The sequence below is a fragment of the Dermacentor variabilis genome, chromosome 7 (genome assembly GCF_050947875.1).
Source record: "Dermacentor variabilis isolate Ectoservices chromosome 7, ASM5094787v1, whole genome shotgun sequence".
NCBI lineage: Eukaryota > Metazoa > Arthropoda > Arachnida > Ixodida > Ixodidae > Dermacentor > Dermacentor variabilis.
In genome coordinates, this window is record NC_134574.1 from 66,875,559 (window position 1) to 66,947,647 (window position 72,089).

Consider the following 72,089-nt stretch of genomic DNA (forward strand, 5'->3'; position numbering starts at 1 on the left):
GCTAACAACCAGCTCATCCAAGCAGGGGTGCAAGACAAAAAAAAATTCTTGAGACCGCAATCGTCACGGGGCCAACCAGATCGTGGGTCGACCCGGCATTTCACTTTCTTAGAGATCGGCCTCTTTGACGGGCACGGTCCTTCTGAAATAGAGTGATCCTTTAACTTCTTCTTAAATGCTATGTCCAAGAGCTTGTCTGCGGCACCCGGGTTCGTAGCAGGGCTTTGTTGAGCTGGGAGCAGTTGTCGACGCAAACGACGTCGAGCTTTGAGCGTTGTTCTCGCTGGAGGCTGCAAGGATGCCGGTCTTCGAGACTTTGTCTAGATAGCACACGGCGTTCTTCGCGTCCAGCATGTCGTTGCATGCGTAACTTCATCGTAAAAATCCAAACAGCGACTCAGTTGGATCACTTTACATCTTGCGCGTGAGTACGGACTTAAAATACTTCACGGTGAGCAGATGACGAATAGAGTCCACGTTTGACTTAGTTGCGAACACAAGGGTATCGTACGTCTGCTTGCCGAAAAGTTTTCCTGCCCAGCTTTCTTTCTTAAATTATTCGTTGTAACCAAGGAACACAATATATAGTTATTCATGCCTCGGATCTTCGACGTCTGTGAATGGACGAACGTCTCCATTATTGCATTGGCTGTGCTACTCAAAGTTAATGATGTCTATAAGCTTGAACCATTCTTTTCCATAATTTTCATGAATTTATTGGTAGGTCCAGCTGACGCGAAGTCCAAATCGCCGGTGTGTCCAGCCTGGGCTTTAAGGTCGTTAAAGGCTGCCGCCACTGGTGCCGAGAACAAGCGCAGCAGTCAGGCTGACGTTCACTTGCTCGATATTTGAATGGTACACATGCTTGCAGGTTAGACATCTTACCGGCCTCACCGTAGAATGCTCCTGCATTCTATACAAAGTTTTCATGTACTTGGATGATAACTGCTTGCTTCTGCCAAAGTCCTTTGTCAGGAAATTCAATCTGACATTTGTGATCACATGGCTCCGATCATAGGAGAAGTTAATATCTTTGGAAGAGCTTGCAGGATGTAGAGCTTGTATAGTTGCCTCTCCGTTGCACATGATGTCCACGGCAGCCACATTGATCTTGTGACTATTCGTCACCATCGTGGAAAGTTTTGCGCACATTGCACGAAGACAAGAAGAGGACACAAAGACTGCAATGTAGTCAAACCAACTAGCCCACCTTTCAGTGTTATTGTATTCGTCACAAGGCGGACAACGTCAAAGCCGACTTCTGTTCTCTTTTTTAGAACGTGGCTTATGGCCAGAGCAAGCAGCTCACCTGCGCAGCCCTTTGTAAAAAAAAAATAGCGGGCAAGTATTTTGAACTGAGCGTCGAGAGTGCACAGAATTTCCTCCTGTGCTGCCTCGACGCTGCCTATTTGCCAGATACTCGCATAGTGATTAGGTAGCAAATTTCTCTACCTCAAGACCCGTGTAAACGTCGCCAACAAAGGCGTCTCTTTGCTTGCGGTACAACAGTCTCTGCTGCATCCTCATCTCGTCTACAATCAAGCCGCAAAACTTAGACTGTGGCTTCTCCAACCAAAGTTTCCCGTACCGCTTCGAGGCGGTGGTGAACCAACTCGCTGAAACCCACTTCTCCAGAGATGGTGCCGATATATCTTTGCAGCGTACTGCGGCATGAAAACCTGAGTAATTTCTCAGATCTTATGTATTCACATGCTTTTTTAGATAAATGCCAAATAACAATGCAATGACTGATGTTTTTTTCAGACCACGTCGGTCTCCTCATAATTCTTCAACAGCAACGTTGCTTTTCTGCTTCCATGTCACATTCGTCACAACATCCAAAAATGATCTTACGGAGCACTTTTCATTTGGTTTCTCAAGCTCGCTTTTATATGCGTTCGCGGATCTTCTCAGACTTTCATTTTTAGCTTTCAGTGAGCGTTCGATTCCGCGCCATCGCTTGCGCTGAATGAAAAAAAAAAATGTCGCGCTCAAGATGCACTTGAGGCTGTCTTTTTGCAGCAGCGCATATACGGTCTGGTTGCCTTCTTCCTACCGCTACTGCTCTTGAAAACAGCGACAAGCTCAATTTTACAGCCTCGGTGTTTATTGTGGAATACGTTGCCATTGTGTCTTCAGACCCTGCTGTGAGAAATCTTTCGTGGTGACTGCAAATCAGTAAACATCTAGCCCATTCAGTAGATTTACTCGGTTTCGTGTTTTCGCTCGCTGACGGCTCCGTCGTTTGCCCTCCACCCCCCCCCCCCCCTCACTCACAAAATAGTTGATACGCCAATGAAAGCGAGGGCCTTCACCTAGCAATACCAGAGCAATACAGATGTAAGGAAGGTACATTCGTTCCTTCCCTTATGTGTGCTTTTAAAACAGCTGGATCGTCAAGAAAAAACATTTACCATATATACATAAAAAGAGAGAGGATTTGAGGCGTGTGCGGCTTGGAAAGTGATCTTTGGATTCAGTGACACCTAGGATCGCTGTGCCGCTTCTACTGTGTCGGCCCTGACGCCGCGTCAACAGCTGCGCAGTATACACTCTTAAACAAATGTACACCCTTGGGTCGTACCTTCCCACACAAGAATAATCGTCATCTGTGTTGCTTGCGTTTCCTTTCTTGAAAGCGCTGCGCTGACTTCTTTCCTGTCCAGAATGCTGCCATGCTACTAACGCGCATGCTGTTCTGGACTTGGCAGTAGCAGGCTCGCAGCATTAAAGAAAGGAAATGCGTACGAGACAGATGGCGATTATTTTTGTGTGGCAAGGTACGGCCGAAAGGGCGTGATTTTTAACGCGAAAGCTTTGCTGGCCGCGAACTTGCGATTTAGCCGTGGCGGTGCTCCGAGGAGGCACATGAAGTCACAACGCGCGCCTCGCCGCGGATATTTCTCTCTCTCTGTCGCTCCCTAGTGACTAGTGCGCATGCGCCAGTAGTAGCACCGAGCCACAGGTGCTCCGCCGCTGCGCAGCGCCGCGCTTTTCCGCCGCCGCCGCCGCCGCCGCCGCCGCCGCTTGGTATGACGTCACACTGCGTTCCTCGTCGTCGCGCTTGCCTCGCGCTTCGCCAGCTGCTTCTCATGCCTGATAACATGTCGGAGGATTGAAAAGGAGAGGTCGCATGCGCCGCAACCACAGTTGAGGCGGCAGTATTGACGGCGAGAATTCTGATAAGCAGGAGGAGGCCTGGAATCGACATCGGAACGAGATGAAGAGGAAACCAATCGCCCAGGAAACAGACGAACAGCGCGCCGAACGACTGGCTAAACGCCGCAACATAGCTAGACAACCAGACTAACCCAGACTTGCAATCAAGATTAACCAAGGCTAACCATGCTATGGCATAGCCGAGCTAAGCCACTGCCAATTTTTTTAAGAGTGTACATGACAACAATTTTTAAAGCGCAAACTAGATACACGGCGAAAGAGGCAGGTCATTCACAGGACAAGTGCTACTTTGAACTGTTTATTCCGCAACGTCGACATGAAATCTGTATGAGACAGACACATGCGCAGATGTGCTTATGGAAAAATGGAAGACATGACTATATGAACAAAAAATGCATAATTCATATGCGCGTCGAGGTATGCTAACTCTTTTGTGTGCAGACCTATCGAAGGCTCGCTGACGCAACCTTCGTCCTTCCTTTTTATGCGCTATGCTTCCAATATCAAGCGGACCTGCTCACTGCGGCTTTTACCTAGATCCTTCGCGTTACGAAATAATACCTCACGTCTTACGCAAGAGTTCACGTGATTCGCCAAATGGGTTATTTCCGTCTTTTTAATATTCAAGGCGTGATTTGTAAATATGTCATTCACACATCTTCCTGTTTGACCGATATAGCTCTTGACACAGGTGAAAGGAATGTCATAGGCAACTCTACTGGTGCAGTTTATATAGGGCCACCGGTGCTTCTTTCGGCAACCTCGCCTTGTCTTGCATAATCTCAAAAAGGTCTCGAACAGGCACGGCATTGGAGCGGTTTTCTCTGCCCCGACAAACTCGACCGTCTTTGCCTTCACATAGCTACAGCAGGTGAAACAAGGCGAGGTTGCCGAAAGAAGCACCGTTGGCCCTATCTAAACTGCACCAGTGCAGTTGCCTATAACATTCCTTTCACCTATGGCAAAACCTATATCGGCCGAACAGGAAGGGGTGTGATTGAGAGATTTAGAGAACACGCCTCAAATATTAAAAAGACGGAAAGAACGCATTTGGCTGATCTCGTGAAATTTTGCGCAGGACGTGAGGCATCATATCGTGACGTAAAGGTTCTAGGTAAAAACTACAGTGAACAGGCCCGCTTGATACCGGAAGCATATTACATGAAGAAAAGGGCCGAAGCTTGCATCAGTAAGCCTTTGTTAAGTCTCTATAGAAAAGAGTTTGCGTAGCTCGACGCGCATATGCATTAGGCATTTCTTTATCATATGTTCATAGCTTGCATTTTTTCCACAAACGCATCTGCACAGTGGCTGTTTCATATATATTTAATGTCGACGTTGTCCAATAAACAGTTGAAAGTAGCGCCTGTCCTATGAATGACCTTCGTTTTGTGCCGTGTTTCTAGTTTGCGCTTTAAAAATATTTGTGAATTACACTCTTAGTCATGTCCGGCATAACGTCCTGCGTATGAGTGCCATCACTACACACATTAACGAGCCCTCTCACTCACTTATGCGGATTTCACAAGAGTGGGAAGTCACTGAGTCAGTTTAAGCGAGTGTAAATGAACGCAAGTGCAGCTTAATGCAAGTAAGTATAAAGAAGACAAATGAGTACCCCTGAGTGCCAGCTTCCAATGTGAGCTAATTAGTTATCACCTGCAAGTGTAAAGAAATATGGGTGTGATATAAACCATAAGCCCAAGCACATTGAGTTGATGGTGAAGAGGACAAGTATATGTAAAATGTGTTTGTGAAAAATGTGGAGAACGCAATTGAGCGCATTTTGCTCACTTTAGTTGCTTGCTCAGAGCATTACGTGTGTTCGTCTATTGCCATAGCTTGAATATTTGGTTTACACTACGTATACACTACTCATATTCAGATTTACTAGGGAGGGACATTGGTGCTAATATTACCACTGAAATTTCAAATACAGAACTGTACCTCGAAAGGTCGGACACATTCGCATGTCATTCACAACGTCACTGAAAAGTCTGTGGATTTCAGTGCCTGCGTCATTTCGTAATGTTGTTAGAAAGCAGCGCTACATTGCTAAAAAACTATGAAGGAACAAAAAAAAACAAGAGAAGTATAACATTTCGTTAATGTCTAGTGATTGCTATGTAGTGCTTATTTACGGCTGTGAGGTATGTACCGGCCCCAAAATATGCCTTAGTAAGACCTTTCTTGGGAGTTTTTGTTTCTCAAATGATGAAATTTCTGCAAAGACATGACAAGAACTTTATTTGAGTCATGAGGGACTGAGATTCTGGGAAGCCAAAACCGAAGGCTCCCGAAGATCAAGTCGGTGGCTCCGTCCACGATGGGACCGGGAGATCAAGTTTCGCAGCAATGTCGTGGGCCCTCTGGGCAGCCTAGAGTTGAATGTGGAGATTGTTGCTCTTGAGAGATTCCTGCCATTTTTCTTTCGTGATGGCTGGAGAGGCGTTAAGGGCTGGGCACAGCCAGAGCATGTGGTCAAAAGAGCATGAGTCATGACCACATTTGGGGCACGACTGTGAGTGTTCAGGATCTATCTTGTTAAGGGATTGAGGAGTGGGATACGAACAGGTTTGCAGGAGTCTGAGTGTGGTAGCCTGAGGTGTGTTCAATTTTGGGTGAGGGGGTGCAAAATGTCCTCCTGCCTAGTCGATAATGGGAAACAATTTCGTGGAAAGTACATAATGGAACTTCGTGGATGTTGACCTCAATTCAAGCCTGGCTACCCGCGACAGCGCGGTGCGTGAAATCGCGCGCTCTCTGGTGGGCCTGCTAGTTAGGATTACATCCAAGCGGGTTTATTGAGCTACCTAGATGGGCTGGGAATCACGAGATTTGGTATCCTCCTTCACTGCTCTCCCTAGTCCTTTGAAGTGCTTTAATCACGATACTGTTCGCCTGTTCAGATATGATAGCGGACAAGAAGGATCTAACCGCCGTGCGCGAGTCCGAGAAGGCGATAGCGGGAACTTTTGAGCTGTGAAAAGCCAGAGCGATCGCCGCTTCCTCCGCAACATGGGCAAATTTCGTATAAACAGAGGCTGCATTGACCAGGTTGCCCCCGCGTCTACCACCGAGACAGCGAACTTATCCCCACTATCATATCTGGCAGCATCGACAAAGAGGGCATCTAGTTTCTGCTAATTGATCTTTTTAAGAATGGACTTGGCTCTCGCGAATCTTCTACCGTCGTTATGCACTGGGCGGATGTTTCGGGGGACGGGGCCAACCATAATGCGACTTCTGGTTTCCCGGGTCAAGTTAACTTTGGTCGCTGGTTCATGTCTGGGTTGGATTCCCGCTTCTTCTAAAATCCTATTCCCTGGCTTAGTGGATGAAAGTCTCATTATCTGAGCCGCTGTGTAAGCTTCTATTAGCTCATCGATGGTGTTATGGAGTCCTAGCTCCAGCAGCTTCTCAGTGCATGTGGACTGTGGAAGGCCGAGCACGCGCTTGAGGCCGGTTCTGATTAGGGTGTCGAGCTTGGCCTTTTCCGCTTTACCCCAATTAAGGTACGGCGCGATGTAGATGACATGACTCAGGAAGAATGCCTGATAAGCTCTGAGCAAATTGTCCTCTTTGAGACCGCCTCTTCGATTTGAGACGCGGGCTACAAGTCTTAGGACATTGCTAGCCTGTCAAGTGAGCCTGTTGAGGGCCGTCGAGTTACAGCTCTTGGCATCAATGAGGAGACCTAGAATTTAGACCGATTCCTTCCTCGGTATGGGATGCCCATTTTTAGCTACAATTTCTATCGGCAGAGTTTCCAGAGGCGCAAGATTTCTGACCCCATGTCTGGACTTGCGGTATAACAGTAGCTCTGATTTAGCGGGGGAGAGTTCAAGGCCGTGTTTGAAAGAAAATCTTCGGTAGCCTCCAACGCGCTTTGTAACGAGTGCTCGAGCACGGCTAGCGATCTGTCCGGCGCCCAGATCGTGATATCATCAGCATAAATGGCGTGATCCACGTTCGGTATTGCAGCGAGGCGAGTGGAGAGTTTGTGCATGGCTATATTAAATAAGAGTGGGGAGTGGACCGAGCCCTGCGGGGTGCCGCAGGTGCCTAGTTCGCAGAGTCCTCCAGTGACCATGCCTAGTCGGAGGTGTGCCTTGCGATCAGCGAGGAAAGATCTGGTGTAATCATGAAACCGTTGGCCCAGGTTGAGAGACAAAATCTCCGTCAGGATATGTTTATCCGCGACCCTGTCGAAGGCCTTGGAGAGGTCCAGTGCGAGGATCCCTCTCACGTCGCGAGTAGGGTTATCAAAGATTACTTTCTTAATTAAAAACATAGCGTCCTGTGTGGACAACGCAAGTCTGAAGCCGATTAAATTGTGTTTAAAGAGCTCCTTGTTTTCAATATGTTCAGTGATCCTGTTATATATCACGTGCTCCACAACCTTGGAGATGCGTGATGTAAGGAAAATAGGCCGCAGATTATTTATATGTGGGGGTTTTCCTGGTTTGGGATGAGTACCACTTTTGCGGTACGCCAGTCTATCGGGACCTGTGCACTTTTCCATACGTCATTTATTTTGGCTGTGACTATCTCGATTGCCCTATCGTCTAGGTTCCTGAGGAGTTTGTTCGTGATTCCATCAGGTCCCGGGGCTGATCTGCAAGTTCTTTTTATTCTCACATAACTGATGTTTTTTTTTCTATGCAGGATTAAGGCAGGAGATGTCGACAGTAATAACAATGCCACCAAAGAAAGAATACCCGGCTCTCCAGTGCAACTATAGAGTGGACCTTAGCGCCGGTAAGAAAGAATCAGGCCGAGAATGGCTGTTCATTGCAGTGCGCAAAGGTAATATGCTTATTATGAAGCACAGAAATGAAAACCTGATATTTCGCGTGCACAAAAGTGAGGTGGGATGCAGAAAAAGACAAGTGTTTGCAATATTTCTCTCATGTGGATGACGTTCAAGTACTTGCATGCGCTGTACTATCTTTACAGCTAGCCAAACATTCAAGAGCTCTCTCACACATTTCTGCTGACTTCACAAGACTGAGAATTCACTGAGTTCAGGCGAGTGTAAATGAGCGCAAGTGCGGCTGAATGTCAGTGAGTGTAAGGGGCATAGGGCCAATTTACGCTCAAGCCGCCCATCGCCGCAAGCCGCGCCGCACGCGTGCGGTCGCGCGAAAGATTGCACGTATCAAACACTTGTGCACACATTTCGGTTTACAATGTGTGAGGTATACACTGCGCACACAGTGTAAATGGTAATTTGTGCACAAGTGCTGAATATGTGCCCATCGCCGCAATCCGCACCACACGCTTGCGCGACCGCAAGCTTGCGGTGCGGATTGCGGCGATGGGCGGCTCGAGCGTAAATCGGTCCTTAAATGAGTGCTCCTCAGCGCCAGGTGACAATGTGGGCCAATTAGTTGCTACCTGCAAGTGGGAAGAAATAGGACTGTGAAATAAACCATAAGCCCAAGCACATTCAGTTGATTTCGACGACAACAAGTGTATGCAAAATATGTTTGTGCACAATGTGGAGAACGCAACTGAGCGCATGCTGCTCACTTTAGTTGCTTGCTCAGAGCGTTACGTGTGTTCGTCTATTGCCCTGGCTTGGATACTTTGTTTGCACTATGCATGCACTTAATGTGTTCAGACTAAGTAGGGATGGACTTTGGTGCTAATGTTACCACTGAAATTTCAAATACAGAGCTGTAACTCGAAATGTCGGACACATTCGCATGTTCAAAATATCTTATGAGTTATGGATATGTGAAGTGTGTGATACAGAATGTTCTGCTTTATATAGTAAACAAATCATCGCCACCTAGTTTTATAATGTTAAGGTGGAAAACTGGGCGTGTTCGTTAGGCATGATCTTGTGTGAAACGTGCAAAGATGACAAAGAAAAAGAAAGACAAGCATAACTGGGCGCCTTATTCCAACAATGTTCATTCAGGAAAAAAAGCCCCATTATAAACAAGTTTGACGTAACAGTTCCGCGGAAACCCGCAAGGGGGAGAATTATTTGGGGGAAAATCAGGCATCCACCCATTCGTAGTAATTGCTACAAAAGAAACCCACCTTGGCGGTTTCCGCAAAACTATTACCTCGAACTCTTGCCTTTGATTCGAGTTGTTTACAAATTCCACTTCGCCCTGCTATCTGGCAGCCACCTGGTTAGCTCAGATGGTAGAGCGGCTGCCTCGGAAAGGTGGTGGTCCCGGGTTCGAGTCCCAGACCAGGACGACGTTTTCTACAACTGCAAGGCTTTTCTTTCAAGGAACTCATATGGGGTTCCTTTGTAGCAATTGCTACAAATGGGTGGATGTCTGATTGTGCCTTAATTACGTATTTTATACATGGAGCATTGTCACAGTTCTCCTGTGCACATTTGCGTTCAGGTAAAGCAGTTTCTTTAATGATATGAAAGTAAAAAAGAATAGACGTAGTCACCTCGTTACGGTGATGGCTACTCTTTTCGCGTAGTAGAAACAACAAAACAGCAGTTCTCTTCTGCGATAATGTGACTGATGCAGCACTCATATCTATCACCGGCCTCAATGATCCTTTTGGCTTCACTTATTAATATAACCCATTTGTCATGGCTCCTGCCACGCGTGAAAATGTGGCTTGCATTTGAAATCTCTACAATGAATTGCTACCTGGCCATCTCTCCCATTTCTATTATTGATTTGATGTTGCTTCGGCCTATCAATCACGCAGAGCTCAGTTTTTCACACGTACTTTCTACGACACGACAAAGGAATTTCATAAACGACTCCTGCCCTGACATGTATGATATTATGTATTTATTTTTTGTGATTTGTGTCACAGGCCGATGCCTTGCGAAGAAAGGGTTGGTAATTCTGCAGATCCTTGAAAGCTTGCATGGGGCAGAAAACAGCATCTTTACATTAGCTCACTCGGCAATCTTCCTTAAATTATGCGACATGATGTGTTTGTAAGGTATGACGGGTACCTTTTCTTTTTTGCGAGGTTGCTCGTAGGTCAACTGGCGAGTTCAGAACTTCTTCAGTATTTGTTCTGCTACGCAAACTGGCACAAGTTATGGTTAAACTGCTTTCATTAGTCGTTCAATCTGCTTAAGAAAACTCTCCGCAGCTTGATGGGGGCCAGAATTGAAAACGTACAGCTGTCACATGTTAGCCACGTTACATTTTACTAGATTGATTAGACTGGCTTGGCTAGATTGTCCATCTTCGTATTCGTGCCTTTCGCATCAGATCTGTTTTATAATGCTGACACATGCTCTTGGAGGAAGGAAAAAGGAAGGTAGGCAGGTTAGGCAACGTAAATACAAGCGAACTACTCTGCGCTGAGGGTATAAAGGGAATGAAAGGAAACAGGACAGCCTAGATTTTAAAATCAAAGCTGAGATTGTGTGCACATCAATGTGATACAGCGCACTCTCGTAACAGCCTGCATGTCAAGTAGCAGTGCAACAAAATGATGTTGAGCACAGTCTCGATACTAGTTCTCTCCCTCAACAAGGTGCAAATAAGTGCAGTCGGGTTTGGCTTTCTAGCCACACCACAATGAGGGCAGTCGCATAAGAGATCTCGGATCGTTGTCTCCCAGCCTCAGAAATTTGCGGCTAACATGAAGACCTGTGTAGTACAAGATCACTACTGTATTGGCATTGTACAACTGTTGAACAAAATATAGCCCTAACAGGGCCAAGGTAAAACAATTTCTGGCATTGTTTAACATTGAGTGGAATTTCTTTTTCCTACCAGGTACAACGATCGACTAAAGGTCCACGAGTCATCAGGGCAAATAATTCTGAAGATATACGAAGGATATCTGACGTGTTTGTGATGACGAAGCAATTATGTCAACATGAAATACTTATTTGAAAAGTCTTCTTTTGTCTCTTATTGGCAATGCATATATAAAGAACCTTACTTGCATGTCCCTGCATTCACCCGAACACTGCGACATGTATTCGGAGACTGCCCTACAGGACAAAAAAAAAAAAAAAAGATGTTGCTTGGCTCCGACAAGAGTTCAGTTCAAATACGCACATTTTCTTGCAGCACTTTCATTACTTCTTTTATCATGCTAGTCATGGGTAGCTACATTTTTGCTAGCTGCGAGCACTTCGCTGTCTAAGTTCCTCATTGGATAACCTGTTTATCAAAAATGTGACATTACACTAAGTTTGGGATGTATGTTTGTGCTGTTCCTGATATTGTACTTGTCTGGTATTTTACATAATTTTGGTTCCAAACAAATATTAGTTTAAGGAATGAGAAAGCATCGAAATGAGAGGCCCAACATTTGTCGGTCACAACCGCATGAAGTTCACTCAAGTTCATGCATCAGGCTTGTTTCACATTTTAAAAGCTGTAGGCGCGAACACTGCCTATCAGCTTTTTTATTTCCTGTCGCAGTTTGTCTTTTACTTTTTACTGTCAGACTTTGGTATATAAGTCTTCATTCTGTGTTAAGAAGCTGCAGTGAAACTATGCTGTGCAGTTTTTTGTGTTGGAAAGAAATTATTCCTCTTTGAAAAATATGTTCTGTGTCAAATCCCGCATGAAGATGTCTGCATGAATGTACAGCATGCTTTCAGATTGGGTACACAGATGAAGTGGATATGCCGCTAAAGCATGCTTCAGGTGGTAAGAGAAAAACATGGTTTTAATAACTGTGTATATGGGTGCAGTTGACATAACAAATATAACGAAGGAAGAGGCACTCAACCATTGTACACGATACCTAAATCCTGATTCAATCGTTCCTTCAATATAATTGCATATGCAAGCGTGCAGTCCGTCTCGCCTGCTTGTAGGTGAGATGGACCTCAGACTGAAATTTAAGATTGAAAATTTCCTTTGAAATATGCGCTGAGAGCTGTATTTTCGTGTTGGTATCACCACATTTGTTCCCCCACCCTGAGTTACAACTGTGAAGGTTTAGGGAGCCGAAATCTATCAGGACAAGGCAATTCCACTTAAGCTACACGCCAGGCATCTCCAATCATTGAAAGCTTACGTGGCGCATTTTATTCTTCGGTGCCGACTTGCCGGAGTGTGTTTCTATCCCTGGATAGCTTTATTACGTTTCTTATTGTGCAAGATATTGTTGAACTTATGAAATAAGGCCAATTTGTAGGCATAAGCTTTAAAGACGCGAGATAAATTTCTTATCGCTATTCACGCTTGACAGATTACGAGAACGTATTTTTTTGTGTGTACACTAGACTTAATAGAGTCACGGGACCCCAAGCTCGCTAACTTCGGCGTTATACCACTAACCAGTAGCATTAATTCTGAATGCACACAGGACCTTTTGGGTCAGTACATAGGGTAGGCAGTCAAGGGAAGACAACAATCTGACGCTGTTTTTGATGTTTACGAAATTTTATCGGCAGCTTGACGCTTGGACAACGCAATTTCTTCTCTTGAACCAAACCATGTCCGTTAATAAAAGCCATGTCTGAGTTCGTACCTCTCCGCATTGTTGAGAACAAGTCTCTCCCACACCACCCCTTCCCGAGTTATTTTTCGCTGCTCAGCCACAGTGTTCGGCCGCCTTGCCGGAGACAGTTGTTACCTTTGTAACCTTCCGGGAGAATAACCTATCAAAGTTCATTGGCGTGAATTGCACTGCTAAATAAAACCAGCGTCATCCTGGGTATGCGTTCGTTTTTCACGTTGCGTTTCCCCTGTCGTAGTGTACCGGGCATAGGGAGCACGTGGTTATGACTTGCAGTGGAAAAGACGTGGAAACGAGTACTGAAACAACCGGGCAGAAAAGGATAATGTTTCATGTCCGGTTGTTTCCTTACGCGTTGTCGGCTCTATTCCAGCGCGAGAAGTACGAACCAACTAGCCCAGAAACAAGTAGCAATTTGCCAATAGGACTCAAATTTAGTACCACAAAATCATAGCCGACACTTGAAGGCGTTACAGAAGACGTCTGAAATAGGAACTGCACTGTTGCCAAGTCAGGCGGTCAACAGAGCGAACGTCAACCACAAAAGTGCTGCAGATAAGAAATGCCTTCATAATGCTGGGTTTGGCTTCCGAGGACAACGCTCATGGCGGACCTATATAGGTGAGCTGTTTCTGAGCAGAAAAATGCGCTTTCGTTCTTTGGTCATGAGGAGCTAAACCGTCGACAAAGACTTAGAAATGCGAGTTAGGTTTTGGAGAGATGACCTAAGTACCGCGAAAGTACGGAAGTCATCGGCATTGCATCCCGACTGAGCTAATTCGAAACTTGCGGACTATTTTACAATTGTGAAAAAGAGACTCGATGGTTTTACGATTTTCGAAAGTCAGCTCCCTTTTAAGGGAACAGGGTAGGCGAAATTTCCGAAGAAAATAAATTTTTCTTTTTCTGTAATTTAAATCTCTATTCTTTCGTTAACACGGCTCAGAGTTTCATCTGCACGCACGCGAAATATTCACCTCAAAATCAACATTTTTCGAAACCTAGGCAGCATCCAGCCACGGCCCCTTTGACACTTGCTCGGGACCTGTGCCTCTCCTAAACTGAAAAAAAATTTTTTTTTCAACCCCTATTTTTTGTCACGTTTAGCGGGATGGCTGTCACTCATCTGGCAACAGTGAAAACCTAGCTAGCATATTTCACTTAGCCAAACGAATCCTACGACGCAGCTGGATTACTCGCAAAGCGCGGCGTTTATCTCGTGCTCCGGCGTGTTTTCGCGGACAATCAAATTTGTTTATACTTTGGTGCTGGTTATTTAGCGGGAATGCAATGACGAAGCCAAAGAAGTGCTTTAAAAAACGTCTTTTCCACGGAAACCGGCACAAGTCGATCTCCAATGACGCCAATTCTCCGCAACACAATCCAGGAGTGGGCGCCGCGGCCACCACGTGCGCGTCTGCATCAAAGCTTTCGCGCTCGGCGGAACGCTTGAAGCGGAACGCCGGTGTTTCAGCAGCTCTCAAAGCCTGAGCTTCTCCAGAAATTTATCCATGGAAAAACTCAGAATGAGGAGTTCAACAACGTTGTATGGGAGCGTGCTCCGAAGAAGGTCTTTCTTGGCCTCAAGACGCTCAGAATAGCGACAATGGATGCTGTGCTAACTTTTAATGACCACAGCATTGCTCGAGCCGACATATTGAGGTCATTCGGAGTTTCTCCAGGACGGTTTACAGTCCAGTGGTTGCGCGAAGCTGACCGGCGGCGACTGTACTTTGCAGAGAGGGCTACACGACTGGTCACTAAGGAGGCCCGGAAAACAAGGCAGCTGGCACAGAAAAGGAGTGTTGACGAAGGAGGGGACTACCAGGCTGGTGGCTATTGAAGAAATGTGCCAGAATTCGTTTCTATAGTCCTATATTGGAATAAAGCTCTTTCTTCCACTTCAAAGCCAATTATCTCAAAACACCAAATTTTGCTACATTTGACCCCTTTTTTCAGAAACTACAAGTGCTAGGAAGATAATATTTTCAAGATATTGAGCAAACATTACAGACACTCACTGAACCAGGATTATAAGTATTATTGCCGGGGATTTTTATTTACAGGCTATTTACTGCAGATTCTGGCTCTAAAATTTGGTGGGTCCAGTAAAAAAAAGAAAGCAAGAAAAACTAATCTTTTAAAAAAGATAATCCTGGTTCAGTAACACTACCTAACATTGCTAATTACAATGCCACCAAGGTTAATGTTCTAACCCCAGCAGATCATGAGAAAAAGGGTCACGAACATAGCCTAAAATGCATGGCAAGGATAGGACCTACCCTGTCCCCTTAATAAAGGCGAGCGGAAGGTGCCGAGTCATTGCAAACCTTGCCTTGAAATGTAAGCGTAAGCAAGCTAAAAGCCAAGCGCTACCGGCGACTGCTGTTTATATCCGTGCTGATATTATATGTACGCATATGCATACGCTCGCGCAGTGGGAAGGAAGCGTTGTCCATTTCCCAGCTGCGAAGAACACGGAAAGTTCGCTTACAATCGCGACAACAATAGCAGGACATAAGTGCTCTGTAACTCGCTGTCGACATGTCTCCTATAGCACACACGTGCACGACGAGCTCTGGCATAGGCGTTTCGTTCCTTTTCTGCAGGCATTCTATGCATTAAATTCTCTTTGCTTCGGTGCGCTTGATGTTTTTAGAACCGAAGTGTGCGGTCGTCACATTTCTTTAACGGACACAAGACGCTGGCTATGTGACACCAGAAATAGGAAATATGCAACCTATATATTTTTAGTCATACCATTGTTTTAGCGCCTTATCTCTACCGTACAGAGGAGCCTTTCGGGTGAGTATGTATAACGTATTGCCATAATGAATTTAGAATCTCAACTTGTTTTGCCTTTGCTACAAAACACTTTTATGAGCTAGAGACGAATTTAGTTGTCCGTCTGTCTCATTTCGAAAAATTGAGGCATTGTTATGAAACAAAATAATTTGAGCACTGGTGCGGCCATTCAGGAAGTGCTCGTGCACATTTAAGCCTTGTGATCTAACCCTATGGTCCACGTCCAACCATTGCACTGCGGTCAAATGTTATGGGCAACAAATTGGGCTTACCAGGGTCCAGCGTAAACGGCTGAGAGCATTCCTTACACTCTGGCAAACTGACTAGTTTCGCACAGTGGTAGGAGCGCTGTTTGTCGTGGACTTCGAAGTGCTCGGTGTTGACACGGGTGAACCATTCCGAAGTTGATCATAGGCTCTGTTCTCGACAAACACTGCAGCTGCACGGCCGCCATTATTCGCCATGTCGGCTCTCTAATTGGTGGTCTAGAGGTCACGGGTTTTCATATTTGTGCGGCGAAGTGCAAGCTTAGCAAAGCTTAATTTTGCATTTCCATTAACATAGAGAAACGTGACGTGTAACTACAGACATTTACAATTAAACTGCTTTTCTAGACCTTCGCAGCTGTATTGAGATGTTAGCGCTTTAAAAATAAAGTGAACCGTAGCCTGCAGAAGCTCGTGTAGTGCATCTGCAATTTTGCGGATATGCGGTGGCGATCAAAGCAACCTGCCACGCGAGCTTGCTGATTGGTTGAAGGAATAACCCGTGAGGAACCTCAAAGGAGGGCCCGTTTGGTAAACATAAATTTAACGATTCGTAACGTTGCGCTGGGTCGCCACTACAGAGACTTTTGCCATAACTTTTCGTGCGACGAGCCACGCGAATTATCAATATTGAACTGCCATGTGAAATGGTGGCCGAGCGGCATGTGTTTTGCCGCATTTTAACCGTTGCTGGGGCGCACGGAATTATTTTATTCATAAGACAAGCCCATAGCATTTCTATCACTCGAGGGTGGTGTTGACATTTGTGTTTTGGGCCACCATCTCTTAAGACACGTTTATTTGAAAGAATATTGATTCAACATTACCAGCCATCTGGGAGATTCAGCACTTTTCATTGCTGCGTTCGTATTGTTAATAAAATTAAGGACTTCACATCACGAGAGGTTATGACAACGGCGTTTTTTAAATATATAAAAGGAAATGTACGCAAGGTGGTGCCTTGAAGTTTCTACACGCGGTGCGAGTAAGCAGCGAAGTGATGAAGACAGAGCAGCGATGGCGTTTGCAGCGTGCAACCTGTGGGGCACGCAACGCGAACGGTGATACACTGCCGATGCTCGGCCACGCCGAGTCGGGCTGAGTCGGTTGTCTTTGACGAGATGGCGATAAGGAGGCCTAGAACGTGCGCTCATCTCCACTGGTTGGTCACGTACGCTGATTGAAGGTACAAATAAGCGCGTTCATTCCGTTTCTCACAGACGCGCATTGTGGCTAATGAAGCTGACAACGTCTTTTATACAACAGAATACTGAAGCGAGAGATGCTTTCGATGGAAAAATCCAACACTTTCAGCTAACTGTTTACAAAAGCGAAGCTTTCTTGCAGAGTTGGTGCACTTTTTTGTGCTTATCTGGCCCTACAGCTGAGCTCGTTTAGCGATATCTAAAACTGGAGCACCGAAGAAGTAGTTTGCCCAGTTTGAAGCGGGGAGATTCATATAGTAATTACTAGAGGGAATTGTGGCACTAGTGTCTACAAGGAACGCAAGCAAGGTGATTCGACCAGCGTTGGAATGAAGGCCAGTACTCGGATTTGCATAGAATTCATCCTTTCGTCTTCAAACGGCTTTGTGACTTTGCGGCCTCCCATGTGCAGCGTTAGCAATAATAATACGAACACTCATAAAATTGTCCCACCACCGGACTCGAACGAATCGTCGTCGTTGTCGTCGTCGGTGGCGGCGGCAGCAGCAGTCGGAAGAGGAGGAGAAGGAGAAAGGCCCCTCCCTGCGATCTCCAATTACCGCTGTCCTGCGCCAACCTATTCCAAATAGCGCCCACGGATTTGCTAATTTCATCGCTCCACCTAGTCTTCTGTCGTCCTCGATTGCGTTTCCCTTCTTTTGGTACCCATTCTGTAACCCAAATGGTCCAACGGTTATCTAACCTGTGCATTACATGGCCTTCCCAGCTCCATTTTCTTATCTTCATGTTAATTAGAATATCGTCTATACCCATTTGCTCTCTAATCCAAACAGCTATCTTTCTATCCCTTAACGTTATGCCTAGCAATCTTCGTTCCATCGCTCTTTGCGCGGTCCTTAATTTGTTCTCAAGCTTCTTTTTCCGTCTCCGAGTCCCTGCCCCATATGTCAGCACTGGTAAAATGCACTGATTGTACACCTTCCTTTTCAGTGATAATGGTAGGCTTCCAGTCAGGAGCTGGCAATGTCTGCCGTATGCGATCCAATTCATTTTTATTCTTCTGTGAATTTCCTTCTTATGATCAGGGTGCCCTGTGAGTAATTGACCTAGGTAAACGTACTCCTTCACATACTCTAGAGGCTGAGTGGCGATCCTGCACTATTGTTCCTTTGCCTGGCTATTTATCAGTATTTTTGTCTTCTGCATATTAATCTTTCATACCTCTCTTACACGCTTTCTGTTAAGGTCCTAAATCATTTGTTGTAACTCATCTGCATTGTTGCTGAATAGAACAATGCCATTGGCAAACCGAAGCTTGCTGAGGTATTTGCCGTCCATCTTTTCTCCTAATCCTTCCCAGTTTAATAGCTTGAATAGTTCTTCCAAGCACGCAATGAATAGCATTGGAGAGATTGTGTCTCCCTGTTTGACCCTTTTCTTTATAAGTATCTTCCTTATTTTCTTGTGTAGAATTAAGGTAGCTGTAGAACCTCTGTAGATATTTTCCAAGGTATTTACGAAAGCGTTCTGGACTTCTTGATGACGTAATGCCGCTATGACTCTTTGTATCTCTACTGAATCAAATGCCTTCTCGCAATGTATAAAAGCCATAAAGGGAGGCTTATTATACTCTACGGATTTCTCGATAACCTGATTAATGACATGGATGTCTATGACATCCATGTCATTGTAGATCCATTTTCATTATGATCCGTTGTAGGGTATCCTTTTCTGAAGCCAGCCTGTTCCCTTGGTTGACTAAACTCCAGTGTTGCCCTTATTCTATTGGAGACTATCTGGGTAAATCTTTTATATGATACTAGGAGTAAGCTAATGGGCCTATAACTTTTCAATTCTTTAACGTCTCCGTTTTCGTGGATTAGTATAATGTCTGCGTTCTTCCAGTATTATGGGACCCTTGCAGTAGATAGACACTTCGTATAAAGAACCGCCAGTTTTCCAAGCATTATGTCTCGTCCATCTTTGATTAAATCGACTGTTATTCCATCTTCTGCTGCCGCTTTACCTCGTTTCATGTCTTGCAAAGCCCTTCTGACCTCATCGCTAGCTATAGGAGGACTTTCTGTATCCTGTTCATAACTGTTTCCAATTGAGGTATGCTGACTCCTCTGGGTACTGTACAGGTCAGCATAGAATTCTTCCGCTGCTTTTACTATATCTTCGAGATTGCTGATGATATTGCCCTGCTTATGTTTTAGTGCATACATCTTGGTTTGTCCTATGCCAAGTTTCCTCCTCACTGTTTTCAGGCTGCGTCCATTCCTTACAGCTTCCTCAGTCCTTCTCACGTTATAGTTTCTAATATCACTTATTTTCGCCTTGTTGATCACTTTTGACAGTTCGGCGAATTCTATCTTATCATTTGAGTTGAATAAAGGGAAAATCAGACATCCACCCGTTCGTAGCAATTGCTACAAAGGAAACCCATACGGGTTCCTCGAAAGAAAAAGCCTCATAGTTGAAGAAAAATTCGTCCTGGTCCGGGACTCGAACCCGGGACCACCGCCTTTCCGGGGCAGCCACTCTACCATCTGAGCTAACCAGGCGGCTAGCAGATGGCAGGGCGAAGTCGAATTTGTCGACAACACGAAGCAAAGACAAGTGTTTGACGTAGTAGTTCTGCGGAAACCCACAAGGTGGAGAGAAGTAATGAATAAAGGGAAAATCAGACATCCACCCTTTCGTAGCAATTGCTACAAAATTCGACAATTTCATTTTTGGCCGTTTCTTTATTAGGTCTTTTGGTACTTGGGAGAGCTTATCTCCTGGTTGCCTTGGGTGCCTTGCCTCCCACTTCAATTGCTGCCTCTGAAGCCAATCTAGTTACGGTTTCATTCATGAGCTCTATGTCATCATCATCTCTCTGCAGCTGGGCGCAGCTGCGTACCTTTGCAAGGCAGCGTAACAATCCGTAGTGGAGCTGTGAATGTACCACTAATAAAACAGTAATCGGCGCCGGTGTCAACAAGAGCAGTTACTTGATGGCCATCAAAAGAAACGGTAATGTCAGCGGAAACTTTCCGTCATTACCGTGAGCGGTAACGTCAGCGGAAACGTAGGGCATACTTGGCTTAAGAGCCGTAGTCTAGATGCCAAACAGGAAATCATGAGTTCAATTGATAGTCGCAAGAAGCTTTCCTTAAAACGAAGCCTACTATACCATGGTTTGCCCAGGGCCCGTCGGTGCTTTTCTGCTCAGGGGTATCTTAATGACAAATAAACCAACGTACAGCCTATGCGATGTCAACTTGCTTATAGAAAGGGCTATCGCTCTTAATACAGTTGTTGTCCTCTTGCAGTCGTAAAATAAAGTAGCATTGCACAGTGAAGGAGTTATAATGCACCGCATGGTTACCTAGCACATATTCATCGAGATAATGCGAAGCGCAAGCTATACTGCAATAATGAAATTTCTAAAGTTTTTGTGTTGCATTATGAGCAAGAATTTACGAAAATCAATAAAGCAGTCATTCAACTATTACACATGACAGCTCAGTGAGTAGCACAATTTCTATGTGCATGCGTAATGTTACATTATCGTAAGCACTAGCTGCAACCCAGCACTGCACTTCTCTTCAGAACTGATGTCTGCCGCTGGAGCTTGTTTCATTTTGTGCGTCCTGCGCCTTCTGCATGAGGCCGTCTACAGCGTTAACAATATTCAAGGGACGTCAGAAAGGCCGAGTGCGCTTCCTCCGAGGGCAGCGCCTGCTTCTGGAAAACAGTAAGCTTTCCTTTATTGATCTTCTTACCTGGAAATGATGGCCTTACAAGGCATCACAAACTTAGCAACACTGATTCCTAATACAGAGGGGCTCTATCAGGTGGTCGCGACTGAAGCCACCAGAACATAGCTTCCTTACCCCAGAAGTCGGTTTTTAGTCGCTTTACACCAGCAGTCGCTTGCCCGTGCCCTTAGCGTTCCTTCCGTTTTCCTAATATGAGAAACGCGCAATACACCTATTTCACATATATGCAACCAGGAGGGTTAAACAATGATGCAGATCCCACGCACTGTGAGAATTGATGTAAGCGAAGCTTTCCATGCTGCATGCTTTGATTAACGATAATTAGCGGGGATGTTGACTGCTAGAGCTTAATTTCTTCAACGTTTAGCCTAAGACGACAGTGGCGAGTTGATGTTACACGTTACCTTGCGTGCACTTTTGTTTTTCTGCGCGGTACCCAGAAAGCACAGGGAGAGGTGTTTGCTTCAGGCTTTGTTGTGTGCCATATTTAATAACCTCTGGGGGGTTGAACATTGTCCTTCCCTGACATGGGACATCGCACCATGGCAGAAGTATTAAACTTGAATCTGATTATGAGCTATATGTGCCAAAACCGCAATCGGATTATGAGGTACGCCGTAGTGCCAGATTTTGACACCGTGATATTCTTTAACCTGTCCCAAAATCTAAGTGCACGTTCGTTTTCTAATTTGCCCCGTTGAAATGCGGCTGCCGCGGTTGGGATCAAATCCTTGACCTCTACCAATGCCATAGCCGCAAAGCTACCGCGGTGGGCGCTGAAGTGTTGATTTTGTGGTCGACCGCTTCCGTCGTGTCGCCTGGACCCTGCGGTGCGCTTTCATCAACGCGGCTCTGCTTCTCCATGCCTTGTGTTGCTTGTCCGTTGATGTTTATCCAGTGTTTATCTTCCAGAAATAGCAGCAACATACTGTACTGTACCTTGAACTTAAGCTTATCCAGTTTCCTCGCAACCGCTGTCTTATAGTAGTAGGATTTCCTTGCCTTCTAGCGTCACCTCCCTTGTATGAGAACTGCCTCTTCTCCTCCCTGCTCTCTACAGTTCTATCTACGTGCGCTCTGGACTCGCACGTTAGTCGAAAGGGGAGAGCTGCGGTTTCTGCAATGTTTCTGAGGGGAGTGACGGATAATTACAGCTGTCAAGAGGCTAATATGGCGACGCCCAGGGAGCCCCAAAGGGCATTGCGCACATTCGACGTGGTAGGGTGAGAACGAGTTTCTCGCGTGGGCTTTCCTCTCTGACTCGCTGCTGCTGCTGCTGCTGCTGCTGCTGCTGCTGCTGCTGCTGCTGCTGCTGCTGCTGCTGCTGCTGCTGCTGCTGCTGCTGCTGCTGCTGCTGCTGCTGCTGCTGCTGCTGCTGCTGCTGCTGCTGCTGCTGCTGCTGCTGCTGCTGCTGCTGCTGCTGCTGCAGCAGCAGCAGCAGCAGCAGCAGCAGCAGCAGCAGCAGCAGCAGCAGCAGCAGCAGCAGCAGCAGCAGCAGCAGCAGCAGCAGCAGCAGCAGCAGCAGCAGCAGCAGCAGCAGCAGCAGCAGCAGCAGCAGCAGCAGCAGCAGCAGCAGCAGCAGCAGCAGCAGCAGCAGCAGCAGCAGCAGCAGCAGCAGCAGCAGCAGCAGCAGCAGCAGCAGCAGCAGCAGCAGCAGCAGCAGCAGCAGCAGCAGCAGCAGCAGCAGCAGCAGCAGCAGCAGCAGCAGCAGCAGCAGCAGCAGCAGCAGCAGCAGCAGCAGCAGCAGCAGCAGCAGCAGCAGCAGCAGCAGCAGCAGCAGCAGCAGCAGCAGCAGCAGCAGCAGCAGCAGCAGCAGCAGCAGCAGCAGCAGCAGCAGCAGCAGCAGCAGCAGCAGCAGCAGCAGCAGCAGCAGCAGCAGCAGCAGCAGCAGCAGCAGCAGCAGCAGCAGCAGCAGCAGCAGCAGCAGCAGCAGCAGCAGCAGCAGCAGCAGCAGCAGCAGCAGCAGCAGCAGCAGCAGCAGCAGCAGCAGCAGCAGCAGCAGCAGCAGCAGCAGCAGCAGCAGCAGCAGCAGCAGCAGCAGCAGCAGCAGCAGCAGCAGCAGCAGCAGCAGCAGCAGCAGCAGCAGCAGCAGCAGCAGCAGCAGCAGCAGCAGCAGCAGCAGCAGCAGCAGCAGCAGCAGCAGCAGCAGCAGCAGCAGCAGCAGCAGCAGCAGCAGCAGCAGCAGCAGCAGCAGCAGCAGCAGCAGCAGCAGCAGCAGCAGCAGCAGCAGCAGCAGCAGCAGCAGCAGCAGCAGCAGCAGCAGCAGCAGCAGCAGCAGCAGCAGCAGCAGCAGCAGCAGCAGCAGCAGCAGCAGCAGCAGCAGCAGCAGCAGCAGCAGCAGCAGCAGCAGCAGCAGCAGCAGCAGCAGCAGCAGCAGCAGCAGCAGCAGCAGCAGCAGCAGCAGCAGCAGCAGCAGCAGCAGCAGCAGCAGCAGCAGCAGCAGCAGCAGCAGCAGCAGCAGCAGCAGCAGCAGCAGCAGCAGCAGCAGCAGCAGCAGCAGCAGCAGCAGCAGCAGCAGCAGCAGCAGCAGCAGCAGCAGCAGCAGCAGCAGCAGCAGCAGCAGCAGCAGCAGCAGCAGCAGCAGCAGCAGCAGCAGCAGCAGCAGCAGCAGCAGCAGCAGCAGCAGCAGCAGCAGCAGCAGCAGCAGCAGCAGCAGCAGCAGCAGCAGCAGCAGCAGCAGCAGCAGCAGCAGCAGCAGCAGCAGCAGCAGCAGCAGCAGCAGCAGCAGCAGCAGCAGCAGCAGCAGCAGCAGCAGCAGCAGCAGCAGCAGCAGCAGCAGCAGCAGCAGCAGCAGCAGCAGCAGCAGCAGCAGCAGCAGCAGCAGCAGCAGCAGCAGCAGCAGCAGCAGCAGCAGCAGCAGCAGCAGCAGCAGCAGCAGCAGCAGCAGCAGCAGCAGCAGCAGCAGCAGCAGCAGCAGCAGCAGCAGCAGCAGCAGCAGCAGCAGCAGCAGCAGCAGCAGCAGCAGCAGCAGCAGCAGCAGCAGCAGCAGCAGCAGCAGCAGCAGCAGCAGCAGCAGCAGCAGCAGCAGCAGCAGCAGCAGCAGCAGCAGCAGCAGCAGCAGCAGCAGCAGCAGCAGCAGCAGCAGCAGCAGCAGCAGCAGCAGCAGCAGCAGCAGCAGCAGCAGCAGCAGCAGCAGCAGCAGCAGCAGCAGCAGCAGCAGCAGCAGCAGCAGCAGCAGCAGCAGCAGCAGCAGCAGCAGCAGCAGCAGCAGCAGCAGCAGCAGCAGCAGCAGCAGCAGCAGCAGCAGCAGCAGCAGCAGCAGCAGCAGCAGCAGCAGCAGCAGCAGCAGCAGCAGCAGCAGCAGCAGCAGCAGCAGCAGCAGCAGCAGCAGCAGCAGCAGCAGCAGCAGCAGCAGCAGCAGCAGCAGCAGCAGCAGCAGCAGCAGCAGCAGCAGCAGCAGCAGCAGCAGCAGCAGCAGCAGCAGCAGCAGCAGCAGCAGCAGCAGCAGCAGCAGCAGCAGCAGCAGCAGCAGCAGCAGCAGCAGCAGCAGCAGCAGCAGCAGCAGCAGCAGCAGCAGCAGCAGCAGCAGCAGCAGCAGCAGCAGCAGCAGCAGCAGCAGCAGCAGCAGCAGCAGCAGCAGCAGCAGCAGCAGCAGCAGCAGCAGCAGCAGCAGCAGCAGCAGCAGCAGCAGCAGCAGCAGCAGCAGCAGCAGCAGCAGCAGCAGCAGCAGCAGCAGCAGCAGCAGCAGCAGCAGCAGCAGCAGCAGCAGCAGCAGCAGCAGCAGCAGCAGCAGCAGCAGCAGCAGCAGCAGCAGCAGCAGCAGCAGCAGCAGCAGCAGCAGCAGCAGCAGCAGCAGCAGCAGCAGCAGCAGCAGCAGCAGCAGCAGCAGCAGCAGCAGCAGCAGCAGCAGCAGCAGCAGCAGCAGCAGCAGCAGCAGCAGCAGCAGCAGCAGCAGCAGCAGCAGCAGCAGCAGCAGCAGCAGCAGCAGCAGCAGCAGCAGCAGCAGCAGCAGCAGCAGCAGCAGCAGCAGCAGCAGCAGCAGCAGCAGCAGCAGCAGCAGCAGCAGCAGCAGCAGCAGCAGCAGCAGCAGCAGCAGCAGCAGCAGCAGCAGCAGCAGCAGCAGCAGCAGCAGCAGCAGCAGCAGCAGCAGCAGCAGCAGCAGCAGCAGCAGCAGCAGCAGCAGCAGCAGCAGCAGCAGCAGCAGCAGCAGCAGCAGCAGCAGCAGCAGCAGCAGCAGCAGCAGCAGCAGCAGCAGCAGCAGCAGCAGCAGCAGCAGCAGCAGCAGCAGCAGCAGCAGCAGCAGCAGCAGCAGCAGCAGCAGCAGCAGCAGCAGCAGCAGCAGCAGCAGCAGCAGCAGCAGCAGCAGCAGCAGCAGCAGCAGCAGCAGCAGCAGCAGCAGCAGCAGCAGCAGCAGCAGCAGCAGCAGCAGCAGCAGCAGCAGCAGCAGCAGCAGCAGCAGCAGCAGCAGCAGCAGCAGCAGCAGCAGCAGCAGCAGCAGCAGCAGCAGCAGCAGCAGCAGCAGCAGCAGCAGCAGCAGCAGCAGCAGCAGCAGCAGCAGCAGCAGCAGCAGCAGCAGCAGCAGCAGCAGCAGCAGCAGCAGCAGCAGCAGCAGCAGCAGCAGCAGCAGCAGCAGCAGCAGCAGCAGCAGCAGCAGCAGCAGCAGCAGCAGCAGCAGCAGCAGCAGCAGCAGCAGCAGCAGCAGCAGCAGCAGCAGCAGCAGCAGCAGCAGCAGCAGCAGCAGCAGCAGCAGCAGCAGCAGCAGCAGCAGCAGCAGCAGCAGCAGCAGCAGCAGCAGCAGCAGCAGCAGCAGCAGCAGCAGCAGCAGCAGCAGCAGCAGCAGCAGCAGCAGCAGCAGCAGCAGCAGCAGCAGCAGCAGCAGCAGCAGCAGCAGCAGCAGCAGCAGCAGCAGCAGCAGCAGCAGCAGCAGCAGCAGCAGCAGCAGCAGCAGCAGCAGCAGCAGCAGCAGCAGCAGCAGCAGCAGCAGCAGCAGCAGCAGCAGCAGCAGCAGCAGCAGCAGCAGCAGCAGCAGCAGCAGCAGCAGCAGCAGCAGCAGCAGCAGCAGCAGCAGCAGCAGCAGCAGCAGCAGCAGCAGCAGCAGCAGCAGCAGCAGCAGCAGCAGCAGCAGCAGCAGCAGCAGCAGCAGCAGCAGCAGCAGCAGCAGCAGCAGCAGCAGCAGCAGCAGCAGCAGCAGCAGCAGCAGCAGCAGCAGCAGCAGCAGCAGCAGCAGCAGCAGCAGCAGCAGCAGCAGCAGCAGCAGCAGCAGCAGCAGCAGCAGCAGCAGCAGCAGCAGCAGCAGCAGCAGCAGCAGCAGCAGCAGCAGCAGCAGCAGCAGCAGCAGCAGCAGCAGCAGCAGCAGCAGCAGCAGCAGCAGCAGCAGCAGCAGCAGCAGCAGCAGCAGCAGCAGCAGCAGCAGCAGCAGCAGCAGCAGCAGCAGCAGCAGCAGCAGCAGCAGCAGCAGCAGCAGCAGCAGCAGCAGCAGCAGCAGCAGCAGCAGCAGCAGCAGCAGCAGCAGCAGCAGCAGCAGCAGCAGTGGGATTGTCGAAAGCAGAGACAAAGAAAGCTTCGATATAAAACTGAGTTTGTTGCTGGATATTTATACAAGCATACTTATGGAGAGTGCGAAAAGATGGGAAGAGGCTAGATAACATCAGCATAGAGCTGCCACAAGGACGCCGCCAAAAACAGGGAACTCCTGAGGAAGTATTCTCTAAAAGTACACCTAGTGGACATGTGCATTTCGTCTGCAGCTGAAGTGCCGATTGGCTGTGGCGCCTTGCTGCTGCGGACGCACAGCCCAGCTCAGCGAATCAGAGCTTCAACAGCTGATGAAAAGGGCATGCCCACTAGATGGACTCTTACAGTATACTTTCCCGAAGTCAGGGTGGAACATCAGTTGAAATCGGACAACGCTAAAGGCACGCGCATTTGATATGCACACATTCAGATGCGTAGCATAGCTAAGCTTTCGTTCACAACAGTACGCATCAATAACATGTAAAATTTTCCCAGCATTGTTGGTCTTTCCGAATAAACTGTAACACAAGTTGAAATTGAGCCTTACAATGTGGCTCCCAGATGGTGCATGTGGTGCACACGCATTCGCCAAAATTGCGGTACATGATTGTTTTTAGCGTAGCAAGCCCATTCAAATGCAGTCACCACGGCCAGACTAGAACCCTCAAGATCAGTAATACAACGGCGTACCCACTGAGTTACCGCGGTAGGTAGCAGTATTTAAATACGGAAATACACGGGTAACCACTTTCTGAACCCAAAGAAATGCAACCTATATAGAGGCTACTCAGGCCCCGAATTCGAAGTAGCTCTCTAAAGGGATTCCTTTCGACTACAAGTAGTAATCTTCACAAATTACTAGACACACAAAACCACAGCCATATTTCGGCACTCTTTCTGTGAGGGAATTCCAGCAGGACACGTCTGGCGATGAATGTCGACGTTAATACGATTAGCATTACATAAATGTAGTCAGCCACTGTACTGCCAACAACGAAACGTGCTTGCAACCAGGCTCCTCTCTCTCACTGGAAGAAGAAGACGGTGCCGACTAATTCGGACGCGGAAAGATCGGCTCCCGCTTTCGTAAATGTTTTCGGTCTGCTGTTTGTGTAACCTATCGCTGAAATGCACGGCATTCGACACGGTTTAATTTGAGGTCTTCCTTCGGTGAGTGGCCCTTGTGCGGAAATTGTGGAACTTTTTGTGTCGACCACGCCGCGGCGACACTAGGCGTGGGTAGGCTTAGGCCTAACCCGACGGAGAGAGTCATTAGGCCCGAAGTAGAAATGGTGGTAGGAGAGGAAATCTCATCTCGAGAAGCCAACAGCCGAGGCTGGACGACAGCGTTGGGCAAGAACAAGAAAGCTCGGCAAGAAACACCACTTTCAACGAGCACGAAATGCCACGCGGGCTCGAAGGGTGGCTGCCGCGCGGCTGCCCCGCAAGGTGAGCTGCAACGTCTCGCAGCCTCGTAGAGGCTCCCCAGACTACCAATTCGAATTATTGTCTGCCCAAGGGGCGAGCTGGACGTCAAGAAGATAAGCCAAATCAGGCTGGCTCAAGAGCTTTGGCCATGGTGGCTGCACTAGCCACCGCAGAAACCGAGGGCGACATAGCCTGCCCTAATTTCGCTCAAAGCGTTCTCGTCGTCTCCACTCCGGAGAAGAAGAACCCCTCTGCTTATGCAGGGATCCAGCGAATCCGCATAAGTAAAGGACTATACAAGGTGGCCGCATACATCGCGGCCCCAGACAACACGTGCAATGGGGTCATACGAGGGGTCGACGCAGAAAGCATCGAGGCCCAACTCAAGTGCAAGATCGTCAACCATCGCAATTCGAAGGCTCTGGAAATCAAACGAATTAAGAACACCAGCACAGTGGTCGTCCTTTTCGATGGCATGAAAGTGCCTATGTCATGTGCCGCGTCAGCCTTCTGGGCTGCACGCTCTACAAACGCCAAACCGAGGTGTGCTACGCGTGTGGCGGTTTGGGACATCGCGCGGACGTCTGCCTCAACCCCGCCAATAAGGATTGCCGGGGCTGCGGACTAACCTCGCCACCCGATGACCACCAGTGTTCGCCGAAGTGCGCCCTCTGCGGAGGACCGCATCTTACGGCGGATGTGTAAGCAGCACTTTCAAGTCCCATACGTCGTACGCAGATGCCGATGGCACCGCAAGCGCACCAAGAACAGGCACCAGCAGCAACAGCTGGCCAAGGAGAATCGGCCACGTGACTACAGTGCCGCGGGAGCCCCCAGGAGGGAGCGCTCCGGCACGCCAACTGGTCGACAACGCAGCCTCTCCAGAGGACGCTCTCGTTCCCGAGGGCGCTCTACCTCCCGGGTTCGGATCCAGGAAACGCCAACCTTGGTTGATCGTGTCAACTCGAAGTAGACGACGCCGGCCCCAAAGTTAACGCAGGTAGCATTGCCGAAGCACAAAGTTGATCCCAGAGTCGCTCAACTCATGCAAGAAAACGCTAGATTCAAAGCGGAAATGCAGCAGATGAGGCCCGACTTTGAGTCGCTCCGTAAGTCTTACCCCTCGCAACCCGAGAAGCAACAGATGTCCCCATCAGGGGAGCCACAAGTCAATAAAATCTGGGAAACGGGCCTGGTCCCCGACTCCTCGAAGTCAGCCTCAGTGCTGCTCACCCCGAAACCAGGCAAACCTCTTGCGCCGGAAAACATGCGGCCTATTTTGCTCACGTCCTGCGTGGGCAAGGTGACCCAACATGTCATTCACAACCGTATATCTAGGCACATAGAAACTAATGAGTCATTCTCTCACAAGATAGTCGGCTTTCGGCCGACACTCTCCAAAAAAGACGCCGTGATACTTATAAACAGGAAAATCATTGATGGCGACACTAGAGGCACTCGGGGCGTCCTTGCTCTAGATTTGTCCAAGGCTTTTGATAATGTCTCGCACCGGTTCATGCTAGACGCCATCTGGGACCCGGGCCTGGGGCCACGATACCACGCGTACGTTCGCTAGGGATCGCAAGGCCACTGTCAAAACAGTGCAAATCAAATCCAAGGAATTTATGCTGGGAGCGAGAGGCATCCCGCAAGGGGAAGTCATCTCTCCCCTACTGTTTAACATCGCCATGAAGGCCCTCTCGGACAGACTGGCCACAGTAAGAGGAATGGGTCACGCCCTCTATGCGGATGATATTACCGTGTAGTGCATGGGAGGGTCTGACGCTGCAGTTGAGAGTGCGGTCCCAGAGGCGCTCGACATCCCAGAACACTTCCTACTAGACACGGGCCAGAGTCTGTCACCAACCAAGTCCGAACTTCTATTGTATAGGCCCACCCGAGGGTGGGTTAGGTACTCCACACACTTAGATCAATTTCTCATAGCCCTCTATGCGAGGGACGGACAACAAATCCACAGAGCGGATATACCATCAGGGTCCTCGAACTATTGTGGAATCTCTCGGGGGCAACTCACAGGCAGCCCGCATTGCCTAAAAGACCGAGAATATGGTTCGGCTTATCCTCAGGGTCTCGAACCACAGGGGGGTTTTAAGCAGGAGCAATCTCCTCAGACTCTACCATACGTTTGTCATGAACCACGTTAACTTTATAGCCTCCGCGTTGCGCTGATCTAACCGGAATGAGGCCAAAATCGACGCCCTCAGCGTAAAAATTTGGAGGACGCTTAAGCTTCGCCTTCAAGAGTGGAACGCGACAGCGTTCCAGTCGACCCGCCAAGGGGTGTAAGACAATGGGCTACGGCGCAGCGACTACGCGCCCCGCATCGGACGCGGTGAGCGTCGAGCAACGCAGCGTTCGGCGCAACAACGAAATGTGCGCCTGAGCAAGCGACGCACGCCTGAGCCTTAGAAACAGCTCGTTTCTAAGGCAACACCGCGTTCACTAGAGGCGCTTTTGTACCGCTTTGAAGCATCGAACTCGTGGCTCAGTGGTAACGTCTCCGTCTCATACTCCGGAGACCCTGGTTCGATTCCCACCCAGCCCATCTTGGAAGTTGCTTTTTATTGATGAAGTGCCTGCCGTGATTTATCGCTCACGGCCAACGCCGCGGACGCCGACGCCGACACTGACGACACCGGCTTTTCTGCGACACGAGCTCCTTAACGCTACCGCGTTAAAGGTATCAAGCGCGTGGTGGGTTACCACTCACTACCAGCACCGCGCGTATCATGCAGCTAGGTATGCACAACACCTTGGCAGAGGTGATCGAGGCCCAACGAGTGGCCCAAAAGATAGGACTCTCATCATGGCGAACGGGGAGACACACCCTCGAATCCGTTGGATGCGGTCACCAACAAATCACGGAGCGCAACGCGGCCCCATCACCCATGGTCCGAGATACGTTCGAGGTAGATCCCCTGCCACGTAATGTCCACCCTAAATACAATGCAGGGCGCCGGGCTTTCCGGGCTCATTCCCTATTAAAAGTGGTTGCGGCCACTCCGAATATTGCATGTTTCGTTGATGCCGCCCAGTACGGGCGCTATGATCACTATACCGTATTTTCGGTTGACCCGAATGGCACTCTCATTAACGCGGCATCCGTGCAGAAGGTTTCTGCAACAGTAGCCGAGCAGGTTGCTATAGCTACAGCACTGAACGGCCCTCTATGGCCCAATATCTTTACAGACTCCAGGGCCGCAGCCCGAGCGTTCGCCTCCGGCTCGATCTCAAAGGAGGCAGTGGCCATCCTCGGCACCGAGGTTGCTGCTGGTTTTCATATCACCAAATGGTTCCCGGCTCATATGGGAATCAATGTGCACTGTGAGGTTGTTAACGCGAATGAGTTGGCCCATGACTGTACGCGAGGTCTTACACACCACGGTGGTTCCGGTGGACTCATGGGGGGCGACTTAGGACTGTAAAGGGATTCGCTTCTCACCTTCCATGAAATCTTGACACATTATCAGCTTGCTCGGCGGGCCTTTCGGCTACCACATCTTAAACTCACTAGACCACAATCGTCGGCCTTTCGCATGCTCCAAACTGAGTCGTTCCCCTCCTGGGGCCGATTCAGTCACTTCGCGCCTAATGTAGAACCCCGCTGTCCAGACTGTGAGAAGGCATACTGCTCTTTATCTGATATGGTCTGGCAATGCCTTGCGTTACGTAACTCGTCGCTTACCACTCTAACGGAGGCAGCCCTTAAGAGTGGCGACCTCTCAGAGCGACTACGTGCTGTCCAGAGGGCCTGCGATAGGGCGGAGGACCACGATCTTCTGATCCGGACGTGGGTGTGGCCCGCGACGCTACGGGGACTCTCTGAAAAGGGAGGTACTCTGACGCGGTTCCTCAAGACCATCAATAAAGTTCTGTCTGTCTGTCTGTCTGTCTGTCTGTCTGTCTGTCTGTCTGTCTGTCTGCCTGTCCGTCTGTCCGTCCGTCCGACTTCCCACTGCGCCCTCTAGCGTCATCCAGTGGAGCCATCGCAACGTCCACGCATTGCATGGGTTTCATTCCATCGAGCATCGGATAAATGCGAAGGACGCTTTTTTTGCCATTGTACAGTGACACAGCGGCACATACCCAGTGCCACATGTCCATTGACCCAAGTTGGTGCCATGGTTGGTTTCTAACCCTGTTTGTTCGGGACAGCAGCTGAATGCGATACCAATCGTCCACCAAGCGCGTCGTATGAGCAGTTCATGAAGCTTTCTGACTTTCTGGAATGTTTGAAAAATGACCGTGTCTTGATCGGAGGTGACTTTAACCTACCGGAAATTGACTGATCATGTGCAGTTTTCAGGAATTCTGTTCATGGTTGTTTGCACTCCTCGTTTTTTTGATCTAATGAACACTCATGCATTTGAACAATATGCCCTCAGTGTGTCGCGTAACGATAGCACTGGCCATGTCTTAGACTTAATGTTGTGTGATGGGTCTGGTCACTGCCTCGTTTACTAGATGCCTGCCGCGTCGCTAGTTTTCCCATAGACCTCAGACTCTACCTAGGCGGCGCTGCGGAAAAACCCGTCACCAGCGCTCCCATCGCAGCCATGGCGCGGAGTAGTTCAAGAAGAGCTGTCTGCAAGCAAAGGTGCATATGCCACAATGGATCCTCCTCTTTCGTTTGTGTTGAGGCACGGTTTCCTAAAAATCAAGGACCTGGAAAGCTTCTTCCACCCATCCACGCTTCGGAAAGGAAGCTCAGCAGGGCGAAGTACGCGTACAATATCAAATAAATATCAGGTGTTATTTCGGCGTGCTGCTACTCGCAAATACAGAGAGCATCAGGTTTGTCTATAGGCATATCAGCCTAAAAATCTAAGCATTTCAAATTGGTTCATATTGAATATGTCCTGAAGACATGACTTAAGTATCTCCTATATTTAAATGTATTTTATCGTAATGTTCTTTCTCGCAATTAGTTACAGAGTACATCCTTCCATAGCCTTTTTCAGGGCAGCAAACAGAAAACGTTTTCCAATGCAGCAAACAGCGTGCAAACATAACGAAAGTAAGCTTCCTGCGATGCCTGCGCGCCGTATCTTTCTGTCTAGCGGGAACTACAGCGTCGCTCAGACCTTTGAACGTTTAGCAGACGCTTCAAGCAACATACGCGCACAAGTAAATGTAAATAAACGTGACATTTTTTTTACACACGTGCGTTACTTCGCAATTACTCATCTAGTGCTTGTACAGCAACTTTATTGCTCACATTTGAAAAACGCAGTCGAGCAAGCTCCGCACATTGCGAAACGTGCTTGTTGTATCGGCGCATGGCATACAAAATACTGAAACTAGAAAGGAGCTCGCGATACAACGATGCTCTAGAACAGGATTTTGATTTTGTAAATGAGCCATAATGCCTGGTATGCAAAAAAGAAGTGAGGCGTGCAGACAGGACACAAGAGTAGACAGAGAGAGAGAGAGAGAGAGAGAGAGAGAAAACTTTATTTGGTTCCTTCAAGTATTTAGCGTCCCGAGGTCTCCGTCGTCTTCTTGGGCGCCGGCGACTTGGAGCCTCTTCCGGCAAGGGTGGGCCCCTATTCCAGGGCTCCACTGAGCCTAGCTACCTCACTAGCGTGCTGCACTAAGGAAGTGGACAACACGAACGCCGAAAATGTTTGGTTAAGCTGGTCAGCCAAATCTCTCCGTTCACCTTGAGTTAAGCAAAGCCGGACGGAAAATATCGATGGCACATACGCAGGATGGTTCGCAACGTTTTCTGTGTTGCCAACGGAGTGGCGGCTGTGGATTCTTGAGTTTTCGCTTGGTTGCCACGGTCCTCCGTCAGGACTACGCAACACAATTACAGCAGAACAGCATCATCGCGCTTTCTCATGCGAGCCGCTGTGCTGTGGGGAATGCAGTAATTTGATTACCCAACATATTGAACGGGCCGGCCCGTATCCAGCGCTCTCGCCTTTCCCCTTCATACGATCGCGATGGAAATCCGTAAAACTGAACGATGTTATTCAGTCCTTCAGGTTCACGGCAATTTACAACACAAGAGAAGCGTCGATTACGGCGTTTCTTCGTAGCGCGCGGAGTTATTGGGGCTGCCGTCGTTGCCGCCGTCAGTCTGACTAGTGAGCCAGCAAGCGCTTTATGGCAGTTCGGCGGCGCGTCCGAGTAGCGGAGAAATTCATAGCTCTCTGTCTTGCTGTTTAATGCACAAAACGCTCGCAATATGGACCAAAATCTAATTAAATTGTTTCGCAGTCGCTAGCTGCATAGGCAACTTAGCAAGGGAGTCGGGCTTCGCACTACTCAATTACTACCTCTTCGCACCGGCAGGTGGCGCTACGCGTCTTGCAAAACTCCAGTTTGAAGCGGAGGCACAGAACACCCATACAAACTTAGAGAAGGGAAACTGTACCTTCCACAGTGCTACGGAAATAAGCGTAGCGGTGGCGTCGTGAACTAAAGTATGCGACCACAGGTGGCGCTGTACAACAGGAAACTGAAACGGGGTTTTGCACAGTTTGGCCGTTGGCTTTACCAGGTGTGCTGTTGCTTTACTGGGTTTCTGGCTGCTGCGCCTCGATCGTGCACCCGCCAGTTTAGTTGCTGTGTGGCAGACGTAGCGCCTACATATATATGTAGGCGCTACGTTTGCCACACAGCAACCAAACTGGCGGTAGCACGATCGAGGCGCAGCAGAATACATGTAGCGCTGAGTCATATCGAGTTGAGGCACACTCTGAACTGACTTTTAAGGGCATCCCGAGCGGGTTTTCGTTTATTACGCCGCCGTTACCCCGAGTTGTGCCGCCGCGCTCCAGCTGTTGCATTTCGTGTAGGGCTACTGACAGAATGCGGTTTCCAGGTGGCACGATGGCCTCGACTGGAATAAACGCACACGACACCAAAGATTGAGTAAGCCTGAAAATATTTTATTTGCATTTTACAAGTGCAACAAAGAGCACACGTCTACGCATCCACACAAACGCGGTTACATAGTCAAGAACATAGTCAAGAAATGGCTCATTAATAAGGGTAGAACAGGCGCATAAGAAAGAAGACCTAAGCTACAAAACATACGGTCGGCTGCTAAGTATAATAATTTCCCTCTCACCGCGTGTCACTTTTGTACAGCATCTTTACAGCACTACCAGGCCGGGTAGTTTGGCGGAAAGAACGCAACAGAACGCAACAAAGAACGCCGTCAGCTGCGTCTTCCTTAAGGGTGTCATAATTATCGTAATCTCCGCATCAACGTCGTGCAAGTCCGCAAACAGGCATGTGTATCTGAACCATATGTGCCAGCTTAATACATGTGTAGTAAAATTATGATAACCACTGCGTCTTATCAAACGTATTGGTTTTGCAAATGCGCATTACAGCTGACGGAACGACATACTGTAAGTGAAGCACAAGAGAACAAGGACAAAAGGAGGGTACAACACTTGAAGAAGAAATGAAGAATTAGTAGGCGTACAGCAAACAAGCGATGACGGAGAACACACAATGATGCATCGGGTGTTCTGCGACATCGGTTTGCGTACTTACGGTGTTATGGAGATCAACGGCATAAAAACGTACCTTCAAGCGTACTCCCTCAACCTCCGCCGCATTCATTATGATAATCAACGCCCAAAACAAAATGAGGCAGTATTTTTTGCCAAGAGTAGACCTCTTTACAGCAAGTCTATGTAATGACTCGCAGACGAAACCAGCATGCTTTCGAAAATGTTTTACCGCCGTAGTATTCGAACGCCAACGGCCAGGAAACACATCGATACCAATAGGCTGTCGGCTGTCGGTGGTTAATCAAGTACAAAAACCTTGACGCTATGACTAAAAACCAGCTTCAACAATCGAATTTAAAAAAAATCAGCTGCCTATTTGTCTGAGGTAACAAAACATCCTTAGACACCTCAATTGTTTATGTCAATGGTTTGGGTAAAGTAAAAAATCCGGCATGTTCAGCGCCCCTAGCAGAGAAAGCACAAATTAAAGTATTCGACCAAATTACAGTAGCTACACTTGCGCGCTTACGCTGAAAAGCGCCTCGATTGACTTTTCGCCCTCTGTGGCCATTTGTTGAACTTGAGAGTGTGCGGGGCCTGGCGGAGGTTCCTGTAGTTAAAAGTAGTCGTGGAGAGATGGCGCTCGCTGCTGACCCTACTTCCTGTTGCGGAGGAAGTGATGATTACTAGGCTGGCGAGCGCTCGACCAATGGCTTGACGAGGGACCGCCGGTCTTCCCTCCGGGATCGCAACAGACGCTGCTAAAATCTCGGAGGCAAAGAGACGTGATTCCAGTTTGGAGCAGCGGCCTCAAGTAGCGCTCGCAGCCGACCCAGGTAGAGAGGAAGAAAGAGGAGAGGGGCCGGAACCAGCTTTACAGCTCATGCGGCAGGCATCTTCTAAAGGAGGCATTGGTCTGGTATTGTATCAGACGTTCACACACTACCTGGATTGAGGGACCATAAGATTCTTATTGCTGACGTTAGTGTTAAAAATGTACCCGTGGTGAAGAAACCGCCTAGAAGTGTACTTGTATTGTAAGGGTGATTACTGTTTTATAAACCAGTCGTTAGATTCGTACTTGCCAACGCTTGACACATTAGCGGATGATTCGAACGTTGAACAGTTGTGGCAAAGCTTCAAAGAAAAAGTCTTCTATCTTCGACGTCACTAACCCAACGACGTCACTAACGCCCTCGTTCTGAAACCCAAGTACTCTCTACGTAGTCTCGTTTTTACAGATGCCCATTCAGGGGGTCACCGACTTGCAGAAGCCTTTAAGGACAGCGAAGGCCACTTTCTATCCTGCAACATGGTCGGTGACAGGTGAGTGCCTTTTAGCAGCGTTGCTCTCTATTGCACGGTCAGCAAAATATAGTGCGACCAAACAGTGAAATTTCTTTGTTGCATACATATAATGTTGGAAAGATTTCCTTTCGGCAATGGCATACCTTGCCTATTTAAGAAAGAGGAACCAATAGGAACTCCTTTTAAGGCACATAATGCACGCAGACAGCCTCAGGAATGCCTAGCCGTGCTTTCGCAGTAGTATCGTAGAACACCACACACCTCACAAAATTTGTTGACATCCTCAATGCCTGCCAAAATTCGTTATCCTCTTCAGGTGACAAAACAAGTGTTGCGTAAGGAAATTTCGTACAACAGGTCTAGAATTCAACCGAAATCAGAGCTTACTGATGTCCACACCGGAGTTTTGTTCCAGGCTTCGAGTGGCAGGTGTTGTGCCGTGTGCTGGGGAGATCGTACCAACGAGACGGGTTCAACCAGACGGACCGAAGCCCGTCACAGAGGGTGTAGCGTTCATAGCTGGAGCACGATATCACGGCTTCAATTCCCGTATGCGGCTCCCACGAGCAAATGGGGGCGTCGAATGCGAAAGTGCATTTCTGTTTTGAAGGCATGCTGAAGCAGCGCGCAGCGACGAGGTTAAGAAACCAACCAGAACAGGATTAGTATTGCCTTCTGCGGTTGTTTTCTAGTCCTTTCCTTTGGCATTGCTTCACTGTAGCTTCAAGATGAACCAACTCCCTCAGATCAAGTTGTTGCCGACGTTTTTGGATTGTGTGGGGAAGCGTGAAGCAGGGACAAGAGACGCAGAAAGAAAAACGAGGACAAGCGCTTTTTCTTGCGTTCCTTGTCCCTGCTTCGCGCTGTCCCACGCAATATAAGAATGGAAAACCAACTAGCCCAAACAATCGTCCTTTTATGTTGCCAACGGTGTGTCATTACATGTGCTGAAAAGGAGCAGAATAAAGCCAACTATGGAGAACCACACTACGTAATTATGTGGTTTTGAATCGTCGAGTAAAAAAACTTTAAGAGAGGGAAGAATCCTTCTATGATGGGTAAACAGGTCAAGTTAGAAAAGTGGGCTCTCAGCTTAATTTCACTGATTACGCTCTCTCAAGAGCAATCCGAGCGCCACCATTATTTTAACGATAGTTTCATTTCGTTATATCATGGCAGCAGCAGTTCTTCGACCCCAGTGTCACACAAGGGTGACGGCCAAATCGGTGCTACGGTTTGTGGAGGCTTCTTCGTGAAAGGATATTAGAGCTTGTCTGAAAGGTTGTAAAATAATTTATAGTCGCAAATTAGCGTTATAGTACCTCCAAATGACAGCAATAAAATATAGTAAAATAAATAAGGACACAACAATGGTTGCTTCGTGTACTGTCTGTCATTCCATAACTCTTATAGTACGCTGTCGCAGGCACTACGGCCCCATTTACCTCCAGTAATAAAACTATAGAAACTCGCGGCTGGAGACATCGCCTAAGCTCTCGTCTTCAATCATAAGGTTTTGCAGATTGTAAGGACCGTGTTTCTCCGTTGCCCTAAATGCATGATGTTAGGTCACGAATCACAAAGGGCTTATGCTGTTAATTATATTTGCTGTACGTAAAGCCATGCCTAAGGATTCATGTGCTAAGTGACAGTAAAGCTTTATACACGTTACACAAGGAATTCCAGCTTATTTTAACGTTGACAAAACCGCTGTATATATTTCGTTTTAGTACAGTGTACCGTGGCTATCCACCATTAGCCGCATTTTTGGAACACGGTAGTGATTCTTGATTCCTTCTGTTTCCGCAGGAAGCTTATTGACCAAGCCCTTTCATTTATTCCCAAACACGTGGTGGATCGTGTAAACAAGCACCAAATGGACGACGTAGTGCACCAGTGTACGCAGCGGCCGCGCAACGTTGAAGGCTCCTATTTCGCTAAACTTTTGGACAAGAAATTTCAAGGAATCCTAGCATTTCCAGGTAATTATAGTAAGACCGTGTTAGCAGTGGTGTTTTCATTCTACAGAAATACCGTGGCTGGCGTTGGCTTTCGATTTATTAGTGTGGATCAGCGTGCAAGGGGAGACAAGGACGATCAGTTAAAGGAGGTGATCGGATAATCATGAGCGGGACTAACGTTTTCATTTGTCAGGAAGCTTAGGGGGAAGAGCCTGCGTCGTTGGGCGAATGGGAAGACTGCGTGCTTTTATTATGCTTGGATCTAAAGTATCGTCCGATCAGTGGCTCCTCACTGTGTTATACAATATCAGTAACTACACGCAGCAAAAATTGCCTCGATTTCAATTTTCAAGAGTTTTGTTATAGCATAACAACGGAAAGCAAAGAAGAGAACTGCAGCCTGAGTATCTGCGAAAATGATGAAATTATGAGTAAATCCACTGCCTCAGCCCGGTAGAGTTGATAATACGTCTAGAAATACTGTTTTCCATGGGCAAGATCTGTGCACTTAACCCGACGCTTACGGTAGGTGATATTATTAGAATATAGGCAGAATGTTAGATTTCGGTTGGTTTGCACTAGTTATTAGTGTTCTCATAGTTTACAAAAAATTCACCGACGATTACGACATTCCCTAATGCGAAATTTGAGCGCAGCTCTATACGTGTTTTCATTTCGCGATATATTGAGGCAAATAATTTCACAGAGACATGTAGCAGAGTCGGAAATCGTTGAAAATCTAATCTACGGATCAAGCTCGTTGGCTTTTATACATGACTCGTCGAAGGTTCTAGCGTAATCGCAGGTGCCGTGTGGCTTCCAGTGAGTACTACACCATTTGTGTCACAGATATACAATCAGATTACAATATAATCTCAAACCACGACATTCGACACAAGGGCGAAAGAGACCGAACCAAGCACACCAAACAAACGCGACCGAGAGCTGACGCGAGCAGAGCACAGTACGAAACGAGCGGTGCGGCTGAGGTCAGATATGAGTACGCATCAAGCGCTCGGGCTGGTCTGCATGGTAACAGCTTCGCGCGTGCACGCCACTGAAGGGGCTGCTCTGATTGGTCTCCGCTGTTCGCGACTCGCATCTTTCATCCTCCGCTACGCTCGTTCGCTCGGTTACACCACCAGCGCCATCTGCGCTCACGACGCAGACTCTTGAGGCAGAAACGGGCGCCTAAAAGCTGCACTCTGACAACGTAGTTATTGCTGGTTGCTGCTCTTTTTTGGTTGTTCCTTTTTTCCACCAGAAATAAAAATGAACAATTGAATCCTTCAAGGAAGGTCAGTTATGTAGTCTCGGAATGACAATGACATACACTACACTGCTATAGATTGAAGCTATATTGGCGCATTGTTAACCGGAGGAAAAAAGTTATGATATAGAGTAAATTCTTGATTCCAGATATTTATTTGATCTAGATTATATTTTTCTAAAATTTGTGCTGTCTTATGGGCTCGTCGTCTGTTGACTAAACGGAAGGCACAGTAAATAAATAAAATGACGGGAGAAACAAGAATGCAGTTAGTCGGACGCATTACATAATATCTGATTTATAAACTCACGAAATTAGGTGTTCATTCACAGTATTGGTCATTCACAGCGGTAGAAAGCTTTAATTGTACAAGCGAGTGTGACTTCATTGAACGACATTATGGCGACATTATTTAAAATAAAGAAATAGGATTTGTTTCCAGCGCAATACACGTAACAGAAGAAAAATAAATATCATGATTGTAATCGGGGGCTCTTCAGAAAGACGTGTCAGAAGGTGGGTAAGACTGACTCGTACATTTTGTAGCAGTAGCAATTTCTCTTTGAGGGCACCAAGACACAGCAGAACGTTTAATCTAAAATGGGAAGCAGAAGAATTGAAGCGTCGCCTGAGAGAAAAAGAACGTAATTATATTTGGCGTTCTCTCCTAGGAAATGGAAATCGTTCTGAAATGAAGGTGCTTTTTGGGCATAAGTGGGACCATAAAGCATACGCCAACAGGCACAACACAGAACAATATCACAACAGCACAAAGCTTATTTAGTTGCAGAGCGTAACTATTTCCTTGCATAGCCATAAAAATTGATCAATTTGATTGTGGCGACGTGCGACCACGTAGACCGTTAAAGTCTCACTTTAACTCGATCTCTTAGCGTAGTATTTTTTCATCTCCTTCGGAACGCTAGCCCGTGCCGGAGCGTGCCAGCCTCTCGTGCCTCGTGTAGACGCGAGCGTCTACGTCATCTCTCGTGCGACGCCGATGCTGCTGCTGCTACATGATCAACAGCTTTATTGATAGGCTCAAATAGAGAACTAAACAAAACGGCATCGTATGAAATGAATACTGCACTTCAAGTTTTGGTCACATTTGCTAATCTTCAGCTTATTCAGCTTACTAGAGAGTCTCCAAAAAGAAAATTTTTACAGGAAGTATTTTCTAAAGTGGCCTCCCGTGTTCCTTACGATTCCCGAATCAAGCAATGTGCTCTTCGGTCAACTCGGTTGTCCAATTTTCAAATTACACCAGTACTTAACGCACGGGAAGTTCTGTCGGGGTATCTAATTTCGCTCTGCGAAGTCTGCACTGCTTTAGCAATGCCTCAAACCTGGGCACGTACGCAGGAGTTCCCCATGTTCTGATATTAAATTTAAAGAATACAGAAAATATAGGCAACTGTTGGAGTTCTAGGTGCCATAACCATGATCTGATTACGATTCACGCCGTGGGGTTGTTTTGATGAGCTGTGTTTCTTTAACGTTCCGCGAACACACGATGCACAAGTCAAGCGCGGCCGAGAGCGCTGAACATGTGAACACGGTCTCAGCAACTAAACGCATAGCCACTACCTATCACGGCGGGTTCTCGAATGATGTCCAGTGCAACAGTATTCTTTCTTTCAGGAGGTCACTTGTACCTATCGGCGTTTTGACAGCGTATGTAGCACTCATTATGGAAAATCTTTTTCGTCAACGTAAATTTGGGCTCGAACGACCGCGGGCAACTCATTTATTACCGAGTTTCTGCAGACATTTAACTTGTAGTCTTTTCACTGGCTTTGAAGTACCACTAGGTGATGCTACTAATGAGTTATATCTAATGCAAAAATAAAACAAAGACGGCGTGCTACTGCCGTTCTTGCATGTGGCGAAACCGAGGTAATGTCTGTCTCAGAGTCTTGCGGAATTTCTGGCTTGGACAATATGCAAAATATTTAAGCTGTCGATGTATTTGGTCATGCGGGAGCGTAACAACGTTGAGAGTAAATTAAGCGCAAGTTGCTGTTTCATAAAAAGTACGAACAAGTCTTTTTAATGTGTAGTAAGGTATTCTTTCGCACAAATTTGGGAACGCTGCAACTCCACAGTTATTTTGCAGTGAATCTTCGCAAATGATCGCTGCTAAATAGTACCACAAATCATAAAAAAAAATTCGCTGGTCCTCACGCTCATGTCAGAATCAGCGTCGAGCGTACCTTTTTCTCTTAGCGCAATTACTAAACAAATGTTAAAGCAGCTATCGATAATGACGGAAATGTTCGAACAAAATAATGGAAATTATATTTAATTTTAGTCACTTCACTACGGCAGACTTGTATTTTCTGCTGCCAACTTCTTCACTTTCTGCTCGCTGTTGTGCACATGTTCAGTGGCACATGCCCTTTTAGGGCCATTGTCCAAGTATAGGCACCAGTGGCCCGTACCCATTTGCCCGTAACCAGTGCGACAAGTTGTCTATACGGGATTCGCGAGATATTTGAGAACCTAATCATGACTTCAAGATCAGGGAGTATATTTAAGTCATGAATCAAAATAATCGTTCTAAATATTTTGCATTCTTTTTATTACCCCCGTTTTCTAAGGCCATTGTATGAATCCCCCGCTGGCTTGAAATATTGACTGATTTAGAATTTGATAGCGGTAGCATACTTAGCTTATAAAGATATATAAAGTGTGGGCCCTGCTTCCACAATAGCAGCTTTTAGCGGCTTTTTAACGTTGTATGTGGCTAGTTAGTCTCCCTTTCCGTAGCACTGTTCATACGTATCAGCGTAGCAGGTTTATGCTGAGAACAAGGGGGACGCCACCTTGAGGATCACGCAGGCGCAAATGATGACAACCAGCCACTCCTGGGTCGAGCAGGCTTTGTGCGTACACCCAAATTCATTGCTTTGGAACGGCGCGTAATGGCATCACGTGCATGGTTGTTGATTCTGCCACTGCAGACTGGTCGGAAATAGTGATAATTGCGTTTTCAAGGTCTTCACTCTTCACGGCCTCCACCTGCTGCAAAAACTCAACCACCGGAATGCTGTCTGATTACTTGCAGGAGTTATTGCGCTTGCTCTCAGGTGATAACTGACCCCACTTCAAAAAGAAGGCACTTGGTGACATTCGAGAAGATGGCGGTCTCGAAGAAACTGTGCCTTGCGTGTAAGGCGACTAGGACAGGGTATGGCTTCAGCTCCGGCATTAAACTGGAAGATGGAACCTTATACGTGCTCTAGACAGGTAACAGACGGGTTGTTAAAGACGAAGTTAGGGGTTTAGACAGATGAAATGGGAATGTTGATATCTAGGGTAGTTCGAACCTTGTGTTCGAACTGCATCGGTCACCCGATACATCGGCCACTGATATTTACATCGGTTACACCCGATAAATGCATCGGCCACACGATATTTGGGCACACACCGAGTGACCCAATTCGTAACTTCTCGGCAAGACAGCATCCGCGAAATGGGGGAAAGAACCAAATACAACCTCACCTGAAAACTCACCTGAATCAGGTTAAAATCAGACTACCATCTTTACAATCTAATTGCCTGTAGGTTCCCTCTGTCTCGCATTAAGCTCTTCACTGTGCGTTTCTGATGTCCTAGTTCCGCTTAAAACACCGTTAAATCTTTTTTATTTGCCAGGATCATTCGTACGAAAGAAACATTTCGCAGAAAATAGGCCGCTACTATGGGCGCAAGCTGGCTCGGCGTGATATGCGTGACGAGGAGAGTGACTAACCTTAAGAGACGAGAAGAAAGGGGGTTAACCGAGGGGCCCGATTTTTATTAGACGTATCGCGAGAAGCCAACAAACGCTGACAGGTAGAGCACAATTGGTAGAGCATCGCACGCGAAATGCGAAGGTTGTGGGTTCGGTTCCCACCTGCGGCAAGTTGTTTTTTCATCCACTTTAATTTCAATGAACATTATCGTTTCTTCATTCCATTTATTAAGCACAAGTAATTTCCCCTATGTTTTCCTTGGTGTCAGCGTTTGTTGGCTTCGCGCGATATAAGCTTAAGAGGAAGCTTTACTCAGGGGGCTCCTCGCTAAACAGATGGGAACACCTCTTTCTCGTCGTGCAGTGCACCGAATTTGATGAGCTTTGTTGTATTTAAAAAAAAAGACAAAAAGATTAAATCATAAATGCGGTAAAATGATTTTTAGTTAAGTCCGTCTTTTGCTTTAGGAGCATTCTTAACAATCAGAAAATAAGAAAGCGAGGCCGGGATCAACTTTAAACGTTTTATTCAGCAACAAAAAAACAATATCACGATTGCGCAAACTGAACCAAACGTCACAACTAATGAAAAGCAAATTGATCTATTTTACATGTCTTTGTAATACACGACTGATTTGCGAGCAGAATGTTTGGACAACTCTTGTAGACACTGTAACAACTTCACGTGAGCAGTAATCTGATTTGTGGTGTTGAAATACTTTAAGAGATGCCATATGAGTTGCCATGAAACCAGTTGAATTTTATGAATCAAAGAGCCATTTTATCTTTCTTTCATCCTGAGCTTTGGATTTGTAAAATCTGTGCTTCAGTTTCGCTTAACGTTGCCGATGTGCGGCAATTTTTGTAAACCACTACAACCACTAAATTGAAATTTCACCAAGAGTAGGCACAAATATGGATTTTTTTTAAATCGAACACTTCTTGCTCAAGTTGGTTCAGCGGTTCTCTTGAGAGCATTTTTACGTTTTACAGGTGTTAAAATAAGAGCGTGTCCTAAAGTGAAACTTCCTCTAGCTCGATGTATTGGTTACGCGAACTTGGTATTGCGCTTTAAGGTATGTGAAAATTCCCCAGCGCAGGAACCAAGTGGTGTGGCGCTGGTAACGTGGCCAGAAACTACACAGATCTGGGAGAGGCCCCAGATGCAGACATATGCTGCCGTGACCACGACTTCGCTGCGGAGAGCATACCGCCCAACAAGTCAAGCCACGGATTGCAGAACCAGTATCTTTATACAATGTGAGCTCACTTTGTCATGCATTTGTGCTCTGGAATGTGACGATTACCGCAATCAAGCGGACGAGTTTGCATTTGCCAAGTAGTGAGCGTCTTCTTTCGTAAAGTACGTTGACCACACTGGATGCGACCCGTATGAGAGAGCAGGAAGACAGATAAAAAAATGAAAGGTTGGCAAATATGCCAGCGCCCTGTTGGCTACTCTACACGTGGGTGAGGGAAAAAGGGCAGGAAGTTAAACGGATGGAGAGTCAGTGTGTGCATACCCATGAATGAACTTTACGTCACACGTTTGAAACATATAAACGAACACAAAATAATCACGGACGAGGCAGGAGACAGGACGGGCGCGGAAATACAACTGATATTTAGAGGAACCATAAACAGCCCCTCCAATTTTTCTGAGCAGTACAGAGTGTCACAAAACTAACGTATCGAACACCCAAGTTTTGCTTTGTAATGGTTCGTTGAAATGCTTTTCATGCTTCAATGATTGCATCCGGTTCACCTTCACTGTTAACATGTTTTTCAACATGGTCGAATATCTATAATGACGGAACTGTTACAAAAACATTATTTCTGAGCCAATTCCCCGTATGCTTCCGCTTCATTGTTAATTTTGTACTTGTTTATCTTTGAAGTACCAGGCAAGTCGACCAATACCTCACATTGTTAAGATGCAGACGTTTAATCACAAGTGCTTCTATAGTCCAGTTGCCTTCAAGAAATGAATTTGCATTTAATGACCTTGTGCATATCAGAGTTCTTCGGTCAAGGTACCATTAGGTTTGTTTGCCATTGAGAATGGTGTGTTGCCTTAGAAGTTTAGACCAATGCTTTAAATAACATGACGGCGATTTCACAGTCCATCTCTGTCTCCCTGGTAGAGATTTAACGATGCCTCGGGCGGCAGATTAGTCAAGTATTCACCATGCCTTCTTTCAGAGAAACGTTTCAGTTGTCAGTGCCGTAATATTTTCTTAGAGGATCGATCAATTGATGGGGTTTGAGTAATAGAACTGAAGCTTAATTTCAGTGACATATGTTAGATGGGGGAGCACAGTAGCTTTTAGCGAAATGTTCACGCCTTATCTACTAATACTGGTGAGAACTCAACATTCATACATTAAATTTTGCATTACTTGGGACAGCGCCTACAATCTAATGACTGATTGAACATCGGAACGAATGTGTCCCGCATAGCTAAAAACGCTGAAATTTGCTTGTTTCATGGGTTAAAAATTATGTATCTGCTTAAACATGACGCAAAATTTGAAATACCCAATGGGAAAACATTGTGTACTTTGGTGCCATCAGAGGCCATGGACATGACACTTATGCGCAAACAATGGCTTAATACTCCCAGCCAGGACAACAATGAATTTTGTGCAGTGCTAGACGACATATCACACAGAATTTATTTATTGCAATATGACAGTAGGTGAATACATGATATTTTAGTCGAACCAAACAAGTTGACACATGAAGACAGCTTCAATTAGGGAGATTGCATAGTGTTGATTCCTTGCAAACACCTTTTACGAACTGATGCCGTCCTATGTCTACTCTACGCATTCCGAAACGTCAAATAACACTGACGTGGTCGTTTACCAGAAAAGCGCTTGTGTTCTTTTGTCGAACCCTTGAGTGCCAATAAATTGCAGTTTGCAACAACTCTTGCTGCATAGTTGGCATGTTTGCTTGTCCGCGATTTACGCCACATCATTCAGCTTGGGCTGATGTCATTAGACACACAATCACGTGCTAACCCGGTTTCTTTCATTACGGTGTTTCAAAAGCGGAGTGTTAGCAGTGAATTTAAATAAAGCGATTCAAAAATTTCTTTGTACAATCTTAATACAAAATACCATAAAGTTTTTTCAAAATTCTAATGTAGTGTTGAAAAAGGGACCGTAGTCTTAATAGAGGGAAAATCCGACATCCACCCGTTAATATCAATTGCTACAAAGAAAACACATACGGGTTCCTCAAAAGAAAAGCTTCACAGCTGAAGAAAAATTCGTCCTAGTCCGGGACTCGAACCCGGGACCACCCTTTTTCCGGGGCAGCCGCTCTACTATCTAAACTAACCAGGCGGCTAGCAGATGGCAAGGCGAAGTCGAATTCGTCTACAGCACGAGGCTAAGCCGAGAGTTTGACGTAATAGTTCTGCGGAAAGCCGCAAGGTTTTCACAACACAGTAGTCTGTGTTGTGAAAAAAATAATTCACACCCTGGTGTTCTAATGAAGCCGTATCTCTCCATTTACGCTTTGTCGTGTATGCAGCATTATGTCTAGGAACGTCAGCACCAGGAGTTGACACACCAATGCGCTATGATTTTAAATATGGGAAAACGAACCGTGAGGAGAACAAGCCGTAACACGAGAACCAAAGCTGGGCCGCAAACATGCAGGCATCAGAAAAACTTAGATCTCATTTATGGTAGAAGAAATCTAACTGCTTTATATATTGCTGCGGCACTTTTCTTGTTCCCTGAACATACCATTTAATTACATTTTTCTTTACATATGTGCAACCAGTACATTTCTTGTTTCAGATCCTCCGACACTATAAGAAACGTATTTGTTTTATATATTTCGTTGACAACCGAAAACTATTTGCAGCGATAATGTATTTCGTAGTAGCAAACAATCGCCCACTATTGGTAAAAGTTGACGAACCATTCAACAAAGTAGACCACATCGACCAGTTTTTGCGCTATGTGATTGAAACGCATTGAACCTGTAGCCTGTGCACAAATGGGAACAAGTAGATGCGAAATTTTGGAAATGAATGCCAATCGAATGAAAATTGCGCGGTTTTGTAGTCGAAAGTTTATATGCTCATAGATCGCAAGTTCTTAATTAAGAACGTTTGTATTTCAAGAGTGTGATAAGGTTTTGAACATTTGGTCCTCCCACAATACGCTATTTTGCGGAAGCGTTAGCACCAAATTTACGGGACGTTAACCTTGCTTTTACAGGACGAACTGCGACGCAGATAAACAGTTTTTCAACTGTCTCGCGAAAGCCACAAGTGTCACTGCTCTTTCTGTTGGTGTCACCTATTTTGACCTACTTAGGACAAAGTGCTACAAGTTTGGTCGTCCAACAAAATGTGTCGACAAAAATAGGTGAGATTGCCGCTACTCAAGGTATTGTGGCCACTCTTTCTAAACTGTTCCAGCTGTAGGGGTATGCTAACTGTAATCAAGTGCGCAGACATTTTTGTGACGATAGAGTTGTTAGCTGAGTTGGAGATTCACAACGCGAATTATTTGCAGACATTTGGAATATCACTATTTCGGTGAAGAGAAGGTAGTTCCATATCAAAAGGGGCGGTGGTAGGTGCAACAAAATGAATTCCCCACCTCCCCCCTTGTTTTTCTCTTTGGACTCGCTTGAGAAGTTGTACCACTTGAGCCTATCTTACCCGATGGCTTTCATCGCCTCCTCAATCAAGTGTTGCAATTGTGACCGATGAGACCGAAACTAATTGTGCCATGGACAAGCCCCACGGCATTGATACTAGAGTTAGGTTGATGGGCTTGCAGTCACAGCTAGCTTTATCTTGTCGCGGATACAGTTTTGTGATGATAGGTTCGTGTATGATTTTTCAGCCGAGTTGTGCTGTTGCCAGAGATAAGAGCAGATGTAACCTACAACTAAAAAAACACTTCATTTAAAAAGACTAACACGTGACACAAGATTTGAGCAGAAAACTTGCATAGCACTGACGGCGCATTTTATTGAAATTGCAATAGAAAAATATATAATCATATCCCCCATACCAGTCAACGTTTCTAATCGAGACAGTGCTAGCAGTGAGGACGTGTTAGGCTTCAACAGGTGCCCACAATTTCAGTTGAACAAACATGTTGGAATTTTAGGGAAGAGTAGACCAACCGGTTATCGTTTCTTGATGGCCTGAAAACTGTGCTCAGAGAGAACAAGATGGCGTTACTCAAAGATTTTTCCCCGTAGCGAAATTGCAGCCGCTGCCCGATGGCATAACGCATTGGCCTTGTAATTGTACTCTTCCATGCATTGAGCAATGGCCTAACAAGGATTATTTCGCGCACATCATCCCACCGACTTACCACGAGACCCCTCTTTTTGAATCAAACTTTGGCGATACTGTGGTATAAACATATCACGGAACAGACATATGTTTTTGTCAGATAGGAGACAAAGTGGCATTTGAAAACATCGCGCGCTGAGTATTACTCATGTAAAAAAAGAATGAACCTTTTATGAAAGCCTGCTCCTGAATTCCCAAACACTAAAGGATTTGCAAAGGGTGGATTTGCGGCTGTATGTGTCACGACCTTTCTATTGTTGTAGCAGCTTGTTGGATTTACTTTTTTTTCCTACCTGGAATATCACGTCCATATCGTCAAAACTGGTGGTGCTCATCTCACCATTACCCCTCTCTTTATAATTTTATTATGTTGGGGCTACGTTTCGCTCTGCATCAGCGAAATAATAGCAGCGAAAGGGTGTTTATTTCGCTGGTTTCTTAAGGCCATAGATAAGTCTACTGTGAATTATATGCTGCAGAAAGCAAACTATTGTCTGTGCAGGTCTGTTGATTACTGTCGAAATAAGAAATTGACAGAAACTGGATAATAACGTATGGCACCAGCTGTTTATCTACATGGAGTAATTTTTTTCGAAAATCAAAACGATCATGCAGCACAATTAGGTCTGCTCAGGAACATTACCTGTACCGGCAGACATGGTTTGCCATAAGCAAAAAAAAATGAATTGCTGAAAATTGACAATAACCACATAAACATTGTCAGCTTTATTCAGGGAATTTCTGCCTTTTTAAGAAATGCGTCTGGTAAGTGGTAAAGCAATGAATGTCGCCGGCTGCTTTTGAAGTAGCTGTTCGAAGGGAAATCATGAATAACAAGAAGCAGAAAACTGAATGTTACAATTCATATTGCAGGTTGGGAGCGCCAAAGCTGAAGGGACTGTGCAAGAAATTCAAGATAGACATAATGAACCTCAAGAAATGGCGTACTTACGACCCACCTAACTTTCTTGAGGCTTTCGTCAAGGCAAAAGAAAGCAAAAAGAACGCGGACGTGTTATGGACTTCTGAAGAATAAGATATGAGGAATGAAACATTGCCATTCTTGGAAACCTCTTATTTGCCATTCTTAGAAGCCCGGCAGCAGCAGCGAGCGCACTGACGCAGAGACGCAGCAAGAAGTGCTGCGTCTCGCATCAACTTAAACTAAGCCACAAAAAGACAGCGCACGACAGACTCTGTCCCCGCCATAGATTGTTCGAAGATACAGCGGCCCGGGTGGGCGCGCACAGCCACCCGGGCCGCCCGTAGTAAAACGTGCTTCCTTCCGTAGCGCCCCCTCCTCCCGTAGCCTTACGCGAGACGGAAGGCGGCATGCTTCCTCTCCGCTTCTCTCCCTTGCGAGTGCGAGATTGAACCGTTGTCACCGGCTCACCCTGGCATGTTTTTACTCGCACATACACCATACGGCAGACCGGGATGATATTATAGCTCTTGCACTTTATACGGAACCTCACGGCGACGGCTACCACAGATGGCAGAAATGCACGTACAATTCCTCTATAAATGCTATCGCAATAAAAAAAAATACGGTAGACTTGTGCAGTCATTCACAATGAGAACTCTATATTCAATGAAGCAATCTTATGGAGCTTCTGTATAAGTAATTTTATAGTTTCTGTATTAAACCCAAACACTTAAGAAGACATTTCCCACATATCCTACAGATGTAAAGACTGTGGCTTTAGTCCTACCAGGACACCGAAAAAACTTGCCTATAAATTTCCTGATCCTTTGAGCAATGTAATAGGGAATTTAATACAAACGCTGCTATTACTGACGCAATGAAGTTTTGTGCGGAGATCAGCCATAAAATTCCGCCCCCCTCCATTTGCACCAGATATAAACTACGAACGTGTCAGGCTCTTGCCTGTAAGGATAGCTGGGCAATATTTTATGTTTCCGTATAACACATGTATAATTATTTGGGGTGTGTTATAAGTAGTTAGCTGTAAAAGCCATTTTCAACCTACACACTTGTAAGGAAATAAGAGTGAGAGGGTCTGCTTAGACCACTATTTTAATGAACTTCTCGCACCTCAAGTCTCGGTCTTCGTCTTTCTTATCTTCACCGAGATTCCGTTTCAGGCACTTCCCACTCTCCGCGTGTGGGGCCTGTGTAGGGACATGTAGGGGCCGGTGAATCGGGACTTCAACCCGTTCAGTCCTTTGCGTACAAAGACTCATAGTAAGATTCGTTATAGCGCAACACAAGATACGGACAAAAGAAAGGTATAACATGGCCACTAACCAACTGGCCCAACTTGCCGTCTTGATGCGTACAAGGACTAAGTGCCCTGGTTTTATGTCTGGAATTTTATACCGATGTTTCGAGTCGTAGCATTTCTTCATTGACAGCTTGTACTGATGCTGTTGTTCTTCTGCTTTGGCCCGTTGCTGTAGAATTACCTTGCCCGCCAATCCCAGCAGATGATCCGACGGTAGCCTTGGTCTAGTTCCACAGGCAGCAAAATGAGGTGTGCACCCAAGGCCAACCGTGTAGGAGTGGTTGTGAGGCTGGACAGAAGCTTCCAGAGCGCATTTCCATCCGCCAGGAAAGTTTGGATATAATGTTATGTATGTATTCAAATCGAAGATCAATCGCTCGCCCAGAGCGTTACTCTCAGGATGGTATGGTGTAGTGAAGCGCCGGGTGATCACCTTTTCCTCGATCTGCCCAAGCTTTTGTCCTTTCGCTTCTGAATGCCGGACCTTGTCGGTGACAATGACTTTAGTATTCGTAAACATTTCCTGTGTAATAAGCGAAATTAATGACAGAGTTGGTGTCTTCGTTGCCTGGTTTCGCAGTTGCCATTCGTGTACATTGGTCAATAGCAACAAGAAAAGCTTGCGTCTTACGCACTCCTTCTCTTTTCTTTTTAAGCTCGGGAAACTGTAGGAGCAGGTGTGGTCTTTTCCTTTAGGCCTATATTTTGCTTTTCTCTCTTGGCAATCGTGGCAAGTCTTTACGTAATCGTGTACATCATGTTTTATATTGTTCCACGTGAACCGCAGCAGCTCTGTCATGTATGTCTTCCAAAAGCCGTCATGCCCTCCCGTGTCGGGGCAGTGGTGATAAAGCCTCGAAATCTTCTGGCGACTTGTTTCTGGTACCACGAACTTTCCATCCTTCAGTACAATCTATTCTGTGCGTTCTCAAATAGGTGCCCCCTCCCACCCACCCCCTACATGCTGATTTTCAGTTATTTCAGTCTCCGGAATGTGCAAACTTGATAAAACGGCTGCGTCGGGGAGCTTTCCAGGACGGTTAATGACGTTGAAGGCAAACTGTTGCATTTCGCTGACCGAACGAGCAATCCTTCACTTCGGTTGCGTAATATTGTCACAGCCCAGTAGGAGACGGGAAAGCCGGTGTCGAGGAGGTGTAAAAGCACTTTATCAGAGCAGTCAACGCGACGTCGTTGTCGTCACTGTTTTTCCACTCGCGCGCTACTTCAGCGTCGTTCTCATCGCCTGGCGCATACCCGCGGCGACCATATAGGATGTGGCATTTGCCCCCCCCCCCCTTGAAAAAAAAAAGGCATCGTCCCGATGCACCCACAGCCGACGGCTGTGCACAGATAGTGCAAAGTTGCGGTCATGAGGAAATGTATGGCTCCATACGAAGCGCATGCACAACCTCGGGCAGATGCCGCCGGCGTTTGGAGCAGTTATGGCTGTCGGGGGCAACTTCATAATTCACATCACTGATGCGGCGCAGAACTGTATACGGGCCAAAGTATCTTCGCAGGAGCTTCTCAGACAGCCCCCGCCGACGAATCGGAGTCCAGACCCACACCTGGTCACCGACGTTGTATGTGACGGGTCTGTGCCGAAGATTGTAGTGTCGGGCATCGTATTCCTGTAGTTCTTGGATTCGGAAACGCGCAAGCTGCCTGGCTTCCTCTGCGCGTTGCGTAAATTCCTCGGCCCCAGTCTCGTCGTCATCACACTCGTGTGGAACCATTGCGTCCATCATGGTTGTCACTTCCCGGCCGTAAACGAGGTTGAAAGGCGTCACGCGTGTTGTCTCTTGGCGCGCCGTGTTATACGCAAATGTAACTTATGGTAAAATCTCGTCCCAGTTCTTGCGGTCGACACCATATATATATATATATATATTTAATGCAGAAAGCAACAAATAGCGTTTTAGTGCAATAAAGAAACGTAAAACTAAAACCGCTCCGACCAGGATTCGATTGTCCGACCTACAGATCCCAAGCCCGCTACTTTACCGCTAGGACACGCCAGCACATGAATAAGAACGGATAATTCGCCATGTCAAAATCGAGAAGCAGTTTTAGTTTCGCAGAGATGCGTCTCGCACAGACCTGTTAGATGCGCTATCGCCCAGCAACTAAAGCTCACGCCTGTACCACAAAGAAAAGTTTGCTGTCCGTATTCAGTAGCATGCTCGGAAGTGCCACAACATCAATTTTCACTTGCGATTGGTATTTTAACTTCGAAAAAATCCTCAATGAAACGCCGACCCGGGACGCTGCATGGGCTGTTACTGTCCATTTCGATAGCCGTTTCTTGTTCTTCACGCGAGGGATATGCAATGTTTTTTTAGTTGAGTGATGTCTTTCAGTCAACACATCTGTCTAGTCATATATCTTCGTCAGAGAAGCGCAGGCTAGTGCTGCGAGCCTTCGGCGATAGCACATGTACCTGTGTTTATGACGCGTCACATCGGCGGTCATCGCTTCTTGTGCTGGCACTGTAGACATGAAAAAATCGTTTATTTAAGAATACCGATGCGAAAGTTGAAATACAGAGTGATTTATCCTTGTTAGACTTCTTGATTCCTGAGCCTACACGCGCCGATGGCGTGAAGGCGGACTCGGTGGATACGCTAGGCTTAAGCTTCGGTGGGGACCGATCTCGTCGCGGGTAGCTGGCGAAAGCTAAAATGTGTGTATTTGAGCTTCAGAACTTTTTTTAGTACAATAGGAAAAGTGGAAGCGCAAGAATCACCTCAGCTTTGTTATCGGTGGGATAATATCAGTCAGCGGCAGGCTTCGAACTCGGGGTCCGTTCGCGCGTGTCTGAACGACTTGTATATTTCATGTCCACTCCACAACACTGCGACAACGGTGACAACTCCCAGTCGTATGTTACGTGCGAACTACTAAAAAACGCGGCGTCCTCCGCGTTTGCGTCGTTTCGTTCAAGAATTTAGCTATCCGCCCAGTCAAAAGGGGAAAAAAGAAACGAAAGTGATCTTCAGTGTCAAATGTCCATGAATAAACAGGGTGGTTCACGCACTTTTATTCCAAGCTGCGACACGAAATAGGGTTTTATGGCCCCAAGATATAGCGTTATTTAGGACAAGAGACTAGTATCAAGCGATGAAATAGTATAAAGCATTTAATATTCAGCAGCGCTCGTCCTTGCGTACTGGAACCAGCGCGGCACAAACACAAACAGCGCAGTTTCCAGTGCGAACCAGCAAACTGCAGCGAGAACTAGCGCCTGTATAGCACAAACCAGTGCGCCCCAGCGTCGTGGCAGTGGAACCAGTGTCTTTCCAGTGTGACCCAGCTTTTATCCAGCGTTCTCACTGGTGTCCCAGCGAGTCCCAGCGAGTGCCAGCGTACCCAGTGGGATCCAGTGTCAAAAAACGCTCTTGTTTCACACTGGAAGACGCTGGTTTTTGCAATAGGGTATGCTCGCTTCCGTGCGTCTCTACATCCGCAAACTACCCTGCGAGTCTGACAAGGATTCGTGAGACGAAAGCCAAGACAGCTGCTGTACATGGAGCCACGTAAAAACGTAGGACTTCCATCATTCAGCAGCCAAAGTTCATTACTGGAGGCAAAAGATACCAGAGCTCTGCCTCTTGCGTTGATCTTCGGAATTCCCCAGAGTGTATGATGGGCGTTGAAATCTCCAATAATGACCCAGGGATTGGGAGTTGACGAAAGGATGTCTCGTAGTCTTTTGGGATCAAATCGACTTGACGGAGATAGGCAGGCGTCCACAAAAGTAAAGGACAAATTCTTTTTCCTAATGTTTAGGCATATAAATTGATTATCGTCATTAGGTAGTAAATGCTGATGAACGTAGGTGAGGTCATGGCGAATAAACACCAGTTCAGTGAAGGGTTTGATAAATACTATAAGGCTAACGGCAATGTCTACAATTGCGTTTGCTTTTGCCTCATGCAACTGCGAAACCGAAACAATATTCATGTTTACCCGTTGCGAAGGTGACAACTGTAATCTCATGCCTAACTGCGATACCTCTGTTGTGCATATGGGTCACTAGTTCGCACTTCTCGTGTAATGCAGCGTCATGCATTCTTTAATGTTGATGCACTACATCGCTTCCACATTAAGCCAAATTACGATAGGCAAATCAGACAGATGCGCACTGTGAGACGCATCGAATTCAATATAACCAATGCAGTGTTAAATGTTAAAGGGACGTTAAAGTGAAAAATGATTTCTTCTGCATGAGTAAATTACCGTTCTACAACACCAAAAACACCAATCTTACAACGATAAGACGTCTGGTAAGCCAGAAAAAGCGCCAGAACGAAATACGGGTGGCGACGCCTACTTAAGTTCCCGCACCTGGGGGCTGTGACGTCTTGGATTTTGATGGCATCTTCTAGGGCCTACTAACTATATATAGGGGTACAGATTGGCTACATTGTGTTCTAAAGGAACCAAATATTCAACATGGCAAGTTTCGGGAACCTTTATTCAGCCAATGCGGCCCAAATGCGAAAACATACTTTGGAATCCCTGACGTCACGCTGACGTACCGGCGCTGCAGTTTCGGCGTGAAATTCAAATACTGATACTTGTACCTTCATTTTCTCATCTAATAATCAAACTATTTTGTTTAAATGACTGCCTGCAGGGTTCTCGAACAATGCTTCATTAGTCTAAACTGATTTATTGTTTCGCTTTAGTGTCCCTTTAATCAAGGGTACACAGGCGATGACAGGCTTATACGCAGAAAAATGGCGCATATCTGCTGCATTTAAGGATTCTGTACTTGTTGTGTTATTGTAGGAGACAGCGATTAGCAAGATTAGCCAAGGATGTGCACATACCCAGTGGTACATACCAAATAACTAAATGAAAGAAAATAACGTAAAAAATGGTTCGATGCAATGCGCTATTCTATTAAGAGGTGAATGTGTTGTACGGTTATGACAATATATGATCAGCTTTTATCTACGACTTTGATCTTTTTTATCAGATAGAATGGACGTGTGCTAAGTGACACTACATTCGCGGTCAGCATAAATTGGATATGTCATTGAGAATCTTTAAAGATCGCCTAGGGCAGATAGCATATTGCTGGTCATCGAGCTAAATTGATCAAAGACGCGAATATTGCTCATGCCGATATGCATAAACTTCTAATTATTAAATTTACTGATATACCATCTAAAATATTAATTTAAGGGGCACGCATTGTAATTTAGGAATTGTAGCCGGTGAATTCGCCAGGAGTAACCAGTTAGAACGAATTTTCAGGATGACGCCAGTTTTGGAATATCTAGTTCAAAAGTTGTAAACAAAATACATCGGCGCCCCGGTTACTTTCGTGCTTCAATGCAAAAAAACGACGTTTTCATAAAAAAAGTACAAACGGGCCCTTAAAAAACTTTTAAAAGTAGTAAGAAAAGGTTGCCGATGTGTCGCGGAGGCAGCTGTGAAGATGCGAGCCAAATATTACTGCACTGTATGCCGAATGGGGAATAAACAACCTCGCTTCAAGAAAGAAAAAAAGAAGAAAAAAGAAGAAAGAAGAAGAAAACGAGAAATCGCCTGCTTTCGATCCGCAGTGCTCTCATGCAGCGTTATCGAAAGCAGCTGACCTACCGATACCAATACCAATACCAACAATACTATTGCTTGGTTGCGTGATCGCGAGAGCCTTCGGAGTAATAGGTAAATGCTAATTTTGATTTAAATAAATGGGAAATGTGTGTGTCTGCGATCTCAAAAAGACCGAAAAATAATTTCGCCTTTGCTCTCCTCCTAGCTGCAACAGCTGTGCGTGGCCTCCGAGATCGCAGCATCGTGCTACGTCGTGTAGTCGACCGCGGCCGTCACGGAGTGTCGCGATGACCGCGCTCGAGCGACAGTCAACTTTTGTCCCTGGCTTTACACCTTTGGCTTCGCCACGCTGTAAACTTACAGTGTGCTGGCGTAGACGCAAAGGGAGGCGCGATAAGACGAAAAGAGGAAAAGAGGCGCGATACTTCCTTTATATTGAAGAATGCGAAAAATTTTTTGCAGCCGTGAGATGCGTTAGACGAAGTCTTTTAATAGTGAGACCATTCACTGATTAGTTAGAAAAGGGTTTCGGGCTCCTTATGTACAACAACCGTGCATTTTCCCCCAAGTTTGATGGAGCACATATTGAAGTCGGCGACTTGCTCAGTGTTGGTTTAAAATGAATATGGTCGTTTGTGTGAACTGCCGCGCGGCTGGCCCCTCGATGCACTTTGCGGGTGTTCGCCGGCTGCTTTCACGCTCGAAAAAAAAAAAAAGAAAACACTTTCATGTTCCACGTATCGAGCAACAGAAAGCTGCATCGGAAGTTTTTTTCATGTTGCTCTACAATCTTCTCTTTGGCACCTTTGAACTAGTTATAATATTCGAGAAGGTGATTAATTAATCAAGACTAATTATGCAGCTAGACGGAATGCAACAAAATCATCTAACTCCAAGCGAAGGCAAACAACATTCCCTTGGTTCTGTCCAACCACGTGGCATTTGCGTATCTTAAAATTTTTGCATGGTAGTTGGGATACCCTGTGTTCTGGAACATCGGCTATGAATCGCCATATAGAAAATGGTCAAAATAGGGGGTAGGTCAAATAAAAGAAATACAAAAAGGTCGAACAGGCAGTTCCAAATTCCGGGCTCGTGCCTTAGCAGGCCTGTGCGTGTGTATGTGTTCCTTTTTGATACGCGTGACCAGACGTTATACTTAAAATTTTGATGTATTGATTTCTTATTTATTTACACAGTAGGAGCCGCGCTCAATCGCAACATTTGTTCATTCTCTTTTGCTGCATAAGCCGGTGCACAAGATGACACATATCCATTTGCCCAAAGAGTTGGCAGCACAAACCATACATAACAATGTCGCCGTTCGATTTTTCACGTTAAAATGTAGGTGTGCTTAGGGATACTTACGATGTAAAATTATATCTACATGTCTTAAGTGACATATTGCTTGATTCCGGTAAACTTTTCGTGCGCTCTCGGGTCTTGCTTGTCGGTCAAAAAAAGTGCTACAGAAGCCCGTTTCCGTATAACTGTGAAACACATCTGGAAGAGGATTGCAGAGAAGGAAAAGTCTGGTTGGGCTGAGTGTGCTTGGGTTGAACAGCGGGCACGTGGGCAACCACGGCGACGTTGCTGTCCGTTCCATCGGCTGGTGTAGCTTGACCGGAATCTGGCCTTCCTTTGTCAACAGATCCAGATTGTGAATGGTCTAAAGCATCTGTCGACCAGTGCAAGGGGCTACGGGAGGTGATCCTCTGAAACGATCGCCGGTCACCGAAAGGCCTCATGAGAGGTACACAAGTGCTCGTGGACAAAGCCTGGAGTGGCTTGGCACTCACTGAACGCGTGCACGCAAGAAATGGTGGGCTTACGTGCCCGTGACGAAGCGCCGATCACTTAGGCATAAAACGACAGAACTCAATGACAGCCACCCACGGTCAAATGCTCCACATGGCAAGATGGAACACTACCCAGTACTTACAACATGCTCTGGGACTGGCCCGACCTCAGAGACGATTGTAACTGCAACCGTTTCAGTTCCAGCACTCTGCAGGAGTGAACGTTCTATCCTACAACTCTGTGGAACACTGTTCTAGCTACTGGCCTGCCCAGCCAGGTGAATGCTTTCAGGGGCGGAGCGGGGTGTGCCATTGCTACTGAGTACACTGAAGTGTTTTGAACGCCCCGTATTAGGCGGCGTAAGTAGGCATCGCCCCACCTTTCTTCTCTGTACCTGTACGTCTTGCCGCACCACCGGCATACAAACACAACCATCTCTTCTGAAACAAAATTCGTTCCACAAGAATTTTGGGCGAAATGCTGACTGACTGAACAACCGATGGATACGAAACCTTGGTGTTCTAGAAAAAAGAAGGTTCGCTTTGAAAGCGAGCAGGAGTGTCAGAACCATTTTGCATCCTTAAGCCTTTACTTTCCGAAGTGACTAACTAGGTGTGACTGCTTTCTATCGTTTCGTGGAAACGTAGGGGAAAATGGCATTCACAAGTAACCGATGCAAGGTAAGGTTATGGCGAAATCAAGAAAACCAGTGAATTATGGTCAGGCTAATGATTATTTCAATTTCAAATTTTTACCCTTCTTACAGCAGTATTGGCAATTGCTATATCTAGACAATGTTCCTGGCCTATCGGTACTGTAACGTCGAATACAGTCGTAGCACTATCATAAGCATATTTATTCAATCAATCAATCAATCAATCAATCGATCAATCAATCAATCAATCAATCAATCAAACAATCAATATCTATCTATCTATCTATCTATCTATCTATCTATCTATCTATCTATCTATCTATCTATCTATCTATCTATCTATCTATCTATCTATCTATCTATCTATCTATCTATCTATCTTCTTTCGCCTACCCTGTGACCCAAGCTTGGGCCCTTAGGTATGTGCTAGTGGTATCGATGCCTTCTTGGCCGTCGTCTCGTCTCCTTTCCACACCTTCGTCATTCGATTTTTGAATTGCCGTCGTCGTCACGCTATTGTGATCCTGCCTTCAGCATCAGTCCTTTGTCACGGTTGTCGTGCCATCATCATATCTTTGTCGTCATGATACAGTTGCCGAGGCAATTGTTGCCGTACCATCATGACGATGCCATGGGATAGTTCCGTCGTCGTCATTGTAACTTCATCATCCGACTCTTGGAATACCGTCGTTACGTCGTGATACCATTGTAATCCATGTAATGCCGTCATCCTCAGTCTTTGTGGTACAGTCGTTGTCACGCCATCGTCGTCATCCTTTTTGTCATCCCATTGTCCTCATGCCCTCGTTGCCATACTGCCTTCGGTTTTCCATCGGTACCATTGTTCGTTTTTCTTCATTCTATTGTCGCTACTGCGTCATCGTTGTAGTTTCGTCGTTGTGCCGTCATGCCCAACGCCGACATTGGCAAGTGAGTGTGATAGCAACGTGCACCGCAACCTGATAATAGTGTGTGCGCATATACCACAAGCTACACAACTATCAGAATCACCACTAGATATTATAAAGAAACTTGTCTTTAGAGACCTATTGGGTCTCGATATTGCTTGAAAGCTAATCGCATTACCGTCAACCGCCGTCGTGAGATGGGTTCTTCTGAAATTTCGTTTTTTTAATGGACGCCTTGTGGCAGCATGATTATGAGGAGTTTATTAATCGTGCTCCTCTGGTTTGTACTTATTCTAGCATTCTAGTCACTTTTCGATATAATACACTCTTTGTCAATATGCCAACTTAGATCGAAGTTCAAGATACGCACAGGTACTGAAACGAAAAAACTGCTTCAATACTGGCCCAATTCTAGTGTACTGGTTAGGAGATATATTTAAAGCTAAAGTGAATTTTCATTGCTTCGCATTTTGCATATATATATTTCCATCTGACATGGCTTACACTATACGGGTGGTTTTATTAGACGAAATTAAAAGGCAAGGAGATCTGAATGGCTAGTTATTATTACTTACTGAAACGGCGCACCAACGGGGCTACTTAAATATGGTGGCATCTGTAACAGATTGCATACGCGATAAGAGCAGCCTCTTTGCAAAACCTATTTTCTCAAACCACAGCTGTCTGGAAGCTTTCCATGTATCCTGCCTCATAGAACTTTCACTTTAGCGCTTATAGTTAACATAATTGTCACTCCAGGTAATAACCACACTCACAAGATGTTTTTTACAGAGGCGTCGGAGCATCGGCAATAAACATAACGTAAATTGCCACAGTTAAGAAAAAAGCTGTTTCTAATGAACAGACAGAGATGAACAATGAAGTTAATATTTATCTTCAGCAAACACATCATTTGGGAGCAAGGGTCGTACTTCTTTCGTAAGAGCACAGTCGTGTCACGTTGAATCGAAGAAAAACTTTGTTTGGAAAATTGATAGCTGATAGCTTCTAATCTTGTGCAGATCCTTCCTGCTGCCTGGCGTGTTCATCGAGTGATGCCTCGAGAAGCTGCAACCAAGGACCGCCCTGATTATGCCAAACACCTGCTGCTCCACTTGGTTTCAGTAGCGCGGCCCCCAGGACGCATGGACGCCGTCGCTTGCCTGCTTTTTCCTGGAGCCTTCCTGCTTTTCAACGCATGCTACTGGGCTAGCATGTACGGCGGCTGAGGAGGTGTCGACGAATATTCATCACCAATTGGGCACCGAGCCAGATGCAGACAATAAAGAAGTCATCGACCATGTACTAACAGCCAGCTCATCCAAGTAGCGCTGCAATACAATGTATAAAGTAAAAAATTCGTGAGGCTCAACATTCATATGAGGACGGATTACCGGCGAAGTTGTTCAGGCTACGTAGCTGGGCAGCATGATTTATGAAATCATACATTTGTTTCATCCAGCACCCCGCCACGCCGACACAAGCGGCGCGGCGGTCATCGCACCTTCCATGCATCTGCCGCAACCGCTGCGTTAGCTGCGCCGGCACCTCCGACGCACATGACGTTATAACCACAAAAGCGCAGAACACGTGTACAGATCCGGTAGCCACACTCTTTCCCCCTCTATTTATTCGACGGACATGTTCTAGAAGACAATACACACGAGACAAACGCAGTGACCATGTTGTTGAAAGTTAGAAGTTGTTCCCGGAGCGGCTAATGATTCAGCAATGGCAGCCTATGAAACGACGAAAATTTCTACTCGATTTTCGAGACGCAAGCAGTAGCTGTGATAAAAGCATAGCTGCTATATCGTAACAGTATTTACAACATATGTAGTCCGGAGAGTCAGCTTTCGATTGATGCCTATTTCGACTCTCTACAAACAGCGTAACACTGTTCCCAAAAGAGATTTTTAAAACGCAGTCGTGCAAATTCATGTGGTATCTTGATAAAACCAAGCGTATCATACTGGAAACGTCGGGAGCCATGGCCGAGTGGTTTAATTACACGCACATATTATAGTCCCACGTCATGCTGGCAACAGTTAAATTAAATTATGGGGTTTTACGTGCCAAAACCACTTTCTGACTATGAGGCACGCCGTAGTGGAGGACTCCGAAAATTTAGACCACCTGGGGATCATTAACGTGCACCTAAATCTAAGTACACGGGTGTTTTCGCATTTCACCTCCAACGAAATGCGGCCGCCATGGCCGGGATTCGATCCCGCCACCTCATGCTCAGCAGCCTAACACCATAGCCACTGAGCAACCACGGCGGGTATGCTGGCAACAGTTGAATCCCGGCCATGGCGGCCGCATTTCGATGGGGGCGAAATGTGAAAACGCCCGTGTACTTGGATTTAAGTGCACGGTAAAGAACCCACGGTGGTCGAAATTTCTGGCTTCCTCCACTACGGCGTGCCTCATAATCACAAAATGGTTTTGGCACGTAAAACCCCATAATTTAATTAGGTTTTTGCGTTTCCGCAAAGCCGACAGGTCAGCGATATTGTGTCATAGAAGCGTTTGACTTTTGTCATCCAAGAATTTTCGCCTGCTTGCAGAAACCGTAGGCAAACTGGAGTAGCTATGTGCCTCTGCTTGGTAAAAGTTTAGTTTACCGTGCAGCACGTTCAATCATATTTCGTTAAGTTTGTGCTTGCTTAGCGTTTCCGTATTAATTTTTGCCCACCAACGGTCACATAGATAGATAGAATAAACTTTATTTTCCAACGGATAAGGTGGTCTACCCACCCCCCGACACGCAGGTCAGGGGGTGAGTGCCGCCGCCTCAGATGCAGGCTGGGAGGTCTTGGGTCCCAGCAGCCTCTTCAGCCAGTTGGACGAGCCGGAGCTGGAGCTCAGAGCCCGAGCTGCGCAGCAGGGTCTCCCAGGTGTCTCTACTACCTATTTTGTGCGTTCCCCCGGGAGAGTACGGACATTCCCATATTATGTGGTTGAGGGTCCCTCTCGCCCCACAAAGATTACATCTATCGCTCCTGGCCAAGGGGAACATGTGGTTCGCCATAACCGGGTGCGGATACGTATAAGTTTGTATTCGTCTCCACGCGACTGCTTGTCTGTTGTTTAATTTTGGGTCTGGCGGGGATACCAGTCTATGAGCCAATCTATAATGCTGCGTGATCTCCCCATATTTTAGCATGCGCTCTCCGCTCCCTCGGTCATCGAGGGGCCCCGTAGCGTCTCGGCGGTAGAGATCTCGAGCCAGCTCGTGGGCCGCCTCGTTGCCGGGGACGGCTCCGTACGCCGGAGTCCAAATTATTTGAATTTTTCTATCTAACTTTCTCTGGCCTAGGATTCTGGCCGCTAAGGGCGAGATCGTTCCCTTGCTAAAATTTTGTATGGCAGTTTTGCTGTCACTGATCACAAATTTTGCGTCCGTTCCAGCGCAAGCTAATGCGATCGCAATTTCCTCGACAACTTCTTGTTGCGCCCGCGCAGAGTGACAGCGGTCACGGGAATACCCCGGCCGCTGACGGCCGTTGACACCGTAAAACTGCCGCTACTACCTCCCGCCGCGTCTACATAGGCCACCTGATGCTCCGAAATATTGCCGAATCTAATGTTTAATGCTTCGGCTCGTTTATGCCTCCTGTCTTTGCTATATTCCGGGTGCATGTTTCTTGGCAGGGGGGCGGATAATGAGATTTTTTCTCACTTCCCTATCTATATCCACCTTTTGGGTGGGGCCTCTGTCCGGATTTATTCCAACTTTGGCCAATATGGCTCTTCCTGTCCTCGTGGTGCTAAGTCTCTCAATTTGAGAGGTTCCCATCGCTTCCGCCAATTTTGTCCATGTGTTGTGCACTCCTAGAGCCATTAGTCTCTCTGTTGATGTACACATGGGCAGTCCCAGCGCTTCTTTTATGCATTTTCTCATTAGAGAATCAATCTATTCTCTTTCCACCACTTTCAAATCGAGATATGGCGTTGCATAGCTCACCCGGCTGAATATGTACGCCTGTATTATTTTAATTAAATTTTCTCCTTTAGCCCTCGGCCTTTGCTGGCCACCCGCCTAATTAGACTCAGGGTCTGAATTGCGTTATTCTGCAGCCTCTTGACGGTATCGTCATTGTGGCCGTGTGACTGGAGAATCAGGCCCAAGATTCTGATTTGCTCGACTATTGGTACCTTCTTACCCGTCACTTTAATTTTGATCTCCGACGGTGCCTTGCACCTCAAGTGTTTCGGATTGTATATAAACAATTCTGATTTCTGCGGCGAGCATGCTAGGCCTCTCTCGGCCGCGTAATCGACTATGATGTCAGTGGCGGCCTGGAGCAGGCTTTCGACGGCTGAGTCACTTCCCCGGTCGACCCAGACCCAGGTAGCACAAAAGAGATACGTAACGTTTTCGTAGCGTTTATCCAAGACGATAAAAACGGGTTAAAGAAGACACGAATGAGAGAACTTCGGCGGGAAAACGTCGGATATCTCTGCTAATGTCCGGCTTAATTACTTTCTTGAGACGATCTAGAACAGGTCTGCAAGACGTATTCGAAAAGCTGGTCTAGAAATAGGATTGGGAAAGACACAAGTAATCCCTTCGCCAAAACTATTCGTAACCAATTTCTAAACGTTTTTAGGACGTTATCAAAAAGCTGGTCTAGAAGCGGTCTTGAAAGGTTTACGATCATCTGAAGCTAATTTTCGCGGGTGACGGGCGCGATCAGACATCGTTGTTCAAAACACGCGTTTAGTTTCGCCTCACGCGACTGGCCTATGCCGCGCAGACGTCGTCAGCCGCACCCGTTGGCACGGCCTAGGCCAATCGCGTGAGATGAAACTGATCGGGCGTTTCGAACAACGATCTCCAATCGCGCCCCAGATGAGTAGAAGCGTCGGTGTTGACTGTAAGAGCCATGGCGCAGTGCCAAGCACTGTTCCCCGCATGGCCGGCGCATCGTCTACCAAGTCGCACGAAAATGAGCCTGTTAGGAACAATAAATCCTTAATACCGCCTTTAGTAAGCTACGATGCTTACAACCACAATGGGAATGACATCCTGCAAAGAGCAAATGGCCACGTCTTGGCAGGTGGCCAGACCAAGCCCTTCATGCCAAGAGTGCATGAAATGAGAACATTGTGACAAAGCAAGAACACTTTATTAAAATGTAATGCTTATGCAAGGTTCGAACAAACTGTGTGAGAAATGCAAATAGAAATAAAAGTACATCAACAATGACAAAAGTCGCAGAAAGGATTCGTAATGAACTCGAAAGTGAACATTCACTAGCACATAAACAAAATTCCAAGTACACATACAAAAATGAACAGGAAAACCTGGAGTGTACTAAAGTGTCTAATTTATCATAGTAAAGTGCGCGTGCTATTAGATGGACTAGAGTTATGCAGAAGTGACATCGGAGCGAATGGAAGAAGTAGACTGAAAAATGCAAGAGTATGAATTGGATGGTAACTGCCTCCAAGCAATGTTACCAATCATCTAGAAGCTTGAAAAGAGCACAAAAAGAAATACCACCGCATACCATCATAAAACAATCCTGTGACAGAAATAAAAAAAATGGGAACAATGCAAAATTGGAAATATTGCCTTTAGGATATATCAAAGAAGGTAATGGCGAGAAAAAATAACCATAAAACAAAAAAGCAATAAAGTGAAATTAGTACAGAATACTTAAACGGGGGATTCAGTGCAACAAGTGAACACTACTGTAGTACAGCGAACGATGAGACAGTAATGCTGCATCTTGCCACTCCAGAACGTGAGAAATGAATATGCAAGCCTCATATTAGAAACTTACATAAACATGGAAATAAACTGGAAAGCACTGGAAGCTGCATTTGTGTAACAAAGGAAGCAATGGTCACAATAAATAGTAAGTGTTTTATCTAAAAAGCCCTTTACAAGAGGCAAAGTTGTACCTCTCTGGCAAAAATAAAGTTGCAACGAATAATTTGCAAACCAGCAAATACATTAATTAGCACACTGACATGTCTCACTTTGCGCACATCTCCAGTCTCCTAAAGTAAAAAAAAAAGCACTCTGAATGAGAAAAACGTTTAACACATGTAGCCCAGAGCAAATTCTTTGCCAGTTCACTCACAGTTTCACATCCAAAAACATTTGCCACAAAGTCCAGGCACAGTTCCACTGATGTTTACCAATTCACCCCCACTTTCACGTCCAAAAATATTTGGCACACAGTCCAGGCAGAGCTTCATAGATAAACAGCTTGAGAGCACCCTACTGATTATTGTGCAGTCCCGCTGCTGGAAATAGAACTGCCGCACATGCTGGTAGTGGTTTCAATCTAGACACACTTGCTGCCCTGGACAGGTATGTTCAGATATCTGCACTGGTGCTCTATTTTGTCGAAGTAGACACATTGATGCACTACGCTGGTAATTGAAATGTTTTGAATGCACAAGTATTGGCTTCACCAGAAAGACTTGCCCACATACCACCACTGGCATATATATGCGCTTGCTCTTCACTCAGTCGCATTGAACTTAAAGTGTTCCCTATGTGGGAGCCATGTGTAAAACCGGTGTCACACGACCACTCTCGATCGCGATCAAGCCCGATCCGGATCGAAATTATCGATGCGACTGGCTCACTCTCGTAGCTTGCGCAGAGGAGCCATCACGACCGAGAAATTCGATTTGTAACGGACTGGATAGCGGCTAAAAGAGCCCCGTGTGGAACCGGTACCAAATAATGCACAGACGTACGCTAGGAAAATGTGTTGCACAAGGACAAAGAACTGCGACATGCCCTGTTGTGCGAAGCGCGCGAACAGAACACATGTATATATATATTAAAAAAAACTGCGAGAGCACTTCGCGAACTCCATGCGCACACATGGCACCCGCACGAACTCGGCAGGCCGCCGTAAAGCGCGAAGGGCGCACAGCGTACATTCCGACACATGTCCCAAACTGCAAACAATCGTACTACCTAAAGCATACAAGTTATTTTATACCAAGGGCATACTCGACTCACGTATGCAGTATGCACAAGCGAGTTATGCAGCGTACATGCTGTATCCATTCGCCAAATAGTAAAATTGATAACAAGCACAAAGCTACAAGGGACTCAATACATTACTACCATTTGAGGCGTCAAATAAAATCGAATTTGGCCGTTTCATATATTGGACACAATACATGGACACATGTGGTACACGGTAATACCATGAAATACCCATCACGTGGGTAAAGGGGGCGAAAACACAATCGAGAACCTGAAGCGCAAACGATAAAAGCACGGTATGGTGCACGCAAAATTCTGTCAGTGCGCTGTAGCGCGAGGGAAGAAAATAGGGTGAGCACTTGACCTCACCTTTTGGGATACCGCACTAGTAGTGAATCATTAAAAAAAAAAGTCTGTTTGAACCAGTTCCCTTGTCTGCAACACCCTTGCTAAACGGGAGACTAAAATACCACGATGATGGCTCTATTGCGGAGATCGGCAAGGTGCGCACAGACAGAAATTTTGCCGCCTTTCTTCGCATTCTGCAAAATGCTTTCTTGTTAGGATCATGCATAGCAGCCGACCCCGACGCTAGGGACACACAGGCACGATTTCGTCCCTCTAACTTTCGTCCTTATACTGCCCTTAACGCCTTAATTACAGCGTCAGTGAAAAGGCGCCTCACATAACATGACAATGAACTTGAAGAGGTGATTAGTGCCCTCCACTCCGCGCCCTCCAATTGAAAACACTACTGATTTCCAAATTAAACTACACAAACAGATCGCACAACCCAAACTAATCACAGAACGTCGTTTTCTTGACGGCAAAACCCTGCAACGCTTACATGACAAAGGGCGTCGGCAGCACATTCAGAACAGCCGCTATCATACCACAGCGCAATGCAAGTGCGATAACGTTATGCCCGGCTCAAGCAGATCGCACAACCCAAACTAATCACAGAATGTCGTTTTCTTGACAGCAAAGCACTGCAACACTTACATGACAAAGGGCAGCGGCAGCACATTCAGAACAGTCGCAAACAGACCGTAGTGCCAGGCGAGTGCGATAACGTAACTATGCCCGGCTTCACGAATAACGTGGCCGCCTTGATCACATAACAATGGAAAACACTACTGATTTCCAAATTAAAACCACACAAACATATCGCACAACCCAAACTGATCACAGAATATTGTTTTCTTGACAGCAAAACACTGCGACACTTACATAGCAAAGGGCAGCGGCAGCACGTTCAGAACAGCCGCAAACACACCACAGCGCAATGCGAGTGCGGTGACGTGACGACGCCATGACGACGCGACTATGCCCCGGCTCGCCCGGCTGCCCGGCATCACGAATCACCTGGCCACCTTGGTCACATGATTTGACGACGGTATCGCCACCTTGCGCAAGGTTGGATCGCGTTGATGGGTTGTTGAATATTGTAGAAGCCGCTAAAGAGGCTGACGCGCCGTGGCGTGGCGGTGGCGTTTTGAGTCGTTTGCAAAACGTATTCACCCCTCGTTTTTAAGCTGTCTGCCTTCCAACGTTATCAAAACGTACTCACCCCTCGTTTTTAAGCTATCTTGTTTGGAACGTCTTTGATGCGTCCATTTTGGTCAAAAATCCGTTTCAGACGTTGAATCCCTTAATACGGCGTTTTCAAGACTTTGTGTGCTACCTGGGAGGGTGATATCATCCGCATATATACTAAATTTTAATCCCTCGAGCTTTGCCAATTGCTCGGGGAGTTCTCTCATAACCACGTTGAAGAGTAGGGGAGACAGCACTGATCCCTGGGGCGTACCCTTACTTCTAAGCTCAATTGTGGGCGATTCCAGCGTTTGGAACCTCATGCAGGCCAACGGTCACATGTACGATCTGTGATGTGATTGTCACGATATGTGATGCTCGCGCTTATTCGTTGCAGTTTAAAGGCACACACTGAGCTTGCAATGAATCTCTATCGTGACGAATCAAAGCAGATACTACCAACCTTGAATTATCTTTTTTTCTCAAATTCGGTTCTTCACACGTAGCAGAAAAGGCTGTCCAGTAACGAGGACTGGACTGGAGACAGTGAAGTCATTCGTCAAACCCAGAGATGCGCCAACTCTTGGAAAGGCACATCCTCCTACACGGTGCGGCGTGTGTTGGGTGTTCGCGTTTGGTTTGCGTTGCTTTGCAGCCACTGGCAATCTGCATGAATAACCCGCACAAGTCTGCGCGCCGCGTCGCATCGGCCAACCCGCGAGCGGCCTAGGAAGCGAAGAAAAGGCGACGAGACGGAGAGCCGTCAGGGGAAACGAGAGTGTAGCCTGCAGAGGCCAGGAGAGGTGAGGGCTAAGGGAGGGACTAAGGGCAATTAGACACGGCCAATGTGAGGCACACAGAGTTTGCGCCGCCTAATCAATGCTTCCCTTGTTCAACCGCTGTTCATCCGAAAAAGGAATCACGCTTCACGCGAAATTTATAATCTCGAAGACTTCCTGCAGTGTAACACAAGGAGCGAACGCTAAGATCAACGCAGTAATGTTGGAGCATGGGCACGCCATTTCGAAACATCGCCGGCGAGGACTTTTCCAAACGGCCATTTCGTTGACAAAGTGGCGTGCCGTACTTATTCGAAAGACATTGCGCACAGTTCCATTAACTAAAGGAACACCAAAAAGCCCTCAGCATCGAACACTACCTCTTCATAGCCCGTGTTTTCTAACAAGTCATTTTATTTTTAACAGATTTCGCACTTCATTGTCGGCAACCTGGTTGGAAGCTCGGATGTGCCGCTGTTAACGCTGTCGTCGGCCACTTATAGCGACGCAAAATAGGCAAAGAATAAGTGGAATATGAAATAGCACGTTAAGAACTGGCTGCAGCTGTTCCTGTGTTCAAGGCCACCATGGTCCCCGGCGTCAGTGATTTATGTGGTTAACAGAACGCAATAAAATGCGAAGAGAATATCTATTTAACAATGTACAAAAGCACTTTCTGCGGACTTGCGAAAAAACAATGACTAAGCAGCAGTGACATATGCTGGCAGACGAGCGCAAAAAGAATCTTCGGGTGCAATTTACAACAGAGCGTGACCGGCTACTGGGCTTGACTAAGCTTTGCACGGGCAGTGATGCGGGTTTCATAACAAATTAATTGTTTCTGAAGCTCAGCATCAGCTCATGAAGTGACGAAGTCATTCGTAACCGCACAGAAAGCCATTCATTAAAAAGTACAGCACAAAGAGGAAAAGAAACTCTACAAACTAATCAAATACAGAAAAAAGTATTAGGTCTCCAAAGAAAATATTAATGTCAGAAGGGGCCTATAGTTTCAAGGTCTCCACTAGTTCTGCGAGATGAACTAGAGGTGGCAATGGAGATGGCGCTCGTAGTCGAGTAGTGGCGGTGAAGTTATAAACCGTCAAAAAAAATTCCTGGTCGCCCACAGGCAAACACCAGGGTCCAATTATGCAGCAGATAGTTAGGTTTTGACGTTGAAACATTAGCAGGTGGCCTTCGCACTGTAAAGGTCTCGATGCCGGACACCAAGTCAAATGCATTCACCTCTCCTTCCGGTTCATTGGCTTCATTCTCCCATGTCGATCGGCACCTTACTGTGTGCAACCTGGAAAACGCGGCGACTCAACCCTTGAAAGGTCACGCCGGTGCTGTAGAAAGCACGATGAATGGGCCTGACGCCCGACGACTTCACTACTGCGCCTACAGCACTGGCGAACTCCTTCCTGCACGCTGGCTTGTTCCACGTCTCTCCGGATTCGTCTTCTTCTTCCACTGTCCTTTTGCACTGCCCTATAGACCACTCATTGGCTTAACGCTTCATGTTTTGAATACACGCGGCGTGCCGCTTTCGTTGCGGTCGTCTTCGAATTAGTTCGACGTGGTCGTTCAACCGCTGCGGCGCCTCGTCGTCCTCTTCGCATGGCTGAACCACTCCGATGACGGCACTCGCGCACTTGAAATGTCACCGTCAAGCTACAAACTATGACCACTGCTGCAGCGTCGTGTAGTAGTCTCAGTGTTTCTTGGAGAACACTTTGTAACATTTTTACTCTTTATATAGCGTTAACACTTATGTTAGACTACCAAAATATGAAATATAAATTCGAATTTTATTTCCTAAATGTTAAGCTGCCTATAAGCCGTTTAGAACCTGAAAGTGCACAGCGAAACAGCTGGAGTGGCCACTTTGACTGTTTGCTACGGTACGAGACGCCCTGTAGATCTCTTCACACCTTCTAACTTTACAACCATGGGCTGCGAATGCGCCACCGATTCTCTGATACCACGATGGCAGCTGCAGCTCATATGCGCCTCATGCATACGTATAATTCGATGCAAGTTTCTCATAGGCACCTGACTAGTGTTGGAGGTCATGGCCAGTATTGTGTGAAGCAAATTGAAAGGCAGTAAGATAAACGGGGTAGGAGAGGTACGGATGGTAAATGAAGAGTTTCCGGTTTGCTACCCTACACGGGAAAAGTTAAAACGAAATGAAAGATGTGCAAGGAATAGCGGAGAGATAAAGCAAATGCACGAAAAACATAGAGGAGGTGCGGAACGTCCGTGAGAACTATAGTTTCTCCAATAAGCGACTCGAACGAACGAACTTCAAGAGTGCCTTGACGGACATGTGGGGTGACCAAGTTATAGGCGAGCATTCCAGGACTGAAGCTAGGATGGAAACATATATTACGGCAAAGGTTTGGTAGTCAGGAGAAAGTGAACCAAACTTTTATTTTCCGAAATGGTAATCCGAGTTGGGATCCGGTTCATCCTAGGTTGGAGGATTCCTTATTCCAGGGACCCTCCGAATTGGTCTTCTTCGTTGGCCCGGGCGACGAGACTACATTGCTCGTCCGTCGTTAGAGGTAAGCTTGCCCTCCCACGTTTCAGTGGTTGTACAGATCTGCAGTGAGTTGGGGCACTCTTCGTCTGCTTCTATGGGGCGTCCTTCTTTGTAGTCGTCTTGTGGAGCTTGTGAGGTCGGGTCTAGTGTTACGTCACGTAGTGGGCAATCGTGGACCATGTGTTGCAGGGTGTTTGAACCATCGAAGTAGGTGCATTCTTCTTAGTCGGAGGTGTTGCAGAAGCTCGGAGTACTCTATGGCGATGTTATGAACGTCGGTGGCCGGCCTGGTGTGGGATGGCACGAAAGCCTGGCTGGTATGCTCCCGAGCAGCAGTGTGTGCTGCCTGATTTGCTATCGTACCCTGATGGCCTGGAAATCAGCTGATATGGGTGTCAGCGAGCGGGGCGCGTACGATGTGATTTCGAAGTACTTTGAATGCAGTTTCTAATATGCGTCCTTT

General features: G+C 47.3%; 1 protein-coding gene across 5 annotated transcripts; it reads left to right on the plus strand.

The window, feature by feature from the left end:
* Positions 1–15,192: 15,192 nt before the first annotated feature.
* Positions 15,193–49,728, plus strand: LOC142586823 (phospholipase A2-like). 5 transcript variants are annotated; one of them, XM_075697689.1, is made up of 7 exons: positions 15,193–15,420; positions 20,453–20,597; positions 36,242–36,326; positions 38,118–38,290; positions 44,376–44,535; positions 47,517–47,666; positions 49,487–49,728. In XM_075697689.1, the coding sequence occupies exons 2-7, from the start codon at positions 20,507–20,509 to the stop codon at positions 49,647–49,649; spliced, it is 822 nt and encodes a 273-aa protein (XP_075553804.1). In that variant the 5' UTR covers positions 15,193–15,420; positions 20,453–20,506; the 3' UTR covers positions 49,650–49,728. The 5 variants fall into 5 exon arrangements, with proteins under 5 accessions (XP_075553804.1, XP_075553807.1, XP_075553806.1 ...); XM_075697688.1 differs by lacking the exon at positions 15,193–15,420 and adding an exon at positions 19,771–19,873 and having other exon boundaries at positions 36,228–36,326; XM_075697690.1 differs by lacking the exon at positions 15,193–15,420 and adding an exon at positions 19,771–19,873.
* The last annotated feature ends 22,361 nt before the right edge of the window (positions 49,729–72,089 follow it).

What these genes read in the sequence shown, in the direction of transcription:
- LOC142586823 (XM_075697688.1), top strand. An exon ending in GCGCCTGCTTCTGGAAAACA is followed by an intron (nt 20,598 to 36,227) that starts GTAAGCTTTCCT and finishes CTCTCTACGTAG; the next exon opens with TCTCGTTTTTACAGATGCCC. An exon ending in AACCAGTATCTTTATACAAT is followed by an intron (nt 44,536 to 47,516) that starts GTGAGCTCACTT and finishes TTGCTTTTACAG; the next exon opens with GACGAACTGCGACGCAGATA.